The sequence below is a fragment of the Pteronotus mesoamericanus genome, unplaced genomic scaffold, assembly GCF_021234165.1.
Source record: "Pteronotus mesoamericanus isolate MK-2021 breed Mesoamerican mustached bat unplaced genomic scaffold, CSHL_Meso_final contig_82, whole genome shotgun sequence".
Classification (NCBI taxonomy): domain Eukaryota; kingdom Metazoa; phylum Chordata; class Mammalia; order Chiroptera; family Mormoopidae; genus Pteronotus; species Pteronotus mesoamericanus.
Genome location: NW_026555265.1, coordinates 2,491 through 72,726, shown reverse-complemented (window position 1 = coordinate 72,726; position 70,236 = coordinate 2,491). Strand labels below are relative to the sequence as shown.

The window sequence follows — 70,236 nt, the reverse complement described above, 5'->3', positions numbered from 1 at the left end:
TCTGGCATCACTGCTGGGGACAGGCTTTGCCAACAGCTACCAAGTGAGAACAGGCCTTGTGTCCCCAGCCCTGCTCTGCGTGTAGGAGTTCCAGGGGCTGGAACCTGTCTTCACTCAGCACCTGCTCAGAGCTCCTTTCTCCCTCCCCTCCTTCTTCTCCTCCTCCCTCTCCTGGACTTAAACTCAGTGCCCCCACCCCCACCGTTGAAGAACCTGAGCTCTGGCCTTGAGCCAGCACCACTCAGAGCTCCACGGGGGCACTGTGGCAGGAACTCCTCCCCAGCACGGGTCAGGAGCTCCCGGGCCAGCTGGGGTGACCGCATACCATACATGGGAAGCAGTGTGGACAACTGAGGGTAAAAGAATCCAGGATCCAGTGCGAGCCACAGGCTGGAAATCCCAAAGGAAGGGAGACCAGAGTATAAGTCACAGAAAAAAGTTAGGCTCAAGCTGGATGGGACTGAGTCAAACAGAGAAGGCAAGAGAGGGCATTCCAATGAGCGGACCTGAACTGGCAAGGCAGGGAGATAGAAGTAAGCAAGGGACTCTCAACAGACAATGGTTTAAGGGCTAGAATTAAGGTTTGTGTAAGCACTTCAGAACAGAGAGAAGGTTAAACACTATCCACATGCCCTGGCCAGCGTGAATCAGTTGGTTGGAGAATCATCCCGCAGACCAGAAGGTTTCAGGTTCGATCCCGGGTTAGGGAGCTTATGAGACGGCAACAAATCGATGTTTCTCTCTCACATCAACAGTTCTCTTTCTCTCTTTTTCTCACTTCTTCTCTCTCTAAAAGCAATGAAAAAATGTCCTTGGATGATGATTAAAAAAAAAAAAAGCAAAGTACCCACGTGGTGGTAGGTAGAGGGAAGCAGAAGCTTTCATAAGGGACAATGACACCTGAGCTGGTTTCTATTTCCCAAGACGGAGAAGATGAAAAAGGGATTTCAGCCTAAGGAACTGATATGTGCTCAGAGAGGCACTGACTCTGTGTGGTGAGGAGAGAGACGTGTAAGGGACAGGGAATGAAACTTGGCATGCCACCCTAGGGGACTATCTGCTGGCTGCCAGGGAAGAGTTTTGAGTAGGAGAGTGACATGGTCAGGTTTTATTTATTTTTACTTTTTAAATCACTGGCAGCTGTTGGGAGGATGGACTGGCAGGAAGAGAGACGGAGGGTGGGGTGACCAGCTAACAGCTACTGCAATGGTCCCGGCAGGAGCTAAAGAAGGGCTGGCCAGGGCTGCCCTCATGGGAAATGGGACAAGAGAACTCTTGGAGGGCACCTTCTGAGGTACATCAGAAAGGGGGTCAGGGAGGAAGCCTGGGGATGCTGAAGTGACTAGCTTAGGGGACCCTGGGGAGGAGATGTTTAGAAGAAAAGGGCAAGAACTTTGGGTTTGAAGTACCTGTGGGACTTTCTAGGGAAAGACCTCCTTTCCCTGGCCCCTCACTTTAACTCCTGACAAGCGCAGGCCTAGAGAGGGCCCAGTGGCCATGGAGCTCTGGGAGCTGACAGTCTCTGGAGCTGAGCAAAAGCAGAGCTAAGGTCTAATCTATTTATGGCCAGTTCTAGCTCCAAAGCAAAAAGGAAAAAGGGGTAAGAAATGGCTTCGGGAAGATACTGCCTGGTACCCTCTCTTACGTCCTGCTGCCTCCTCAGTGTCTTCTCACCCATGACCCCTACATGCCTGCACCCTACACACACACACACACACACACACACACACACACACACACACACACAGAACTAGATCAGCAATGGCAGCAAATGTCTCAGGCCATCCAACAAGCATTTTCTAATGCAAATTCCCTCCCTTCCATCATTACCCACACAACTGCTCTCTGAGCAGCTGGAGGCAGACTTGGGGGGGCAGCAAAAATAAATCCCATTTTCTGCTCCTTTTTAGTGCAGGGCTGCAATCCCTTACTGCCTCCCCTCTTTCTCCACAGATGGGGGATTAGACTGGCCTCAGGTTCGGCTCTGTCTCGTGGGGAGGGTGACGGGCAGGGCAGGAACTGAGTGGGGAGGGGGTGGAAGTGTTCAGTGACAGGGCTAAGAATAACAGCTTCCATCGGGCCTGACACCCTCTCCCACTTGCCATGGCTCAAGTTGTTCCATGCGTGCAGGAGACAGACAGACAGATACAGGGTGTCTGCATGCGACCGTGTGTATTTGTGCATGAGACGAAGACCAAAGCTGGGGGTGCAGTGGGGGGCGGGCTGACAGGCAAATGACGTGGATGTGACTGGGAGAGGCTGGAGACAGAGCGGCCCTGTGTGACAATGAGATGGTGAGAAAGAGAGAGAGCACACTCTGTGTGCGTGCGTGCGTGCGTGCGTGCGTGCGTGTGTGTGTGTGTGTGTGGCTATGGGGGAGGCCTGCTGTTGTGAGAGAGGCTGCTGACGTGTGGGAGAGAAGGTCAGACAGGCGGGGGGAGGCTGGGCCTGAGTGTGCGGTCATCATCAGGACGTTCGCCAGTGGCCATGGTGAGGGCGGCAGAGGGGGCCTGGCCTTCGGCCTCACTCTGCCTGGAGCCACCAGGCATCCCACACGTGACAGTTCAGATGCTGCCTTTTCTTGTCCAAAGGACAACTGAGAAGGGAATGTGTGTGCGCACATGGGTGTGTCTAAGGGTTCGGAGCCTGTGTGTGGCATATAAGGGTGTGTCTCATATAAGTATGTTAGTGTCTGTATACATGTATGAGTAGGCATTAGAATATTTTGTCTCTTTGTATATAAGTTTGTGTACATGTCTATTTCTGGGTGTGCGTATGGTTTGTTTATGAGTCTTTGTGAATGAAGATGTGTCTGTCTGTGTGTGTGCATACGTATGGACATCGATGCGTACGTCTTTGCGTGAGCATTTATGCTTGTGAGGGCATCTGTGCATATGTAGATGAACGATGCGGTGAGATCATCAGGCCCTCAGCTTGCCCAACTGCCCTCACGGCCTGCAGCTCCTGGCAGATGGTGAGGGGCTTGTGCGCATCGGTCTTTAAATCTGTCCCCACATTTCTAGTGTACAGCGAGCTAAAGATTGGGGCCGAGGCCACTGCATTTCTTGCCTTTTCCAGGATGGAGGGGGAAGAAGCACCAGTTTGCCTAACCATGAAGACCGCGCCCACTCACTCCCGCATCAGTTGTTAGCGGCCAGCGCAGTGAGGCCTCAGTTTATCAAAAGCACATGTTGGGGGAGGGGGCATACTATTTGAATTTCTGTCTATGAATCACAAATGCCACGAGGAGTCCTCAGAACAGTTTCATGGGGCACTCTTTGTGAAGCCAGTGCTTCGTGTAGCGAAGGGCACCTCAGCTTTGCCAAAGCAGCTGTCTGGGAAGACGACTTCCCGGGACTTGCAGTCTGGGTCCCAGGCCTCCACTTTAACAGCCAGGAGGGCCTACCTAGCCAGGTATCTATCCATCTATAGCATCACCTAGAGGGGCTCTTTAATGCAGTACTTTATGAAGCCAACTAAATGGTTCGTTGAGAATGACTAAACTCAACTTTGGAAAGAAAATCATAAACATTTTACTACCTAGCTAAGCCAAGCATGATTACATATGGAAACTATGGACACTACTCAGTGGGATTTTGATATTAATTTCCAATTTCCTCTTCGCTGAGGAACTGATGAAAACCCAGTCTCGGTGCTCTCCAGGCTAGAATCAACATCGTCCTACACCTACACCTTCCATGCGAACTGCCGCTTCTCACCACCCCTCCCTCCACTCCAGTTCCACTCCGGCTGCTCCAGAATTCCGACTCGACTCTCAGTCTCGGAAGGTGCGCGCCCTGGGGTTGGTTTAAGTGCGGCCTCTGTCAGTTGTGCCCAGGAGAGCTGCCTTAGCCGGGGACCTCCTGCTGTCACACGGAGGGACTCCCTCCCTGGGCTCCCTGCGGGGCCCCTGCTGTTTTATTTCAAACCTGTCCATTTGCCCCTTCTGGCCTGTCCTTCCTGCTCTTGGTAGGGGCCACGCTCTGTCCTAGCAGGCTAAACGGAGCTGCGTGTTAGTCCCTGCTTTGAGCAGGAAGCAGAAAACAGCTTCCCCCACTAGGCAGGAACAAGACACTGAGGAGCTTCCTGTGTCCACTTTGCCCCCTCTGAGAAAGGGAGCTGCCATTCCATGTGTAATGTGTGGTGGCGGGGCGGGGGTGGGGGGGGAATGCCATTTAGTCTCCGTGTGACATGAAACTAGTAGCGCCAAGTGGGAAATAACTCTGGGGAGGGGCCCCGAACCGGGTTTGGAGACAGGCACCCCTCAGTTTGACTCTCAGCCCTGCCACTCTGGAACTCTGGTCAAGTCAGTTATTCTATTAAAAGGGTACATTCATGCCTTTCAATGAAATCAAGGATTCACATGTAAAGCCCCCGTACCCAGGAGGCATTCAGTGCAGGCCTACCTTGGAGATATCCCGGGTTTGGTTCCAGACCACCACAACGAGATGAGTCATAATCTTTGCTGGTGGAGGGTCTTTCCTTCAATTTGTAAAAAAATGCGACATCTGTGAAGCGCAATAAAGCAAAGCTCAATAAAATGAGGTATGCCTATAAAGGATACTTATCACTATTACTGCTCTACCGACCCAGGGGATCTTGGAGAACATCCAGTGTTTACCAAACTTTGGCTGTGCATCAGAGTCACCTGGGAAGCTGCTTAAAATGCAGACCCCTGGCCCAGGGCCTTTGCCTCAGTGGGTCAGGCCGTAAGCCCTCCATCCGCCCCAGCTTCAGAGGACCAGGGTGGTTTGTGGAAACGGTGGCTACACCAGCCTCCCACCCACCCCTTTCTTGCATTTCAGAGCTACTGAGGCCCCACTATGCACTGGCTCCTGGGGACACCATCCCAGGTGATTGAGTTTGACATCGTCTTTGCTGGAGAGCACCCTGGCGGCTGCTTTGGTTTTGATTACAGGCAGCCTAGCACGGGGTAGCCGTGGCCTGTTCACCTGAACTGCCTGCACAAGGCACAGATGCTAATTACACGGGTAAGTACTTGCAGATTTCCCAGGAACAACAAAGATAATTTGTTTGCTGCACGGCTTGTTAGGAGAGAAGCTGGGCTCTGGTGGCTGGGTGGCTCGTAGATTAGGCCCCTGGCCTTTCACCTCCTCCTGCCCTTGCCTGCTGGTTCTCCCAGCTGTGCTGATTAGAAGCGGGGAAATTAAGATCGCCCTCTCGGCCTACATCCCCACAGGCTGGGGGGGGCGGGGCGGGTGGGGGATCTGGCTGGACTGCGAGGCTAGGCCAGGCTGAGGACATCTAGCAGGGCTCCCACCTGCCCAGGCTGGCGCATGGGGAGACAGGCCAACAAGTAGCAGGAAGCAGGGTTCTCCTCTGAGTCCCCACTTTGGACGCACAGCACAACTGCCTCTGCTGATGGGCAGGCTGAGCAGGGCAGGGGAAGGATGAGAAGGGGTCACACACAAGGAACGTGGGAGCTGGAAGAGCTGGAGAGGGAACTTTCTGGGGCTCCCCCAACAAGTGGCAACAGGGTGGCTGCTGCAGGGTGGGATATGCCTGGTCTTGGCCTTGACTGCTACGGAGTGGGCAGGAGTGACACCCTATCCAGCTGAGAACAGGGTCATGCCAGATATGTGGGTCCGAATGGCATTGTAAAGAGGAAAGTCACCGTGGAAAGCAGCCAGACCCCAACTGGCTGACAGCAATGCAAGCAGCCCCACAAGGAGTCAGGCGTGAGGGCTGAAAGGGCTGTAGTAGTCTTCTCTCCTTGCTTCCTCTGCCTGGGGGAGCAAGAACAATGGGATAATTATTATTAATGTTGGTATCCCTTTTATTTTTATATGTCTTAATGGTTTTTATACACTAATAGTCACTATTTACCAATGACCTGCCATATGCCAGACAATGAAATAGGTGCTCCGCGCATGAGTAGGGCTATAAGGGAGAGGTCATTAGTTCCACATTACAGATAAGTAAATTGGTGCTCAGTGAGATTAACCACCTTGACTGAGGTTGCACAGTAAGATGCAGAACCAGGATTTGCTTCCCCTGTCCCCTGATTGGCTCCTTTCCAATGGGACACTGGGGCTCAGTCAGAACCAGAATGCATATCTCTGCCACCCAAGCACATGGCTTTCTCATATGCTGAGTAGAGGAGCCTGGGGCAGGGGAGTAAGTAGTATGTCCCCTATGGAAGGTGTGATGATGAGCAGGCTTACAGGGGGTCCTACCTTATTCTGGGATGGTGGCTACTCCACCAGAATAACCTTACTATGCTCCCACGAGAACAGTCCTTGGCCTGAGCCTCTCCTTTCCTCTCTCTCTCCCTTCCTTAGGCTGTGGGTAACTTTGAAGATAAATGGAAACTCTGTCTATGGGGGGAAGGAACTTGGTCTCCCCCAGTGGAGAGGCCAGTCTAGGGTGGGTAATTACACAAGAAAGTCTGGATGGGGGAGGGTACAGGACCTACACGGTTGGCAAGTTGGGGGAAGGAGTTCGTGAGCAAAATGACAACGCCAGTCCTTCGATCAGCTGCTCTCTGTGACCCCCAGATTTCCTTTCATGCTACATCCATTTACATCTTTTCATTCTGGTTTCACTAATCTTCATGCCTCTAAAAACTGTTGGGAGAATTTGTTCAAGGCAAGTAACTTCTGCCCATAGCCACCCTTTCCACCTCTTCACTTCTGCCTGTGGGCCCAAAATTTCAACCTCTCAGCTGTCGAGAAGCAAACCTGTTCTGATATCATCTGCGTGTCCAAAACAGCTCAGTGTGCACATATTGATGTTTCTCCCAATTAAAGTGATTCATTAAACCTCTGGAGGAATTCATTCGTATTCCTCAATAAGAACTTCAAATAAATACATTTAGCCAATGGAAAGAATCCTTTGACAGAGCCCACGTCCTGATTTTGGCTTGGGGCTGTAGCCCTCAAGTTGTCAGCTGAGAATGTGCAGGAGACCTGGGCCAGTTTGCGACTTTGTGCAAGGGAGATGCATAGGCTGAGCTGACCCCGGCCACTAAGAGGGCTGCAGCTCACCGCTCCCACCCCACCACCCCAGGGGTCTGAGGACAACACACCAACTTCCCAGGTCTCAGCAGGCCTTGCAGTCCCCACGGCGCAGAAGTGGAGGCTCCTTTTTCTCCTTGGTGGGCCTGTTGTGGAATGTGGGCCTGTTGCCGTGTTGCCAGCTATAGATTCCATTCTGAGTGACTAGAATGCACATCACTCCCAGCACCAGGTCTCCACAGAAGGGGTCGCACAACTACTGGAAGCCACCTTGCTGTAACCTGGCACGCTGAGTCTATCCCTGATTCTGTTCTGTGAGGACCTGGGGCTCCTTGCTGCTTCTCTCTAAGCCTCGTTTTTCTCCGAATGAGAGCTATTTCTTGGGCTCCTACTATGTTACCAGATTTGGAGTTCTAAATCTTGCCAGCAACCCTCATCACCACTGTTTGACAGAGAAATTGACTTGACCAAGACCATGTGACTGGAAAAAGAATAACCCAGAAATGAATCCAAGATTCTTGGCTAGGATTCTCTTGAGGCCTCAAAGGGTACCAGTGGTTGGCATACCCTGAACACAAGGTCCTGGCCTGGTGGCCGCTCCTGAAAAAACAAACAGGGCTCAGAGACTATAGGAGCAAGCCTCATACTTTGAGGTCTGCTGGGAGCACCCAGAGCTAGGACAGGGATGCCACCCAGGCTGTGGATGGGTAGGCAGTAAATACACTGGGCTGCAGAAATCTACCTCACCAGTTCCAAGAGACAGGATTAAATTCTAATATAATGGGACCAGAATCTAAATCCCAGGTGCTGTCTGAGGGAGACAGAGCATGGCGGTGAAGTCCTATGTCTGTTAGGAAGCATTGAACTGCAAGTAACAGAAAATCTGACCAATAATGGTTTAATCAAATAACAGGTTGTCAAGGATTTTCTGTCTTGCCTTTCTGCCATTTTCACTATGTTGGCTTTTTGTCCTCATGCTTGTCCAACCTTATGATCTTAATGTGGCAGCTCCAGGTATTACATCTAGATTCAAGGCAAGAAGATGGAGAGATTGTATGGAAGACATTTTCCCCTTTAATCAATAAATCAAAAGCCTTTAACTTGCCAGTTGAAAGATTTAATAGATAGTTTGAAAATATGGAAGAAAGAGAGGGAGGGAGGGAGGGAGGGAGGAAGGGAAGGAGGAAAGAAGGAAGGAAGGAAGGAAGGAAGGAAGGAAGGAAGGAAGGAAGGAAGGAAGGAAGGAAGGAAGGGAGGGAGGGAGGGAGGAGAGAAAGAAGGAATTCTTCTTAGAGCCTTCCCTAACACCTTTTTGAAGATAATAGAGTCACATGGGCACTTTTTGCTTCAAAAGAAGCTTAGAAGCAGATTATCTGGCTTTTATCTTCTGTGGTGAGAGAATAAAAGGAGAGAGGGAGATGAAGAATAACTACTGAGTTTACCAACCAGCAGAATCTACCATGGAATTCTGCGTCTTGGCCATGTGATGGCATTCCAGGGATAAATCACAGAAGTCTGTCCTGGTCAATACACTTTTTTACACAGGCTATTTCCTGGAATTGGGACCCCCATCCCATTCCTATACCTCTCATATTTGCCTAACAAAGCCTTCAGTGTATTCTGGAACTATACTTTTAGAAGCAATTTGGCAACATGTTTCAAGGGCCATAAAAGTGTTCATAAATTTTGACCCAGTATTTCCACTTCTGAGAATTTATTTGTTCCAAGGAAATAACCTGAAAGGAAAAAAATAACCCTACATGCTCAAGGATGTTCATTATAGCTTTAGAAATAAGAAACAACAAAAAAATCCAACAATAGGGAATGGGTAATGAAATCATAGTACACTCACTGGATGGCATATTGCACAGCCATTAAAAGTGATCATTATAAATTTTACTTAGTGATGTAAAAATGGGCTGTGATATAATGTTATGTTTAAAAACAAAACATATGGCTCCACCAGTGTGGCTCAGTTGGTTGGGCACTGTACTGCAAAGTGAAAGTTCGCTGGTTTGATTCCTATCTGGGGCACATACCTGGATTGCAGGTTCAGTCCCTGGTCCAGGCACATACAAGAGGCAACCGACTGATGTTTCTCACATGGATGTTTCTCTCCCTCTCTTTCTCCCTCATTTTTCCTCTCTCTAAAAATAAATAAAATCTTTAAAAACAAAACATATGATCAAATGCATTATTTGGGCTGCATACTTGTCTTACTCTGCTTGGGCTGCCATAACAAAATACCATAGACTAGGTGGCTAAAACAACTGAAATTTATTTCTCACAGTTCTGGAGACTAAAGTCCAAGATCAAGGTGCCTGCAGAGCCTGTGGCTGGTGAGCCTCTCTCTTTGGGTTGCATACAGCCAGCTCCCCACTATGTATGTATAAAGTCAGATTGTACTGTGACTTGATCCTTTCTCATAACCAGACCTTTTTGTTTCAGGATGCAAAGGTCTACCTCACTTGTTTGGACTTCAGAAAACCATTACTAATGTGGGTATTCAAAAATGTATTTAGCCCTTTCTCTATTAATGAGCATTTGGGTTATGTCTGATTGTTCAGTTTTCTGCCCCTTCCAGCGTGGACCCCGGTATGAGGCCTCTTTCTACACTTGGAGCACATTTCCAGGCAGAGATGTGGAATTGCTGTGGAGGGTTTGGGCATTTTTCATTTTCACAGCCACTGCCAGATCTCGCTCTACAAACACCATGACAAATTCCATACTTACCAACAGTGAAAAAAAGGTGTTTGTTGCCCTCAGCATTGTTTGGCTTGCATTTCTTTGATGACTTGTGAGGCTGAGACTATTGTCATGCATTTATTGGGCATCTGCCTTTCCTCTAGGGTGAACTATCTGTTCTAAACTATCACTCATTTTTTCTTTTGGGTGGTTTCTCTTTTACTTTTTACTTGTAGGAATTCATTATATAATCCTGACTATTAATCCTTTTCGATTGTATATGCTGCAAATACCTTCTTCCAGTCTGTCACTCATCTTTTAACAGTATTTATGGGTTTTCTTTGTTTTTTGTTTCTTGTCACACAGCAGTTTTAGATTTGACATAATCAAATTTAGCAATTTTTTTTTTTTTACAGTTTTTGTGTTTTATGTCTTGCTAAAGAAAGCCTTTCCTACCCCAGGGTTATAAACAAATTTTTGTATATTTTCTTTTAATAGTTTTATAGCTTTTTTTTATGTTTAGTTTTCTAATCCATCTGGAATTTATTTAGTGAATGGTGTGAAGCAGGATTCAACTTTATGTTTTTTTCACACGAGTAGCCAATTGTCTTTACAATATTTATTGAAGAGTTTATTCTTTCCCTACTGCTTTTAAATGTTACTTTATTCTATATTGAACTCCTCTTTATAAGAGCCCTTTAACTCTGTTCCGTGGCATTGATGCATATGTCTTGTCCCAGGCCAGCACACCACCATTTTAATTAGCACAGCTTGGTGATGTTTTGTTATCTGATGAGGCAAGTCCTCCCTCATCCTACTTCTTTTTCAAATATATCTTGACTATTACAACACAGTTATTCTCCTAGATTAGTTTTAGAACTGGCTTGTTAAATTTCTCTCTCACACACACACAGAAATCCTGCTGCAATTTTGAATTTATAGAATTCTTTGGGCAGAACTAGTATCTCCGTAAGTGCTCTCTCTGTTTACTTTGGGCCCCTCCTGTGTCTCACATCTTGATTCTGAGGCCAACTGCTCTGCTTAAGAGTTCTGTGAACTGGGGGTGGGGCTCAGCCTCCCTGAGCCCTGTCTTCTGTCTGCGAGGTAAGAATACTATTTCCTGTCCCAGAGCTCATGGAGGATTAAGTGAGAGCCAGTGTGTAAAAGCACTAGATGTGAGCTCCCAGTGGGCAGGCCTCTGCCTCATTTAGCTCTGAGACCCAGGACAGTGAGTTCTTTGAACAGCCTTGAGAGGAAGAGGAGAACACAATGTCTTCCTTTAAGTAGATTCAGGGGATGCAGGATGTGGGGTTGGCGTGGAAAGAGAGGCAGAGAACTAACATGCCTATCACTGTGTTAGATACTTTACATGTTTTACCTCATTTGTCCTCAGAACAAGTCTGTGAGGTAGAGAAAAATGAGACTGTCCGGACTCATTGGTAAGGCTCTAATAAACTGCAGGCTGCACCTTCTGTCCTGCCTAGTTTGGAAACCGATGGGGGCCTCTCGTTCATAGTGCCAGAGCTGCTAGGTGATGTGATGCTCCCTTCTGAAGTCTACTGAGCCTAGAGTAAACTTAGCCCCAAGATACCCACATGAGCATTCAGCACTTAGCACAGCATCTCGCACATATTAGGAACTTGTTGAATTAGATTGGGACAAAGTCCAAATATCATAATGTGAATGGTACAGAGAGTACAGTAACTGCTAGACAAGTTCAGGGAAAAAAAAAAAAGGCTCTGTGGACTAGGGAAATCAGAGTAGGCTTCCAGGTGGAGGTGAGATAGGAACTCAGCCCTGACAGATGGGGAGGATTTAGACAAACCTAAAAGAACAGAGCATTCCAGGATCAGAGCTAATACTGCCAAGCAGGTGAGCTCAACTGGTTGGATAGGCAGTGAGTATGAACAGGAAAAGGCATCTCAACAACTGAGAACTTGCCTGGACAGCATCTCCAGGCTGGAGCAAGGCTGGGAGACTAGTAGGTCATGAACGTGTTATCTTCTAGGCCCATCAAGCTGGCCACAGTGTCCTAAGGTTAAGCTTCGCTTTCCATAGGCAGATCTCACAGCCACCTGCCATGGCACCAACATACAAGTCAGCCCTGGGAAGTTGGCTGGGAGGGGCAGGAAGGGGCTGCTTTCCTCAGGTACTTTGCCCACCCCCGACTGCATCCTTAACCTATCTCTTCACTCTGACTTTGCCTCTTAACTCCACACATCAGTGTGTATATGTGTAGGCACCTAGGCACGAGCTCTGTGCCCTTGGGTGAGTGCCTCAGCCTCTCTGAATTCAAGATAGAGTTTTCAAGTATGCACAGATTCTGGTCCTAAGTCCCTCTTGCTCCCACTGGAGACAGAAGCAGCTTCACAGCATGGCCACACTGCCATACACCCTGAGAGGGAAAGACATAAAGAAAAACACAATTTATGCCAGATGCTTTATATACAGGTTGCCAGGTTGAGTTTGGGGGTTTAAAAACCAAAGCGCATTATTCGTTCAGGTCCTTCGAGAAGTCAGACTCCATGATGGGATTAGAAATGCAAGATATTTATTTGCAGAAACCTCTCTAAAGGAAAAACAAAAGTGAGTCAGAGGAGGTGGGCAGCTGTCAGACCACGACGCAGGTCTGACCCCTGCGAGGGAGCGAGGGAAGGAAGGAGGGTTAGATGGGCAGGGTCTCAGACTGCAGGGTAGTTGTAAGGAGGTTTCAGCCAAGCCACTAGGAAGTCCTGGACCTAAAGTTGTCCCCAGAGGAGGCTTTCACCTCCCAGGAATGGGACCCTCTTAACAGCCCTGCAGTGCTCAGTGTTCCGTGGGGAACAGCCCATGGGAAGCGTGGCCTTGGCACCAATGCACATGAGCCAGGGCCTTTCGTCCATTACACTCCTGCAGTAGGAGAGCTGAGTGGCACATTCTCGTGGCTGTCACCCAAAGCAGTGTGGCACTACCACCTGCTTGATACTGACATTATTTAAGCCCAAGGGAGGCCCTGTGCTGAGGTGTAAAGAAGCATCATTTGGGCAAACCTCACTGCGGAGCTCCTCTGCTTACTAACCACATGATCACACTCAGGCTTTTTACTAGCCTGACTTTCAATTCCTCTGCAAAATAGAGTAACAATACCATTTTGATGGGTTGCTAAGAAGATACCTGAAACCCTCTCTCCTCACCTTCAATGGGAGAAAGCTAGATGGAACTTACTGACCGAAGCCTGGGTCAGAGGCCCAGAGGAAGAAGTGCTTTCCTTCTTCCGAGGGAAGGTTCAAGAGGTTAGAAGACTGAAAAAACAAGGATAGAAATGAAAGTTCCCCCAAGGCCCACTTATGGTAGATGTGGTACAGTCACTTGAGAAGAAAAGTACAGATTCTTATTTACCATCAGGATATTAAATGCTTTATAATCTCATAAAAATGTATTAGTTCTATAATTATCTCAAAGTAAAAGCTTGTTCACAAAATTTTTCAGTTAAGAACACCTTCAGCACAAATATCAGAAAATCCAACTACTGGTGCCTTAAGCAGTAATGTTTTTTTAACTACTTCACATAACAAGAAGTTAGAAGTTAGGAGGACCTGGGGTTAGTTTAGTTCTTTAGTGATGCCAAGGTGCTGGATCCATGTCTGTGTGCTTCTGCTGGTCTTTGCCTCACTGTCACAATATGGATGCCACAGCTCCAAACATCACACCCTTGCACAATACTGTCCCAAACAAGAGACAAGGGGAGGGTATAAAAGGGGGCATTTACATTTCATTTCTTCTTTTCGGGGGAAAAAAAACCATCTCCCAGAAGCCTCCTGAAGACTAGGCCCTTATGTCTCATTGGCAGGAATTAAGACCCCTCTTCAACCAATCACTGGCAAAAGTATCTCTGGGTACATGGCTGCATGAAAAAGATCAAGGCCTATTAACAAAGACTACTACAGAGAATGGCTCTTGGATAGGCAAAAGAATGTCTTTCATAGGATGAATATCTGAAAACAGAATGAATCCTTCTATCCTCTGAGCATAGCTAAGAGGTTACACAAGTACATAAACACACTCAGTATAATGGGAACAATGAAAAATAATATACAAGACACAGGAGTCAAACAAAGAAAAGAATTCATTCAGTCAGTGAAGGGTAGGGGTTCCAGGGCAACTAGGATAGTGGGCACAGTCCATTATAATGGAGCTGACAGACTCTATCCTGGGGGAGGGAGCAGGTCAGAGAAACCCTCACAGCTTCTCCGTCTGATAGAGGGCTGACAGGTGAGTAGGAGTTTACTAGGCAAACCGCGCTGAAAAAGAGAAGACTCAATCCACAAAAAGCTATGTTTGTACCAGAAGGGTTCACAGAGTTTCTACTGTCGCAGCCATAACAAAGGGAAGGGATGAGCTCCCAAACCTCCCTTGGCCGGGCTCTTTTGATGTGATCTATCTAGACCAGCGGAGAGCTGGAAGACCATGGGCCTTCATGGAATAAGGAAACAGTGGGCCTGCTGTGGCCAGTCCCAGACGCCCTTCTCTGTCTCTGCATATCCTGTTCTGCTTGAAATGCTCTTCAACATCCCCCTTCCTGGCAAACACCTTCCTAATTTAAAGACGCTGCTCAAACATGGTTTTCTTGGAGAAGCCTCCCTCAGTACAGAGGCAGAGTATACCACGCACATACCATTGTCTTCACACCTTGTGATCATCACCCTCTAGGTAACTGACCTGATTTCGGGTCTGTACGCCTTACTAGCCAGGGCGCTCCTCCAGGCCATTGCCGGCCTGACTTTCAGGAGGACTCATCCGCCCCGTGACCCTGCAGCTCGGAGGGTCCCGGGCAAACATAGAGGTTCACAAAGGGAGGAGGGAGTCCAGGAATAAACGAACGGATCTGTGAATGGAGAGAGCCCTCCGTGGTAACCAAGCTCTCCTGGTAAGTGTCCCCATCCACACTCTGGTGTGGGCACCAGTGACCAGATCCAGGCACCAGTACCCTCCCTATGTGGTCATCCGGGCGTGTGCCCTGGGTGGCAGGTGCCGATTAGGTTTGACGCTCATACACTACAGGCATTGGAGAAGGGAAGGGGATGTTGAGAAAGGTGATCAGCGCCTGAGAGAAAGGAAGAAAAGCAGGAACTCAAACAAGATTTTAAAAAATAGCACTTTCTAAAAGCTTTCCACGCCAAGCGTTGGGAACCAAGACGAAAAACACAAATACTGAGTTTAAGAACCGAGGCACTCTCTAAGGAAAATTGGACATGTCCACATAAGGCAACAAAATTAGGAGAAGAGAATGAAACTATCCTGATGCATAAAGCAGCTCAAAGGGACCTGGTGATTACTTGTCAGTTTTGCAGAAACCTTCCCAGGGAACTACAATGATAATGGCCATGCCAAACAAAGTGGAAAGCAGGCCAGATACGAAGGAGGGGTGCATACAAAAAAACAACAAAAGGCTGTGGAGATAAAATCAAGAGTCATTTAATAAAAGAAATGAGATGTAACTTGCAAAAGGCAGCAAAGAATGAGAAAAACATTTTCTAACTCTAACAGGCCAAAAAAAGAGGATCAGGAGATTGCTGGCTCGTTTTGAGTTGGGAAGAGAAAGCCTATAAAGCAATGACACTAAAAAAGCAGAGGCTTTTAATTTTTTTTTCTTAGCCTAAAAAGGTCATCTGTGATCTGAAAACTGAAAAGAGGTACCACATGGGATCATGAGAAGGCAGGAAGCCAAGAGGGAATGAGGAAAGAACTTGTGTATTCTCATCCACAGGCCCTGATGACTTACATGCTTAGGTACTTAAAGAATTGGCCCAAGGTGGAGTCAGATCACTGGCTTTCACTCCGAAGGGATTTACAGAGAACTGGTGAGGGGCCTGGAGACCAGAGGGAGACTTCAGCAGCCTGTCCCTGCCTCTCTTAAACCTGGGGTAAAGCAGATGCCTCTGGAAGTGCCGAACCCATCAGCCGAACTGCTATAATAGAAAACTATTGGGACACATCGTCAAAAAATCAATCTACAAACACAAGATCATAAGGAATTAGGTAATAACCAGCACTCCTTTCCAAAGAACACATTCTGTCAGAGTAATCCAATTTCCTTCCAGGACAGAATGATGGGCCTGGTAAATCAGGAATGGCAAGAGACACATAACCTTCCTTAACTTAAAGAGCAAGGCATTTAACTTCATCTTCCATGAGGAGTCTCAGAAGAAAAATAGGGAAAATGGGGGTCTATAGTTGGTCTTTCCTGGCTTGACCAAATGAGAAGAAGTTGAAGGGCTAACCCAAACAGACATTCTTTATGCCCTATGTCATGTGGAGGGATTCAAATGGGCAGAGGTAGGGATGGGCAGGGGTAATTGTGCTGGCGGTGACGGCAGGAGGCAGAGTGTTAGGGAAGGTGCGAGGGTAGTCGGGGTGGTGGTGGAGGTGGTGATAATGAGGGAGACGGCAGCGGCGGGGCTGGAGCAGGCGTTGGGGTGGAGGTAGCGACCCTAGTGGAGGTGCTGATGATGGTGGTGGAGATGGCAGTGATGGCTGTGGAGACGGACGTCACGGTGGAAGTGGAGGTGGAAATGCTAACTGGTGGTTATCGTGGAGACAACGGCGATGGTCATGATGGAGATACTGATGGTGGTGATGGTGATGGAGACGGAAGCAGTGGCTGTGGTAGAGATGGGGGTAGATATTGGTGAAGAAGGAGACAGTGACAATGGTGGAGATTAAGGTGGCGACTGTGGTGGAGATGGTGGGAACAGCGGTGGTGGAAATGCAAACAGCGACAGTGGTAGAAATAAAAATGGCCACACTGGTTGGTACGGTCATGGTAGCAGCAACAAAACCTAGACTAGACAAGGTAAACCTGGGTTTCACAGTCTTTGTTTTGCAGCATCTATGACAGACACCCACACTAACCTGTTCTTTCCAAATCTTTGCTGAGAGAAGTAGGCACAAGACTCCAGGCATGTGGGGCCCAGCCTCATTCTGACTGATAGTCCTGGGACAATGAGCCCCCTCTCTGCCCAGGTAGGATGGACGGTTGTGGACCTCAAGAGGCCTGTGTGATGGAGGAGCTCCAGTCTGAGAGTCCCCCACAACAAGGAGAGGGAAAGGTTCCTCGGGCCAAGTGGAGGCAAGCTGTCTGTGCCCAAGACCGGAATCTACGGCCTGTTAGCTGATGACTGCTGGGCGCTCCCCCCAACCCAGGAAGTTGTGCAGGTTGGCTCTGAAGAGGTCTCTTGTGAGGCCTTCCTACCTCTTGCCAGCCTGAACTCTATTAGTGCAGCTCAAGGACAAGGGGATGGGAAGGGTGAGCTAACAGCCTCTGTCCACCTTGGTTTTCCCAAGGAAGTGGCTGTTTTGTTGAATGGAAATAAAACGTAAATGCTGCTCAGGTGTGTGGGCCAGTGTGCCTTAGGAGCCCTGCAGATGGGAGAGAAATGGGTCGCTGGAGTCCGTGGCAGGCTTCATGGACTGTGTGGTGGAAGAGGAGCTTGCCAACTTGGGCTGGACTCCCCAGAAACAGTCTTGAGGTTGGGAACTCAGCTCCAGATTGAAAAATCTCTTGCCTGCCTCCTTGCTGTCTTCATAGCCCCAATTGGCTGTGTCACCTTCAAGAGGTAGGGTGGGGGAGATACTTAAAGTAGTTTAGGTTTCATGATGATCCCTTGTTCCTTAAAGAGTTGGACAAGATGGCCTCCGATGTCTTTCAGCTATGGATTCAGTCCCCTAACCATACTTCACACCCTGGCTCTGTCCACAAGCCCACATCACCCAACCTGTTTCACCCATCCTCTCTGCCTATAGGGCCAGCCCCTCATCCACAGTGGCCCCGGCTCAAGGCCCAGCTCAAAGCCAGATCTGCCACAAAGCACCACCTCTGTTCACCAGGCAGAAGTTACTTCTTCATCCTCCACTAGACCTTGTAGCCTTTTTCTACCCTCTGCCTTGAACTGTCAGACAAGAGGGTGCCAAGTTCAGTGTCGGCATCAGCTTCTCTGGGCCCATAGGCTTGACCCTCGCTCATCTCCTATCCTCTCGGCAACCTGCAAAGCCCGGCAGAGGGGATGCTGCAAAAGTGGTGAAGAACAGGTGTTTTACACCTGTAGAAATCGAAGCCCCAAGTGGCTGAGACTAGAGCCCAGATTTCTGGACCCTTTGTCTTCCTCGCTTAGAGTCTCCCAAACCTCTATATGAACAGTCCTTTCTAAAGAAAAGCCACTGTCATAGATCCTGTCTGTGGGTTTCTGGCAGTTCCCAGGCCAATGTTTATGCCACACCAACTTAAGGCACTGAGGCCCTAGTCTAGGAAAATGCTTAACCGCAAAGAGCTCTGACTTTATAACTGCTGAAATATTTTAATATCAATGAAATCCAAATTTAAAAAATATTCAGAGAACTTAGGAACTCTGAGGATGAATACCCTAGTTTGAGAAACTTTGTCCTAGCTAACATGCAAATTCACAGGGAGGTACGAATGACTGATACATCCTTTTCACTGTGCCACTAGGTCTCAGGGTAATTTGCATTTTTACATGTACCCTTGGAAAGGACAATGGGTAATTTATCGGGTGACCCTACAAGGTGAAATAGCAGTCCTTGGATCACCCAGGATGATGGGAGGCTCTTGGAACCCTACAAAAGCAGCTCTGTCCAGGACACCAGCTCATGCTTTACTTCGGCTGGGGGCGGATATGTGTGTATGGGAGGATGGGAGTGAAGAAAGGGTGGAGGGAGGGTTCCAGGTTCCAGTTACAGGAAAGGGATGGCTTCCTCGGATTCCCCTTCCAAACTGCCGTTATGCTTCCCAGTTAGACCTACGGAGGAAAGGCTCTCCACAGCACTGCATACAGTCCTCCGCCCCCGCCCCCACCGCATGCACACAGACACATATAGACAGATTCTCCCTCCCTGCTGCACTCATAGGCTCTCATCTCTGTAGAGATGGGGCAAAGAATTCAATCTCCAGAGAAGACCAGGAACCCAGGAAATGTGTCTTGTTCTGAGACCTGCTGTATAACTTGGACATGTATCCTGTCCACATGCCCCTGTCTCCATCTATAATGAGAGATTCACATTAGTTGGTTTTGGGGCTCCCAGCCCTGACCATTCTTGCAGCTGTGTCATTTCTCTTCTTTTACATTGGGAAAGGCCCTGTGGTGTTATGGAAGGGGCAGAGGCTTTTGGTTCACACAGATCTGGGTGCACATTCTGGTTCTGACTGCAAACTCTTTTTAGCTGTGTGACTTTAGCCAAGGTGCTCAGCCTCTCTGAACTTCACTTTTCTCATCTTTAAATTAAGGATAACATCTTCTATTATATATACTTATAGTAAGCATTAGAATCCACCCACCCCCACCCCCGCCAAAAAGAAAAATGGTGTGCTGGCTCTGCTCTCAGTTAATAGCAGTTATTACTATAATGCTGGCTAAGGAAAGCCAACGTGCTTGGTGTTTGGAAACGTGGACTCAAATGCCATGGCCTGAGTTTGAATCCGGCTTAGCCACTTTCAAGCTGTGTGGCGTTGGGAAACCCACTTAAGTCTATGCCTCCATGTCCTCATCTATGAAATGGTGATAATAATTATACCTGTCTCATACACCTGTTGCAAGGATAGAATAATTCAATAAATGAAAACAGAGCAATGAAATTATATATTAATTAATATATAATTAATTATATATTAATTAATATATAATTTCATTAATATATAATAAGCACTCAAAAAATGCCACCTCTATTACTAATAGGTTGGGGATAAATAGGTGTGTGGGGGAAGGTGCTGCCACCACTCTCCATCTGCTGCCCTTCTCGCCTTTGCTGAGATTTGGGAGTCCCGTTCTATTCTTATCATTCACCTCCCCAGCCTATGGCCCCCCAGTGTTCATTCAGCACCCAGAGCCTGGCAACCCTCATCCCCCCTCTTTCAGGAAGCTGAACTCACTCCTGTGCCCCCCCGGAAAGCTGCCCTCCTTTGCCCCGTGCAGCCTGTTAGCTTGTTCCCGTAATTCTCGGAGCCAGGCTCTTCCCTTTGGGTATCTGGCTGCTGGCCATGAGACCCTAGCAAGCCAGCCCTCACCCCGAGCTCGGGGGGCACCCAATCCACCCGGGAGCATAGGAATCTGCTCAGAGAAAGGGATTCTGCTGCCTCCCTTATCTAGGTCCTGATAGCATTCACTGATACTCAGTTCTTCCTCAGAGCTGCCCTAAATCTCTGCTTCTCATTCTTGAGCTCTTTTTCAGGTCTTCACAATGTTTTCTTTAGCTAATGGGCCTTGGCTGAGCTGTAGAGATTCAGGGAAATAGAAATGAAAACAAAAGTGAAAAACTTTTTTGCTCACCAGATTGGCAACTATATGTATATGTTATATGATACCCGGTGGCAAAGATGTGAAAGAATGGACACACTCATACTTTGATGGAGGGAGTGTAAATTGATATAACCTCTTTGCAGGGAAGTTTAGCTCTATCTATAAGAATTTAAAACAAGCTCTGGCTGGGTAGCTCAGTTGGTTAGAGCGTCATCCCAATACTCCCAGGCTGTGGGTTCGATCTCTGGTCAGGGCACATACAAGAAACCACCAATAAATGCATAAATAAGTGGAACAACAAATCAATGTTTCTCTCTCTTCTCTCTCTCTCTCTTTCTCTTTCTCTCTCCCTTTCTCTCATTCTCTAAAGAAAATCAATGAAAACATTTTTTAAAAATTAAAACAAACACACCTTTGACCCATTGATACTACTTCCAGGACTCCATCCTATAGAAATACCTTTACCTGCACAAACATACGCTTACAAAGATGTATGCGCAGTAAAATACTCTTTGTGACTGCAAAACTTTGTAGACAATAGAACGTCCCATGGTAGGGGAATAGATTAACAATAAGCGGAATATCTATACAAAGGAATACTACACAACTTTTAAAAATTAAATATACACACACATATGTATATATACATAGAAATATTAAGAAAAAATGGCATGCTGGAGAACAACATATGCGGTTTGATCTCATTTTGAAAAAAGCCCACCCTTTTTCCCTCCTCTCAGCTGGGTGGGGGCTCCCGCTAAGTTCAGGCTGGCTAAGGACAGGCTGCACTGGGTTGAAAGCCCAGCCCCTTCCTTCCGGCCAAATGGGGGTCAGTGCCCCAGGATGGCCACACCTGGGGAAGGAAGCATTGCTGAGGCCCTAGGGTCAGGACTCTTGCCAGGTGAAGCACAGTGGGAGTGGCCTCCATTCTGAGGCAGATAGACTTGGGTTCAAATCATGCCTTCATCTGTTACCAGCTGACCAGCCTTGAGCCAGGTTCCTCATCACTCTGCGCCTCCCTTCCCCCATCTATAAAATGGGATTAATAACACCTACCAAACTGTGTAGTGGGAATTAAATGAGACAATGTACAGACAATCTCAGTAAATGCCAGCTGTCTCCTGTTCCTCAAAGGCTTCTTTTACTTTGCTCTCAAATTTCTATAATCCAGCCTCAGCTGCATCCCTGCTCATCAGCCCCTCCTCCTCCCTACCCTACTCTTCTGGGGTCCCCAGGATGGCTTCTTCCCACGCCCACTCTTACTCTTCATTCAGTGGCTACACTTGGGTCTCCTCTGACACTGAGTTGTGAAAGGCCAATAAAGAGTGCCCCCCTCCATCAAAATATCCTCTCCCCATACCCACTCCCCCCACCCCACCAAAGTGTCTCCTATTCCTCCCCACCGGGGCCCAACTCCTACCCCGGCAGCCTTCTTCAGGACATGATCCCATCGGACATCCCGCCTTTCTCTCCTTGGCCATCTTCAACTCATCCCTCCCCTCCACCTCAACCTTATGATTAAGCTCTGGGGAGCACCCCCATAAAAAACCCCACTTCTCCCCCCTGCTCCCTGCTCTATCTCCCATCTTCTTTTACCACCCAGCTGCCTCCTCCTGACGCTTCTGCCATCAACCCAGGGACCTTTCTGTTCAGTGTCCTTCCCCTGGCCCCTCACTTTCCCCTTTTGTCCACAACGGAGACAGCCTCAGGCCCCTGGGAACGAGCTCCCCGAATGGCCAGCCACCTCGAACACCTCGACTGCTTCTGCCCTGACACACACCTTGTCCTCACACCTCCTGCAACCGGTTCCCAACCCATCTTAAGGGCTGACTTCCGTCTCTTTGCTGACAAAGTGACTGAGCTTGGAAAGAAACTTGACCCCTGTTCTCTCTGTTTCAGAGGAGGAAACTGAAGCCCCATATCCTTCCCCGTGTAACTTCCCCAAGGCCACACAGCGAGTGAGCCGTGGAGCCGGGTTGTCTTTTATCAAGTGCTTCCGGAAGTTTCCGGCTTTCCAGAACTTCTTCCTTTCTACTCTACATCCTTTCTCGGGGAAAAAAGAAAAGAAAAGAAAAAAGAAAAAGCCCAGCCAGGTGCATATTAGCATAAAAACGTCCCTAATTAGTCTCCGTTTATGCCTGGGTGGGTCAAACACCGCAGCCCGGGTCCCAGGCTCAGGCCGAAGCACCCTCCACCCCGTCATCCGCGTCCCCGTCGTCCCCTGCCCGGGAATCGCCGAGCACCTGCCCCGACAGGGGGCCGGAGGCCGGAAGTGTCTGCGGAGGCTGGGCCCGGCCCCGCCCTGGGGCGCCCGGCCCGGGACGCCCGCCTCTGGCCTTTCGCCGCCTGCTTGCGGGCGCGCGCCTCCCGGGCGTGGGAGGGCTTGATTGACCTTGGCAAGAGGCAGCAGAACCCTGCAAGGCCTCGGCCCCTCGCGGCCGCCCGGCGCCGGGGCTCCAGTTTCTGCTGCCACCATCTCGGTTTCTCACCTCGCCAGCGCCCGGGGGAGGGCTGCTGGGAGGAGCCCAGACCGACCCCCGGCAGCAGCGCTCGGCTGCCGGATACGCAATCTGATGAGGATGTCTTCCTGCAAATTAAGCCTTCCCAGGACTCTCCATCCGGTACCGGCAGCGAGCCCGGCGTGCGGGGAGCGGTCCTGGGGAGCGGCGAGGGGGGCGGGCACAGCTGCAGCGAGGGCTCAGCACCCGCTATCCATACCCGCCCCCTCCCGCCGGCACCGAGGGTCTGCCCACTCGGGATCGTCGGTGGAGCCCACCTGCCGCTGCCTCCCAGAAAGAGGGCCAGCTCTCCTCCGCCCCGCTCGAAATGTGGAAGGGGTCCGACAGCCCCTCCTTCTTGTACCCCTTACCCGCCGGGAGACAACCTCCTAGGCTCCAGAGGCGAGACCCCGAGGTTCCAGTCCCACTTCTGCCCTTAGACAGCTGTGGGACTTGCACAGTTGCTTCTCCGTTTCCCCGGGTGTGAAACAGGGGCCGTCGTACCCTTTTCGTTTGGTTCTGAGGATTCATGATCCTGCATGCGAAGCATCCGCCTGCAGTGCCCGGTGCACTGCGATCCGAGGGTTTTCCCCAGCGTCTACCCAAGGGCTTCAGGAACTCTGGGACCTCCTCCCACCCCCATTGTTAGCAAATGTTATCTACCTGCGTTTTTCTGTGAAAGACAGTGAACGAGTTATCGAGTGTATTTGTAAAAGGAAGAGGTAGAATTTTAGAACACGGTGCTGTCCTAGAAAAAGAATAGGCTCCAAGATTTTCTCCAGGAAAACAAAAAACACAAATACCCTAATGAAAGAACTTCACCTTCCACCGACTGATCTCATCGGCAACAGCCATTATTACCCCCATTTTATAGGTGAGGGAACTGAGGCTCCAGAGATTCCCCCAGCATTACAGAATTATTTTTAAAGAGAGTTCCAGGTTGAATCCAGCTCTCCCCCTTCCAAATCCTGTGCTCTTCTTTGCTCCTCTTCACTGCCTTTGGACAGGACTTTTATGCTATTTATAGTTTCTGCACTTATTTTTTTTTTCTTAGTATTGGTGATTTTTTTTTTTTTTTTAAAGACTCCGGCCTATCTTAAACTGTGCCGAAGGAAGACAATGAGGAAAGTGTGTGTCTGCACTTGCATCTGGGTTCAAAATACCAGGCAGGGCATTGGGGTGGGCAGAGTGGCAGGGAAGGTGAAATTCCAGGAGCCGCGATGTCAGGGCATCTAGGGAAACCCCTGGGGTTCCCCTCTGGCTCTAACCACTAACAGTTGGTGCCTTAAATACTGCTCTCCCACACTTTCCATCCTGGGGATTTGGGCAGTCAGCAAGTGCCCAGCCCCCGACCTGCCCAGTTCTGCCTTGGGACTGCTAGGTCTGCTCCCCACGGGGGTATCTGCCTGGCAGCCAGGGCAAGACTCACCTCTGGGAGGACAGAGAGGCATTCAGAGGTTGATACAGGGAGAGAGACAAAGGTGGGGAGGAAGCCCTAGAATGAGAGGGAGAGACAGGAACCCAGAGCAGGAACAAGGGAGCTATTCAGAGCGAGAAAGAGAGGGGAGGCCCTGGGGAGAGAGAGAACAGACAGAGAAAGAAGGGAGAAAAGAGAGAGACAGATAGACAGGAAGCGGGTAGCGAGCAAGAAAGGGAGGAGACAGAGGAAAGGGGGAAAGAGCCGAGTGAGATAGACGCGCAGGAGAGACAAAGGGGAGAGTGGGAAGAAAAGGGAGAAAGCACAAAAACAGGCGAGAGGGAGAGGCAACAAAAAAAAAAAAAAAAAAGCGAATAGGGGAGACGGAGAAAGGAAGGAGAGTAGAAGGAGGGAGGGAAGCCGGAGAGGGGGCGCCGGAGGGCCGGCGGGAGGAAGCGAGGCAGCGCGAAGAGCTGGGAGAGGGCGAGAGGGAAGGCGACGCGGAGGGCCGCGGGGCCGGCGGGTGGGACCGTGTGCTAAGCCTTTTCTTTCTCTTTTTTGGGGTGGGCGGCGGATCTCCGCCGAGATAACCCAGCCAAGCCCCCTGCCCCGCGTCCCAGCGAGGGGCCGCAGCTGTATAAATACCGGGGGTGGGGGAACGGGGCTGCTGCCTAGGGGTCAGCGACACCGGAGAAGGCTTTGCTGTCATTAGCTAATTGAGCCCCAGATGTTAAGAAAAGGTTACGTCCTCCTCCGGAGAGTTTTTCTTTTTAAACACTTTACACAGATTCCCCGGCCAAAAATGGCCGGGAGGCCCCGGGCCGGCACCCACCCCCGCCCGCAGCCCTCCCTGCTCGCCCCGCCCCACCCCCAGGGCCCCGGCCCCAGGGGCTCCCCGAAGCTGCCAGCCGCGGCGGCTGCCCCTGTAATCCAAGTGGCCTGCCCGGAGGCACGGCGGGCTGGAGCGGCGGGGACCACCGGCGGCGGAGCCAGCCCCCAGCCCGGGCCGCCGACTGGGAGGTCAGCCCGGAGGGAGGGCGGCCAGGAACGGGGGACCCCGGGGAGAGGGGCTCTCGGGCTCTTAATCCCCCTGAAGGTTGCAGATCAAAGACGCTCCTTCAGAGGCCGAGGCGGTGCGGGTGAGAGGGCGGGGGCGCGGGCTGGCTCGGGCCTCTGCTTTCCTCGGCTCTGCGGGTTAGGGCTCTGTGGCCAAGGACCCCAGGCTGCCAGCCCAGGGGAAGGGGGCTCCGACAGCGCTACCGGGTGAGGCCCGCAGGCGCGCGGGAAAGTCGCCCAGGCGCCCCCACAGGGCCCTCGTGGAACTGTCCCCTCCCTGGAGATTGAAGGAAGGGTGTTTGTCCCTGCCACCCCCAGAGAACAAAACTTGAATGCCAAGGCACTTGACATATATACTTTCATTTAAGCTTCACAGCAGTGTAATGGTTTTTAAAGTTGTTATTGCTATTAGTTCATAAATGAGGAAACAGACTTCCCCAAGGACACCCCCCCCCCCCCCCGCTAGAAAGTGGCAGAGCTAGAATTCTGCAGGGCTCAAGGTCATGTCCTGCCCTTTCCACCTTGCTACTCTCCTCCAGCCCCTCTACCCTGCCCTCTTCTCTCCTGGCCTCTTCCTCTGCCCTCCCGGGCTCCCTTAGCCTCGCAAGAATGAGCCACCCACCTGTGGTCCTGGCAAGTGGGGTGGGGGTGGGTGTTGGGAGTGGGGGAAATGCGGTGCCAAGGGCGCGGCGAACGTGGCAACAGCTACAGGCTAAATGTGAGGGATGGGGCTGGGCAAGCATGTGCCTGGTTTGAATCTGAGCTGAAAGAATGTTCATGTCGCCCCTGCCCCAGAGGTGGGGCTCACTGCTAAGAATAGAACCAAGCAAGTCAGAGCTGGAAGGGGCCTTCTAGATGATCTGATCCAACCCTCTTGTTTGACAGATGCAGCTGAGCCCTAGAGAGATGATGGGTCCTATGCAAGATTACACAGCTAGATGGTGGCAAGGGCAAGAAGGAAGGCTCAGGTCATCACTGAGTGCCTGCTACAAAAGCTCTGTCCACATGATCTTGTTTAACCCTTCAGCAAACACTTCAAGGTGATTAGCACCTCCATTCTAGGCATGAGGCTTGGAGAAGCTAAGTGTGCCCAAGATCTCCTGGCTAGACCGTGACGGAGCTGGTTTGAACCCAGGTCTTCTTAACAACTTGCCACTCCACACCCCCAGAATATTGCGGCTCAGGAGTGGAGATAGAGGGATGGAGAGAGTGCCATGCATTCAACAGATCTAGAGACACGAGGGAAGGAGACGCAGGCTGGCAAAAGTCCCATCCTGCAACTTTAGATAGGCTCTCCATGGCTTCTCTGAAACAGCCCAAATGCAGAGGTCCTGCCTGAATTTCCTTTTGAAAAAAGGCTCTGGAGATGGAAGAGAGGCCTTAATCCACAGGATCCCTCTGTATCCTACCCAGGGGAGGCTGCAGTTCAGCTCCAGACAGGGGAAGGGGTCCTACAGCTTAACTGCCCCATCCCAGAGCTGCTCGGGGGCCCTGGCCGTGCTGTCCCACCCTAGCTTCATAGGCTCCAGAAGCTTCATCCTCGTACCTCTCCTGCTCCCCAGGCTTCTGGTCCTACCCTACCTATTCTTAGCCTTCCACTGGCTGCATTTCATTCATTCATTCATAAATACATTCCACAAAAACTTGTCAAGTATCTCCTCAGCATCAACACTGTGCCAGGCACTGGGGATACAGCAGAAAGCAGACTACCCTTTTAGAGGCTTTAGGTCTAGCAGGAAGGCAGAATTAACCAAAAAGATATGTAAGTAAATTTACAATTACAAATTGCTGTTATGAAGGAAAATACCGAGTGCTTTGAGAAGTTTCAACAATAAGTTTGTATGTATGGAATGATTATTGAGACAATGGAGGCTAAAAATTATTATTACTAATAATTACCCAAGCAGGAGGGCTGAGGGCAACCCCTCATTTGCAATCATGCCCACACACCACCTGCAGTTCTAGAATGGGTCTCCATTCTCCCCCCCCCCCGCCCCCCCTGGCTGCCCCGCCACCCCGCAGTGACCTCGCAGTCTGTCCCAGAGGGCTCAGCTGATGTGGGTGGGAGCGAGGTGATTAGATGGTGGCCCCAATGCAAACAATACCCTCCCCTACCCAGCTCAGGTTGGAGGTGGGTAATCCAGAGGTGGTGAGGAGACTGAGAGTGTGTTCCTCCAGGTAGCAGATCAGGGCTGAGGCTTGAGACTGAGAGTACTGCAGGGTGGGCTGGGTCTGGAGGAGAGGCAACAGGTCTAGCCAATGAGACCCGCCCTCTGATCAGATGTTAGCACACACATTCACACCTATATGCAAGCACTCTCCCTGACTCTTTAGGGAATGGCTGGACCAGCCTCTGAAAAGTTTAGCAGAGCCAAATAGGCCCTGCCTTGTGGTCAGACAGCCTTGGGCCCACATCCCACTTCAGTCCCTTTCTGACTATATGACCTCAGGCAGGGCTCTTGGTTTCTCTGAGCCTCCTGCCCCCTCTAAGTTCTCTGAGAGAACAGAAGCTGCCCCCACATGTGACTGCGAGGATTTGATGACCTCATGTACAAAAAGCACCAATATAGTACCTGACCCATGGTTCACCACTTATAAATGATGGCCATCATTTTGATTATATAACACAATAATTAATATATAATTGTAATAAAGGAAACCTCACGTATGCCCTCTGGGCTCCTACCTGGTTCTCTAAGCCTCTCTGGGAGGTCACTTCCATGGTCAGCCTCTTGTGAGGAGTCTTATTGGTCTGAAAATCATCTCAGCCATGCCAGAACCTCTTGAGATCAAGGCAGAACACACAGTAGGTGCTCAGCATTGACTTGGGTAGTTGGGGAGAGGTGGGGAAGGAGGGTTTGGGAGACCCTCATGTGTGCTATTAGGGTATGCACAGTGCCTCCTGGCTTTGATCCCAGGCTCTCTGAACACAAGGCTGGCCGTTCCGCGATGCTAGGTGGGGCCTGGCCCAGCTCTGCACTCTTCACGGGCCAGAGCATAGGGTTGGAAAGGTCTGGCTGGTTGAGCCTTCCCAGCGAGACAGGCAGTCACAGCCACAGCCACCAAGGCTTGTTCAGCCACCAAGCCTGGTTCAGCCACCGCAGGGCACAGAGCACACCTGGAACCCATTAGGCCTGGCCAGGAACTTGTTCCCTCTCAGTCTAAGTAGAGTGGAGGGTTTGTTTTGACTGCATTAAATTGTGCAGATTTTAGGGCCTGAAAATTGGAAGCCCCCAATGCCCTAATGAACAAACAGACCAAGAGACAGAGGGCCAAGGCAGTAGGAGGAGAGTCCAGGCTTCTGAGTCCAGTCTTGTTCTGGTTCCTTGTCACCATCTCTGCTTAGCTGGGCCTCTCATCATGATAATCACAGCCATGTTCCAAGGAGCACATGCTGTAGGCATGAAGCTTAACATGTGCCTTATCTTCCCTGTAACCATGTAAGGTAGAAATTAGAGTCCTTGACTTCCAGATGAGGAGGGGCAGTGACTTGCCCAAGGTCAATGGGCTAGTAAGTAGCAGGTCTGGATTCCATACCAGGCTTGTCTGACACTTAGGCCAGTGGAGGTCTTTCCAGGGACCACCAAGACTGCAGGGAGGTGGGGCCCTGGGTCCCCATCATAAACATGAGGCACATGGAGCTGCAGTTGCTCAGACCCTCACCCCAGCCAGGGGACAGGAATCTGAACCTCAGCACTTGGCTCCTTCTCCCAAGTTGCCAGCTCCTGACCTCAACTGCCCCAGGCAGTTGTACCCCCAGGTCAGGGTCAGGTTGACCTTGGCGGAAGGGAGAGTCTGTGGGCCCTGGGCTGCTGCCAAGGCCTCATGAAATGAAAGGGAACCTTGTCCTATCCCACACAGGGCCCATTCTCTGAGCATTCTCCAGCCAGCCCGGCCCCATGGACCAAGACCTGATCCCTCTGCGCCAGCTATTCATAGATTCGTGGAAGAGCATCCGTTGCCAGGGGCAGGGCCCTTAGAATTCCCCAATTCCAGCCCGTAAAGTTTACAGTTATGGAAACTGAGGCCCAGGGAAGGGAGGGAGTCCCTTACAGCTACAAAGTGAGTTAATAGCGGAGCGAAGACTCAACCCCTGTTCTTGGCTTTCCAGGGCTGAGATTGTTCCTCAGGATCCTGGGCCTCACCCAAAGCAGGCAATCCTGCTTACCTTCCTCCCTCACCGAGACACCCACAGCTGCTCCCTGACCTCCCTTCACTCCCACAGAGGGACCAGCTGTAAATGCTTGTTGGATTCTCCATTTCTAACTTTGCAATCATCTCAGCTACCCAAGCAAAGTGGGCGGGGGGGTTACCTTATGAGATGAATGCCACATCCCCAGGGGTGGTCGAGCTGAGGATGGATGCCCACTTGTCTTGGAGGTTGCAGAGTGGGAACCCTACTGTCTGAGAAATGGTGTCTCTAGACATTCCCAGCTGCACTCCTCACAGTTCTGGGGCAACCCAAGTGAAGAAAAGCCTCATAAGAGCAGGGGGCCCAGAGGGCCAGAAGGCCACCGCAGCGTGCATGTATTGGCCACATCCTTGAGGGGCTAGCATCTAGTGGAGGAGACATGTTTATAAAGGTACTATCTGGGAATCTGCCAGCCAGCCCTCTCTTCCTGGTTCCTCATGCTTCCTTCACCATGAGGTTCTGGTCCCCACAAGAGCCACTCAGCAGAGGCCCTCTTAGGTCCCTTAACTCCTTGGCATTGTATCTGGGGGCACGGGACCCAAGGAGTCCTGAAGGAAAGCAAGACCTGTGAGGAAAGGGAGCCCCAGCCTCCTATTCCCGCCCACCACCTCCTATTCACACCAACATGTGCCCTCGGTGTGGCCCACCCCAGTGGGTCGGTTCCAACTCAAGAATAAGGACCTGGGGTGGCCTGGGCCAATGACACCCCAATCCCTAACCACACACCCTAGGGCTCTGAGACCCAAAGCCCTAGGTGGACCTGTGGGTTGGGAGGCGAGCTTAGAGCAGATGTGTTCATCAAAGCTATTTTCCTGGGGAATAATAATATAACATAGCTGCAAAGAAAACATTACTTTTTAGGAAATAAACACAGTGCTATCCTTCAGCATTCTCTCAGAGGCACAGACTATGACTCAAAAATCGACCCCTTTTTCTGGCTGAAATATTTTGATGGATCAGAATGGAGGTCTGGTGGAAATGAGACCAGGTGCGGCCCAGATACAGCAGGGGCTGGAGGGGAGTACAAAAGGGTGCTAGGGGGGCTCGGTGGACCCCCACAGGAATCTGGGTGTGGATGGAGTGAGGGGCAGGAAGAGGACATTATGAGGAGTGCCTAGAGCGGGGAGAGCTGAGAAAAGGGGATGCCAGACCTCTGCAGGAGGAGGCCAGAGGCTGGCAAGGCTAGGGGAGAGGTGGTGAGGACAGTGACAGCTGATGCTCAAGTGCACGTGGCTGGCTGCACTATGCTGGCTGCATCCTCCTTCCGCAGCCCAGGCCTTTGGTGATGGCCCGCAAGACACGTGTCCAGACTCTGCTGAGTGGGACAATGGCCAAGTAGGGCAATAGCGCAGGAAGATACCAGCCATGGCAGGAGGGGTAAATGGGAGCAAGAGAAGCACAGATATCTCCAGAGTCCCTGCAAATACTGAGGGAGTGTGTTGTGAAGGTTTCTACATTGCTGGTTTGAGAGCTGGAACTACTTGATTATTATGAATACTTGTATGTTAAAGAAAAGAAGTGATCCTTGGAAGGCTGAGGGACTTGCAAACACCCAAGAGATGGACACAAAATAACAATGATCTTTGATATTCTGCCATACCAGGCCCTTTACATATGTTGTCTCACTCACACACACTGTCTCACTCACTGGCACAGCATCACAGCAATGCCAGGGAGGCATTATTGTGCCCATTGGACAGATGCAGAAACTGAGGATCTGAGAGGTTATGTGACCCACCCAAGGCCACAGTTACCAAACAGCTTAGGTTCTTACCTGTTGTCCCACAAGCCCCAGAGCAATATTCTTTGCTCTGCAGAGCACTGAGAAAAGCTGTAATGTAGTATCAGGAGACGCCTGAGTGGGACTGGACCCATCCCACACCGTCAGACATCGGGGGAGACTGAGGTGAAACAACTTGTCTGAAGTCACACAGTTTCTCAGGAGCTGAACCAGGCCAGATGTCAAGGCAATGAAAGTGTTCTGAATTGCTGACCAGTGGGGACCTCCCGCCCCTCTCCATCAATCTGCCACACCTCCTGTGGTTCAGCTTCTGCAGTTGTGACGTTTCCTCAGACCCTCCCCTGCTACGCACACACCTGTTGTTTTGGGGGACTCGAGGCAGGTCCCTGTGAGCACGATGCCGCTCCTCATCTCATCCTTTCCTTCCCCAAAGCCCATTGGATGATCTGCACGCCCTCCCTTGCCCCAGCCCCCAAGGGACACCGGGTCTCTGGTTTTTGTCAGGCCTGAGAGCTGGTGGGATTGATTTATGAGAGGAGCCCCTACCCCCACATCACCCTGAGCCCTTGGTCCTCCTCCCCCTTCTCCTCCTCTTCCTCTTCCAACTCCTCCTCCCCTGCCTCACTGCCTGCTCAGTTTTCCACAGAGTCAGGATTTCCCTGGGGCTGGGGGCTCCAAGCCAAGAACAACACAAGACCGGTTCCCCCACCTCCCCTGCCCCTCCCATCCCCCTCCAGCGCACTCACCCGCCACAGTGGCCCCCTCAGTTTAGAGGAGGGGTTGAGAGTAGATGTCCAGGCCCAGCCTGATCCCCAAGGAGGGGTCAGAAGCCCAGTCCCTCCCATCATGAGCCATGGCTGCCCCACTTCATTCCCTCAGAAGTGACTTTCTTCTGGGACTCCCATTGGGGAGCGCACAGAAGAGGACTTTGGAAGCCTGCACTGGGGTTGGGGGAGGACAGGGAGAGTGCGGAGGCCTCACTGAGGTGGGGTGGGGGTGTGTCCAGAGTGGTGAATAAGACCCACACTCTGAGGGGGCAGGCAGTTCACTGAAGACCTGGGAATCCAAACCACGGGCAAAGCAGAGAGGATTTGGGGGGATTCTAAAGGCTCTAGGAGCAGAAAGGCCCCTGAGCCCTCCACACTGGAGAGAGGCGGGGAGTAAGATCTTCAGATGGGCAATGGGCTCAGGGAGGAGGAGTGGGAAAGGGGATCCCGATCAGTCTCTGGTCCCTTCTCCAACGAGCGGAATTTGAGTCATAAGGGAAGTAGGACAATGGCAGCCCCCTGTATGATGCAGGCAGAGTTGAAGGAGCGCAGCAGGCAGACAGACCCCAGGGCTAGGATCAGAGTAGGGAAAGGTCAGGGCAAAAAGTGGAAGGGGGGGGTGGCGGTGAGGGGGGGCAGGGGGGCAGAGATGTGGCTAGTGTCTGAGTTCTGCTTCCGCCTGGCTCTGACATGTGATCTTCCCCTTTAGGAGACATGAGGAATGGGGGTGGGGTGGCCAAGGAACCCTGTTTCCTCTCTGAGAAGGGGCCAGGACACCCAGACCATGACAGGCAGGCAGAGAGACAGAGCTTCTCCCTAGAGCTCCGCCTGTGGCTGGACTGCCAGCTGGAGGGAGGCTGGAGCTGGCTGAGGAGCCTACTGCCCTGTGCCTCGCTGCTCCCTCCCTCAGCCTGTCCCCCAGCCACCTCCCCCAGCCCCCAATCAGACCAGGCCTTCATCCCTCCCAGGCAGTGTGAACCCAGTGACCCCTCCAAGGTCGCCTCTTTCACACAGCAGCTCCTTTGATGAGTCTCTGAAGGCCTCGGTTTTCCTCAGCTGCAGGCCCCTGCCTGACCCCGTGTGAACCCCCCTGGCCTGCCCCTCCTCTCTGGGGACCCATGACAGGGAAGGAGAGGCATCCCCCAGGCTGCCCGGAGCAGCACTGTTCTGCGAGAGGCCCCCTGGATACCTCCCCAGGTAGAACAAGGAATGAGGATCCATTTTTTAAGTCATACCTCCCCACCTAGCCTGAGCTGAGTTCATCCTTTGCCCAGGGCTTAGTGCAGGGCAGGGGACTTATAAGGGAAACAGAAACTTGGAATGATTACTTGGTAAGATGAAGTGCCAGGGGCTCCTCTCCTTCACAGGTAGAGCAGGAATAGGGACAGGGACAGGGTCACAGCTGGGCAGCTATAAAGAGTGTCAGTGATAGACTAGACCATTTCCTCCAGAACAGGCCCAATGGGTGGCTCCTGCACCTGGCTCCTCCCTCTGACATCATGGCAGACAACTTGGAGGGGGTGGCAGGGGGGGCAGCTGCCCCTTCTACCCACTGCAGCTCAGGCCTGGGCTCCTCTTGGGAACACAAGTCGGAGTCCTGCCAACCCCTCCCCCATCAGCCAGGGCCCAACCTCCTCCACTCCCCTGGTAACCCCCCTCCCCTTAGGCCAAATCTGGCCAATTTGTTCTGAGACAGGGTTCTGGTTTCATAGCCTCATTTGAATGATTTCCAACCAGAATTCTTGCCTCCTCCTTTGCAAGCTCTGCCCTCCCCTCCCCCAGCCTCCCTTTGCCTGAGCTGCTGCCTGTAGCCAAGGCTGGTGTGGAAGGAGAAGGGATGGACCCCTATTCACGTTTGAAGTGACAACGACTATTTGCCCTCTCTCTCTGGGCCTGCCTGGGACACACACAGCTTGCAACCCCGAGAGGGAGGCCCTGCAGGCTGGCCACTCGGAGGTCTGTCTCGGGCCTGAGACCGAGGAAGCCCGGCCTCTGCCGGCCCAGTGGGGCCTCAGTCGCCCTACCTGTGCCAGGAGCAGATGGCATTCTAGAGCTGAGCCCAGAGCCCAGCCCTGCGCACCGTAGAGTTTAGCTGCCAAATTAGAGCACAGCCCAACCCCACTAGCCATCTTCGCCTGCCCTCCCCAACACATTATCTAGCCTCCAGAGCAGGAAAAGCTCTGCGTTTAAGATATCATAGCAAGGGTACCAAGAGGAAACTGTCCCTTATGCATAGCCAGACTTGTGAAAAAAATTACCAGCAGCTCCTCAAAACATGAGGCAGAGAGGCCTTCCCCTACCACTTTCCAGAGGCTGTGTTCTGACCCAGAGTCAGACCCCCATGGGGTAGAAGGTCTCTTCCTCCAGGCCCCTCCTGAGAAGGTAGGCAGGAAAAATTTCTCTGTTTGTCTACAAAACAGAAGTATGAGGCCCAGAGAGATTTAGCGAATAGTCTAAAATCACACAGTAGAACCTCAGCCCCAGCCACATGCCCCACAGGCGGACGTGGCCAGCACACCAGCGGCCTGCCGCAGGGTCGTGCTCCAGGGCACTCCTCGGCCCAGCAGGCCTCACCCTCCTCCCTCTTAGGGGCTGCTGAGCAACCATCTGCAAACCCCTCTCCTGGGAGGTGATACTGGAGCCAGGTCCAACAATCTGCTCTGCAGTTCAGGTGTGTCATTTCCTGAGCCCTCGGGTGGGGGCTGGGGTTGGGTATGGCTCTGTTGGAACCAGTTCAGCATCTTCATTTTGCACACCCAGAGCAGGGCTCCCGGCGCAGAACTGCACGTGGGGCCAGGAGCCCTGGTGCTGAGTCAAACAGAACAGCACCCGCTTCTCCCTAAGCCGCTAGGTCCTCTCGCATCCTCTTCCAGACCTCTTTGGCCCTTGTCCTCAAGGGTCCCTCTCTGGTCAAGTGTCAGGGACCCTGGTTCAAATATAAGCTCTAACTTTTTCCAGGCATGTGACCTTGGGTAAGTTACTTCCCTGCACCTCAGTTTCCTTATCTGTAAAATGGGGTAATAGCATCTCCCTTACAACCAAATAGGGTTGCTATGGGAAGGAAACTATGTAAAATGTCTAGTCCAAGACATAGCCGTTCCCTTTCCCTCTCTTTATAGATCCTGTGTTCCAGTCCAGGACAAGCTCAGTTTAGGAGGAGAAAGTGCCCCCAGCTGAGTTAAAAGCCCAGCAATGTAACATTATAGATGCTTGTGAAACCTAAGGCAAGACCCTCAGCCTCTGTTCTTCCATCTGGAAACACGTAAACATGGTGGAGATACAATAAGACCAGAAAGGTGAAAGAAAATAACGGGGAAGGAAAAGGTAGAAATCCCTGGCTTCTGGCTTCCTTTAATCCACACGCCCCACACCGAAGTCTGGCTGGGGGAGAAGGCCCGTTCCTGGGCAAGGGAGGAACCTTCTCCCCCTCTTTCCTCCCAGGGCCATTCTAGGGCTACAGACTCCATGATTAGTCTTCCACGCAAGCCCCTTTTTTGTTGTTATTGTTAAACACAGAGCCGGTGTCCTGCTTGCTGGCACCTGGCCCAGAAAGGGAGAGTCCAGGGCTGTGGACTCCTCAGGGGTTCCATGGCTACCTCCCATTCCCACCGGCACCCTGATGCCACTTCTTTCTGCTCTTGCCTCAGAAAGAGCTACTGGGGGCAGGAAGCAGGCTTCTCAAGGAGGATCCATGAGGCTGTGCTGGTCCTCAGAGGCCAAGGGGACCTAGACCTATCCTGTCATTGTTCCCTCAAAATCACACTTCTCTCTAAACAGACGCAGAGCACAGGTTATTTAGTTAACGTTCCCTCAGGGGGGGGGGAAAAATGAAATGTACATACTTTTTTACTTCTTGAAACCATGTGTGAAAGGATTTCTATGAGCCCCACACTGTCTTTGCATCATCTTGTTTCATTCTCTCAGTGGCCAGGTGAGCTAGGTGTTAGGAGTTCATTTTACAGATAAGGAAACTCAGAAAGACAAAGTAAGTTGCTCAAGGCCACATAGGTCCCATGTAGTGGAGCCAAGGGCTTACAATTGGATGCCTTCAGAGGTAGAGCCTGCTTTTTAACTCAGCAAGGTCTCGTCCCATCTGGTCTGTCTGACTGCTACTCCCTAAAAGCCCTTGTTTACCTGAGAAGAGATATGGTTGTCCTGCCAGACCCACAGAACACCCCTCACACCCAACACCATGCCCGTAGCACTTTCTGTGATGCCTATTAGTTTCCTACCGTAACCACAACCCTCCAATCCTGGCATCTGCTTCGGTGCTGGGGCTACAGAGCTAAGCCTATTGAAAATGCCACAAGAAACCACAGGAGCAGAGGGAGGAGCCCCCACGATAACCACTCGCCTTTCTCCTGGGCTGGTTATGTGAAAGGTGTTTTCACTGGACATCAAGGCAGAAGAGCAGGAAAAGAAGCAGAATGATTAGAATCCATTTCAGGATATCTCTGTACTCGGGGGTGAGGGTATGTGGGTGAAGAACAAGCTTTCGTGCCTGTTTGTGATTTGGGGAGAGGTCAGGGGGCAGGACAGGACAAATTTTATATACCATAGTAGAGGAAATGACTAAAAAAAACCCATAGATATATCTAGGGGTAAGGGTAGAGACTATAATTTGCGTGTTTTCTTTCTTTTTTTTTTTACAACCCTAAATATAGAAATTCAGCCCTCGTTTTCCAACCAACCATCTAAACGTTCACTCATTCATCCAACCATTCATTCATCCAATCATCCAGCCACCCTGATCATCTAATTGTCAGTCCATTCATTCATTCATATATCCATTCATTCATTCATATATCCATTCATTCATCCAATCATCCAGCCACCCTGATCATCTAATTGTCAGTCCATTCATTCATTCATATATCCATTCATTCATTCATATATCCATTCATCCATACTACTATTTGTTCATCTTTTTTTCATTTATTTTTTATTTTTTACATTTTTTATTTTTTTAATTTACAAATCATGTTTATCCTATTACAGTTGTCTCATGTGCATCTTTTCATCTACCCACCCATTTGTCTTCAGAGATTTCCAAACTGAACCCATTGTTCACCCATCCATTCATCTATTAACCTACTTATTTACCTTTCATCCCTCCTTCTATCCACCCATACATTCACTTATTCTTCCATCTTTTCATATATTCATCCATCCATCCATCTATTCATCCATCCATGCATTCTCTTATCCAAACACCTACTTGTCTATTCTATCATTCATCCTACCACTTATACATCCAGCTGTCCATCCACATACCCATTCACCTACTCATCATCCATTCATTCAACTATTCTTCATTTATGCCTATGTACAGTCCTATGCCTATTCACCTATCTATGTATCTATCCCTCTATCTACCCATTTACCTTTTCATCTACCCATTCATTCATTCACCCATCCATTCATCTACTGGTACTATATATATGCATACATACACACATTCCTAACTCCATCCATCAATGTATTCATCTATTAACTCATTTATATATAATTAAATAATCTAATAAAGTTCTTAGCACAGTGCCTGGAACAGTAAGCAGTGAATAATGGTAATCATAGTTGCTGTTTTTATTCAAAGATCTTATCTGAGAAGCAGAATAATGTGGGAGTAAAAAGCATCAGCTCTGGAGTTAGGCTATACCTGAATTCAAATCTGGGCTCTGCCACATGCTAGTTCAGTGACCTTAGACAAATTACTTAACTTCTTTTAGTCAAGCTTCCCCACCTGCAAAACAGAAACAATAAGAGTACATTTCCACTGAGAATCAGAAATGTACAGCTGATCTGAAAATGGAAAGAATTACTAAATGTAAAATGCCTAGGATGGTGCCTGGCACATAGTAAGCCCTCAACACATTATTATTATTATTATTATTATTATTATTATTATCCATCCATCCTGCAGGCATTACTGAGCCCCTACCTTGTACCAGCCCCTGGCACATCTTCCCAGGAAATATGCCTGATAGAGATATGGTGCTTCCTTTAAGGAGCAGAAAAGACAAAGGGGAACGTTTACAATGCAGTGTGATAAGAACGCTCAGAGAGGCATGAAGGGGGCCTGCAGGAGCAGTGAGGGGACATTCCCCCATGTCCACCTCAGCCTTCGCTCTTCTCTCCGCACCTCCCCTGGGCCGTCCTGCCCACTCTCTGAACTGCTTCCCTGGCCTCCACGCTGTGCCTGATGCTCTGGCTCAGCCCTCACTCCTGAGCTCCGGGTCCATGTATTCAATGGCTCTCTGGGCATCTCCTCTCCAAGGCTTCAAACTGAACCCATTGTTCTCCACTCATATTGTTCTTCCTCCTGTACATCCTGAATCCATAAATGGCAACAAAGTGCCCCCAATTGCCCAATCCTCCATATCCCCCAGGCTCAGACATTTACTGTCTCTCCCCTCCCACATACAATCAGTCTCTAAGCACGTCCCCACGTTAACCTCTGCAAGGTTAGATCCCTCCTACCTGCCCCTTACTTGTCACCTCTGCAGCACCTCCTCCTCACCCCATTTCCACCCAGGACCTCATTCCTCTTTGCCTAGACTGTGGCCTTCTCTCCTGCCTTCCTGCCACCATCTCCATGTTTTCCAATCCATCCCACACCGGCCTCACTCCACCTCCCAAAACATTGTTCTCAAGATGTTCAAAATCCATCAGTGCCATGGAGAATATTCATTCCTATGTCATCCTATTACTTATCTTTCTCTCCCACTGAACTGTGGGCTTCTTGAGGGCGGCACACTTATCTCCATTGCCTGAGGCTCAGTGCCTGGAAAAAGGCGCAGCTGTGGCTCAGGGAATGAAGAGCAGTCTGTACCACCTGCCATGGGGGGGTTTCATTGGAAGTCAGCAAAACCAGAAAAGGATTACTCAGAGAGATCTTGGTGGGAATGACTGCGCGTAGGAATATTCCACATTGGGCGGGAAGAGTATTCCCCAGAAGGCCCCCCCAGGAAGGGAAACAAAGGGGGTTTGGGGACCAGAGATTTCCAAACTGGGCAGCCAGGAGGAAGTGGCAGGAGGCCTGGGATATCAGACTTGCAAACTCGGAGAAGATGGCTAAGTGATAACCAGGATCAAAGTGTAGCCCGCTGTGCTGTTGGAGGCCAGGTGGGAACAAAAGAGGAGGTCATTAGTGGGGAGAGATCAACGTCTGGGTGTAAAAGCCAAGAAGCTGGGGCCAAGAAGAATCTGGTTGGCCAGGTACCAAGTCCCAGAAAGAGCCGGACTGTGAGCCTTAGACTCAGAAAGGATGACAGAGGTCAGGATGGGAAGAAGGTAGTCTACGGGGAGATTTCAATAATGAAGGAGGCGACTTCAAAAGAAGTGGAGCGGATGAAGGGAGGACAATGCCTGGGCGTGGTGCTGGGGTGGCTCTGGGGGAAGGAGTGGCAGGGCGTGTGGGAGTCAGTGGTGTCTGCGGAGAGCCAGCTCTTGTACCCCTCACATTCCTTCAGTCACACCCTTTCCTGGTCCCCCAGGGCAAGCGCCACCTCTCTCACCTACCCTAAGTTCCGTGCCTGGGAAAGGGAGAGCTGTCTCCTGCCTCTCTCCTTCTCCCTGTCAGTTCAGGACCAAGTGGGGAAGTGGGTCTTCCCCAGCCCCCCACAGTCAGGGTCAGGGCAGCCACCTCTGGGCTGATGTCACAGCAGGCCTCCAGCCAGATCCTGAGTCTGTTTTCATTCCTGCTCCATGAGATGGGAATAATTAATGAGAAACAGAGAGGGGCAGGGAGGGAAAGCGGAGGGACAGAGCTGCTTGCCTGTCAGACCTGTGCCCCCACCCTCGAGCTGGAACCCTATACCATTCTTGGACTGTACTGACAAGTGCCTTCAGCTCCTGGGGGCCCCACCCTCCACCCTCTCCCCACCCGCACTCTCCTTTTCCTCCCGCCCTTCCTCTGCGAACAGAAAGCCCAGGAAGCCTTTGCTCCTGTGTGCAGAGCCCCTCCTGGGGGGGAGAGCATTACTCTGACGTGGCCCAGGAAAGGCCTGGGCATACCATCCATGTGTGGCATTTCTAGATTCTCCTAGGCCCTCTTCCAAGGTATCCTGATGTGGGAAGAAAATGGAAGCATGAATGGGGTAGGTCAGATTGGGGTTTTGCTTTGCCATTGACTGGCTCTGCGATCTCAGGCAAGCCATGTATTCTCTCCAAGCTCTTCTGTGGAAATGGGGATAGAATGAATCCTTTTCTCAGAAATAGTTGTGGGCAAATGTGCCTGGCCGCAGGAAAGAGGACTACAGAAGTAGCAGCCTACAGGGAGTCCAAAGAACACTATAGAGTTGTAGAACTGCTGGGACCAGGTGCTCAAGGCTGGCCCTCTGGGCTGTGGAAAGCAGATGGCCCCCGCTGGGGATGAATTATGGGAAATAGAAGGCTTGGTCAATGGCATATGTCCATGACCCTCTTCCTTCCTCATCCTCTAAGTTCAAATGTGGAAGGAACAGGGTCATGGACATATGACATAAACAAATGGAATGCCCTGCCCTTACCTGCCCCAGGGCCTTTGCACATACTGCTCTCCTGTCCCCTCTTGCTAATTTCTAACAGCCTCCAAGACTTAAGTCAAGTCACATTCTTGGGCAGCCTCTTTGACAGAGTGCTTAGCCTGAATCCCTTCTTTATAGTACCTGGCGCTTACCTAGCTTGTAGCACTTATCTCATCATGTCGTATTAGTTGATTTATATATCAGTGTCCCCCTCTGAGCTGTGTGTACCTATAGGAAGTGATGCTGTACCCAGTTCATCTCCACTTCCCCAGCTCCACACACTGACACTGACATATGCAAGGGCTCAATGAAGTTATGCTGAATAAATGAATGAGGGAGGCAGTGAGTGAAGACCTACTCAGGGTCAGACACTAAAAGGTTAAAAGGACCTGCATGGTAATGGGGGCTCCAGCTCCCTCTCCTGGGCATGGGATAACTGGTTAGAGGGCCTCCAGCCTTGCCCCAAATTAGCTCAGATCCCTCCAGTTGTGATTTGGTCCCACAAAGATTGTGGGACAACTTTCAATCTCAGGTTGTGATTTTATACACTTCTTTGTATGATTGTTTGAATGGCCTCTATGTTCCTGTTAGACTGAGGTCTTAAAGCAGCAACTGTCTCTGTTTCTGCTCATCCCAGTATCCCTAGTGCCCGCCACAGTGCCTGGTACATAGTAGATATCCAGTAAATATTTGAAGAATGAATGAACATTGGAGGGAAGGAGCCCCCCACCCAGACCCAGGACCAGTGGGCCAAAGGAGAAATGAAGAAACCAGGCTTCCTCAGCAACTTGCTTCATTCTTTACCCATTAATGAGCTTCTTTACTCTCACTGACTTCAAACCACCCAGGCCCCAGCAGCCTTTTCCCAGGAAGTGGGCCAGGGCCTGGGCTAAGCTTGCATCAAAGTGTTCAGCATCCCCATGGGTGGAATGGGGTTGATGGATTTCCCCAAGTGCTTTGGTTTCTTTGAACCCTGCTTTGTGCCAAGCACTATTCAGCACTTTCCTATCTGTTCCTATATTTTATTTAAACTTCATATTAATAAAAATAGTAGCTGACATTTTTGAGTACTTACTATGATCCCGGCACATACTTTACATATATTAACTGATTGATGTTTGTAACAGTCTCATGAGGTAGGAATGATTAACTACATCTTTTTCTAGACGAGGGTATGAGGCACGGAGAGGTCAACCTGCTCAAGGTCACAGACTAGGAAGCTGGGCTTTGACTCCAGGTCTGCCTGTTCTCTAAATCTAGGCCCTTCCCACTGCCCTACCTCTCAGTTGGCCCAGATTTTCTAGGTTCTAAACCAGGGTCTGGCCACCCAGGCTTAGGTCTAAAGGCTGCTTTCCAGGTTCCTGCTTCATGGGGCCACCCTGGAGGGGCCCCATGAAGCAGGAACCTGCCTGAGCACAGCCTGGAGCAGCCTGCTCTCCCTACCTGTCCTTACTTTGAGTTCAGGCATAAAGAGGGGCACAAAAGGGGTCATTTGGGGCTGCAACTGCCTCTCTAGGGCAACACCCCCCTCCCATTGGCTTCCCATTTTAAACACTAACTAGGAGATCTAATTACCCCCAGGAGTGTGTGTAATTAACCAAGACTGGGCAGATTAAGACCTCAGTTCCCTTCACTCCTTATCTGACTCCAGGAAAACAAGGCCCCTCCTGAGTACCCTCACTCTTCCTCTGCAGGAACCATGGCCCACCCCTCCTCGAAGCCCCGCTTAGGGGCCTGAGGACTCACCCCAGCCCTCTCAGGGGAGACACAGGCTGCTGGGTTGGTTAAGCCGCCCAGGTAGGAATGCACTAGGAGGAGGTGCCTTCAAGGAAGGGGATGGCTTTTGTTCTCCCTTCTTTGCATCCCTTCCCCCGATCTCTTAGGGTGTGTCGGTTGGGAGGTGGGGCCAGGGAGGGTCTAGTAACTGAAAACGTGTGAACCTGAGTAAAGGAAGTGACTTGGGGACTTGGTGCGGGTGTGGCTTTGGTAAGTCAGTGTGCCCCTGCCTGCTGTTTCCGTGTGTGCGTGAAAGAAGAGACATGTGCGTGCAGGGACGTCCAGGTTATCTGGACACAAGGAGGGAGGTATGTGAGATGTGCTGAACGGGCACATCCAAAAGAGTACCAAATGCACCCTGGGTTTCTGGGTTCAAAGAGGTCCCTCGAAATCTTCGGCCAGGGGCGCGCACACCAAGGGTCCCTGGTCATTGCGGCTCCCAGCCCCCACTCCTCTGGCGCTCCAAGTCCACGATCCTACCCTTCCCGCGGTCCCGGTAGGGGGCGACGTATTACCTCTTCCGGCAGAGCCCCCATTCCATACTCCCGCTAATATGGTTAGAGTGACGGTATAGGGCAGTGAGGGGACCACAGTAGGTGAGCGGGGCCACATACCCTCCCCCGTGCCGGAGCCTGAGGAGAAGGAAGTGGATACTTAAGCCGGAGCTTGGAGCGCCCCCTCCCCTTTATCTGAGTCCTCAGCCGGGGAACGCGGCGCAGGGTGTGCCGGACGCCCCTCAGCACTGCGCCCCCCTCCCCCGGCGGCCTGCGACACCTCGTGCCGTTGACAGCCCCGGCGCCTAGGCCCAAGGCGACCTCGGGCCCCCGCAACGTACTCCCACCCCCGTCCTCCGCAGAGTCCCCAGCCAGTGAAGAAAGGAGGCCTCGCCAAGGAGCTTCGTCCCCCGCCCCGCCGGTGGACGTCGCGGGCTGGAGCTTTACGGGGCGCCCCTCCCCCGGGCCAGCTACTGCAGCGCGGCTCTGGGCTCCGTGGGGGGAATACTAAGGAGCAAGCGCGGTCGGAGCGTGCAGCGGAGGGGCAGGAGCGGCCCCGCGAGCTTGAGCCGCGCTCCCGCCGCTCGGGGCCCCGTTTTCTTTCCAGGCAGCCGCCGGCTGCGTGCAGAACGAAACTCTTAACCTCCGATTCCCGCTGCCTCTCGCCTCCCGGCCCCGGCCCCCTGACCTGAACGAGCTGCTCTGGGCCTCCAGCCTGAAGTTCCGCCAGCCCCCAGCTACCACCCCCATTTAGAATTCCTCGACCGCACGGTCATCCTGGAAGCATCCCGGAGATGTGAGGGGCCTCGACACGTGAATCCAAAGATCTAGGAGGCTTTGTCCACGCCCCTCCCCTTACAGGTCTGGCCAACTACCCTCTAATGTAGGCAAAGTAGGTTCTTTGGAAACCTGTCCCATGCCATGCAAGGGGTTTACTGCCCAAGAACCCCTTCTGACACCAGGAGAACGACTGCATCTGCCCACCCCCCACCTCGCTTCTGCATCCAAGGGGTCTCTGGGCGCCCCCCGCCCCCGCCCCCACGTTTTCTCCTTTGACATTTACAGAAGCTGTTTTCCTAACCCTCTCCCTGGTTCTTACTATTTATCCTCTGAACCTTTCTAGTGTGCAGGCAATCTTCGGGTGGGAGCCCCAGGCCTCACCCGCTCAGCAACTTGGGGCACGTTACTTAACCTCTCCCTTTCCTCCTCTGTAAAAAGGAGATAGAAGTACTTCCTTCCCTGGCTGGGTTGTTGTGAGATTAAATAAGATGCATGTAAAAATGGAGCACTTTAGCCCAGTGACTGGAACGTAGTAAGCACTCAGCAAAGACTAGCCACACTTCTGGGCTGATGTTTGCTGAAAGGAGCTGGCCTTGGCATCTAAACACCAATGGGTTCTCCTGCCCTTTGTCCTTTGCCACGTGACTCTGGGAGTTGACCAACCCTCTCCAATCTCAGCTCCCTCAGAAACAATGGGCGTGAAAGAAGGCTGTCTGTAAAACACCATCCAGACTCAAGTGTCTACCCCTCCACCCAGGAATGCTGGGCCCTAGAGGAAGCTCCACAGTAGTTCTCACTCTACTGTTATTACCCCTCTGCCCAGAAGTAAGATGCACCAAAGCAAAAAAGGGAAGTGGTGCCTGGATTAGCCTGGACCTGGTCACCCAATGACTTTAGGGAATTCTGAAGGGCTGGCAGCCAGGGACTGTGAACTTGAGGGCACCAGGGAAGCCTGCCTTGGGAGTGGAATGAGAAGGGGCCAGAGAATCTTCTTATTGCCTTTATTCCACTGACGGCCCAGCTGGCCCCACTGCAGGGCACAGGGCCAAGCTTTTACACACTCACCCACGCTCTCTGTGCAGGCCAGTGCGTGCACACACACACACACACAAACACACTCACACACATCGCCTTTCTGGCTCTGAGAGTCAGTCTCTGGGGGGCAAGGGCTGCTCCTCAGCCTGCCCCTGCCTGCCCTTTTATGACAGCACCAAGGGTGGGGTGGGGCAGGGCCCTCAGCCCCCAGAACAAGTCCCTGTGCAAGCTGGAGGTGCCAGTTGGCTTTGGAATGGGGGTGTCACATTTCCCCATTCCCGGAGTCCCCTCCTCCAGTTCCTGAGGGAGGGACTGCTCTCTGCCTACCTGGGGGGCCACACCCCTGCCAGGGCTGGGCCCTATCAAACCCAGGCTTATCTCCCACCTGCCCCTGCCAGGACAGGACCTCCGGCATTGAAGCATAGTCAAGTCTGAGGTGGCGGGGATCTCCCCGTGGAGAGCAGGAAGGCCTGGGCACCCGAGGGGCTTGAGGAGGGGTCATCACCCCTCTCCTAATCCATCTTCAATATGAAGAGGTGTTGGGCACAATTTCTGGGGAGGGAGCACAGGCCTGGAGGAGAAGTCCCAGCTTGGGCCCTCCCCAAACTTTCATCTTCTGGGCCACAGCCTAAGGCCAGGCATCCAAAAGTCCAATAGTCCAGCCGGCTGGTCAGAGTCCCTGTGTAGTCCTTGGGGGGCACACACCCTGTGGGAGTTGGGTGTCAGACCTGCACAGGCAGTGTCTGGTTCATCTGCAGCCGCATGTCCTGGATACTGCTGAGGATCTTCTTCTGGTGGCCAGCCAAGGTGACTCCGATCCGGAGCAGGTCTCTGCAGACGGAGCAAGGGTGGGGTCAGCCTCTCCTCTCCTGTCCACCACCCTGGGTCCAGCAGAGAACCCCCTGCCCTGCCCTTCCAGATGCGAGGCACACTTACTCTGCGGTCATCTGAGCCACCAGGTCAAAGGATGCAAACCCCGCGCTGACGAAGCTCTCCTTGTACCGCCCCATCTTAATGGCATCCAGCCAGTCACCAACTGTCGTGAAGGTTGTGTAATCCGGGACTGTGCGGTCCAGGAGGGGCTGTGACATACTGTGGGAGAAGAGAGGGACCTGGTGAGTCCTAATGACAGGGGAAGAAGGGGGAAGGCTGCTGGCTCGAGAGCAGGGTGGGAGCAGAAGCAGAGGTACTGACCCAGACTGGGCGCTGGCAATGACCTTGAGGCTGGCAGCATTGCGGATAAGCTTGTCCAGGGTGTTGACAATCTGGGAGAATTTGGGCCTGAGGTTCCGGTCCCGCACCCAGCAGTCCAGCATGAGCTGGTGCAGTGCTGTGGGGCAGTCCATGGGAGGGGGCAGCCGGTAATCCTGCTCCACGGCGTTGATGACCTGAGCCCAAAGCAGGGAAACCGGGAGTGAGCAACCACTATGCTCGCAGCCAGCTCCCACCCACCTGACCGCCCTGGCCCCACTCACATCCTGGTTGCTCATGTCCCAGTAGGGTCGCTCTCCATAGCTCATGACCTCCCACATGACGATTCCGTAGCTCCAGACATCGCTAGCAGAGGTGAACTTCCGATAGGCTATGGCCTCCGGAGCAGTCCAGCGGATAGGGATCTTTCCACCCTGGTGGGGGGGGCACAGGCCCTTCACCCTGTGACTCCGGGCTAGTCCCCAGCCCTGAGCCCCTGCCTGGTTGGCCCCGCCCCCAGTCTCCCTCCCGGCTGCTTCCTGTACCAGGGAGCTGGTGTACGTAGGATCAGAGGGATCATCCTCAAGGAAGCGGGAGAGGCCAAAGTCTGAGACTTTGCAGACCAGGTTGCTGTTGACAAGGATGTTGCGGGCAGCCAGGTCGCGGTGCACGTAGTTCATCTCGGACAGGTATTTCATGCCAGCAGCAATGCCCCGCAACATGCCCACCAGCTGGATGACGGTGAACTGTCCATCGTTGAGCTGGAGACAATGAGCAAGCTCAGGCAGACCTATCACCTCCCTCCTGGCCCAGGGCCTGCCCAGGGCCTGCCCAAGGCCTGCTTGGCCACCCTCTCCAAGGCCTCCTAAACTATGCTTGTCCTGCCCCTGTGACCATGTCCGGAGGGCACGGAGGGTAAAGGAACTGCCCTACTCTGTGACAGGCATCTGTACACAACATCTCAATTAATCCCCATGAGTAACCAAATAAAACTTTCTACTTCCATTTTACAACCAAGGCAGCTAGACTCAGAGGTTAAGCAAAGCCTAAGGTCACACAGGCGGTAGGGGCAGATCAGGATGAGAACTCTGGTCTCTGGCTCTGAAGGCCAGGCCACCTTAATAAATATTCATGGCTTGAATAGGGTCTGCATGACTTGTGGGAGCGGAGGGGTCGGCTTGCTCAACCCAGCTCTCTGGGGCAGGGGAATGGTGAGGGGCTGGGGCTGGCTCTTACCCGGAGGAAAGAGTCCAGGGCGCAGTTTTCCATGAACTCGGTGAGGATCATGACTGGCCGACTTTTGGTGACCACGCCCTCCAGCCGGATTATGTTGGGGTGGTCAAACTGACCCATGATGGAGGCCTCGCTTAGGAAGTCCCGCCGCTGCCTCTCAGTGTAGCCCACTTTCAGTGTCTTGATGGCCACGAACACCTCCCTGCGGCCGGGCTGTTTCAGTCGCCCCCGGCACACTTCCCCAAACTCCCCTGCAGAGCACAGGGCACAGGTAGTTAAGTTATTTCTGGGATCGCTTCTATACCCAGCCTGCCTCAGCCCTCCCCTGAGGTAACCTCCCCTTCTCCCCCCACCTGTCATCCCCACTGTGGCCCTCGGGACTCACCAGCTCCGATCACTTCCTCGATCTTGACACAGGACACATCGATCTCCTTGGCAAACTCCCGCACGGCCTCATTGGGGTCCTCGTAGGTAAAAGGGTCAATATAAACTTTCATTCCTGGAGCGACTAAGGGAAGAAAAGCGGGGCATGCTCTTCAGGCTGGGGATGGTGAGGGAACTCATCAGACTGAACCCTCAGGCTGTCGCCCTGAGTGGGAGCAAAGGTTGTGACCTCCCTGCTAAGCCAGCTCCATATTCCTCTCTGTTGAAGCCACAACTCCCTCCTCCCCTGCGGTCCCCTCCATGAGAACTAGTAACCATAAAAGACACCTAGGATTCTTCTTCTTTCACCTTCATTTCTCATCATGTCAAGGCCTCTCAAATTTGCCCCCCCGCCCACTCACACCGCCCCTGACCCCGTTCAGGCCTTCAGCATTCCAACTACTGCAATAGCCTCCCAGCTGGGCGTTCTGCCTCCGGACTTTTCCCACCAATCTACCTGCATACCTGTCTTCCTAAAACAATAGTTTCATTATATTACTCCTCAGCTTGAGAGCCTTTCCCATTACCTATGGTGGAGTCAAGTCCCAACTCCTCTGCCTGCCTTTCACGACCCTCCAAGGACTGGCTGCAAATACCTAGCCTTGCTTCCCAGCAGCTGTCAAACCAGTCTTCTCACTGCCCCCACAGTTGGGCACTCTCCCTACCCCACCCACTACCCTCTAGAGGCTCCTGCAGCCAAGAGTGCTCTCCCCCATCTCTCTAAATACTGCTCAGAGGCAGGCCACCTCCTCCAGGAAGCCTTCCTCTTCTCTGAACTCTTACTGCCCTTTGTAACAGGAACACCCAGCTTAACACTTAAATTGTTTTCTCATTGCTTCCTGTGTATATGCATCTTGTCTCTGTCACAGGACTAACTGCCTTTGAGGATAGGGGTCACATCTCATTCATCTCTGAGGCTGGCAGAAGCAAGGTAGGGGCTCAGGAAATGGCCCCAACTGGAAGCAGAAGGAGGGTTCTCCAAGCCCTGGGGGGACCACGGGAGCTTAAGGAGACACACTCACTGTATTGCTGCAGCTTCTCCGTGTATTCTGAATCAGAGGCATGCCGTTGCTTCCTGGAGGCGGGGAGAGGAGGGGAGGCCTGAGATAAGTCCCACAGCAACCTTTGTTCAGGGGACCCTAGGGCACACAGGAGGGGCAGAGTGCCCGGGGGATGGACCAGTGCCTGGTTGCAAGGTCTGCGGTTACAGCAGCCACTGGGTCTCTGGGCAAGGGGCTTAGCGGACTTGGCCCACTCAGACGCTAGTTTCAGGGGACGCAGAGGGAACAGGATGAGGATGTGGACGTGGACTGGAAAGGGCCTTTCCAACAAGGAAAGGCGGGGCCCAGGGAGGCTGTGGCTCTGGGTTTGACGTGGGTAATGAATCACCTGTGCATGTGCGTGCTAGGGTGCTAAAGGGAAGCTCCAGTCAGCCAAGGGAGCAAACAGAGGTCTGGGAGTACCTGAGACAGACAACAGCGATGACCACAACAGCCACCACGAAGACAAGCCCAGCCGTGGCAGATCCCACAATGAGGGGAAGCTGCTCCTGGAGCTGCTGGGCACTGGAGCCTGGAGACAGAGAGGGTCCTGGTGAGTGGAGGGATGGAAACTATGGGCTGGGGCACAGATAGGCACAGAGAGTATGTACCTCTCTCACTTGTGGTCTCAAACTCAGCGGGGCGGCTGTACTGCCCATAGCCAGCAACAGTGCGGGCGCGGACCTGGACCACGTAGCGCGCGTCGGGCCGCAGCCCGTCCAGCTGCACGGAGTTCTTCTGGCTCGTCACGGTGGAGGCGATGCCCTCACTCTGCAACACCAGGAGGAAGGCGGCGTGTCAGTGGGTCCTGAGGCCAACCTTCCCCTGGCCACCCCCAGGACCGCCCCACGGCCCCCTCAGGACCCAAGGCCTTACTCCCAAGGGCCCCTAACACTATCTGGGGTTAATCTTCTTGTCCCAAGGCCTCCTCCTGCCCCTTGAGTCTCTGACCTTCTCAAAGTACTTCATCTCATAGTCTAGGATGACGCCGTTGGGCCGCTCGGGGGGTGCCCAGGACAGTGTCAAGCTGCTGCCTGAGCTGCTGTGCAGGTGGAGTGTAGGCACTTCAGACGGGGCTAAGGGAAGAGTGGGCGGCTCACCATGGGCTCCTTGGACCCTGGCATCCTTCCCAAGGACCCAGTTCCCACGGGTCCCCTGGTGGCCCATTGGCAGGCCCTGGGAAACCTCAACTCTGTGCAGGAAGATGACCCAGGCCCTACCCTCCTGAGTCCCCTCCTCACCAGCCTGGTTGGTGGTGATATTCACAGCCGCATAGCGAGGGGGCAGAGGGCTCTTGCCCGAGACACCATTGACTGCCTGCACCTCAAAGGTGTAGCGTGTGTGGGCCAGCAGGTGGCTGATGTGGACCCGGCGCTCTGTCAGGCCCAGCTGCCGAGGCACAAATTCCACGTTGTCATCACAGCGTGAGCAGGTCGAGGCACCCCCGGCCCCGGGCCCCCCATGGCACTTCTTGCAGATGACATTGTACAGTAGGTCGTCCCGACCCCCGAGATCCCGGGGCTCGCTCCACTCAAGGATCAGCGAGGTCTCATTCACATTGGAGATCACACCCCGGGGTGGGGATGGCACAGCTGTGGAGAAGGAGGAGGGAGAGGGCAGTGGGCTGGGGTCCTAGGACCGCCCTTCTGCCCAGAGCTCCTGCACACTCCAACCTGCTTCTACTTCTTTGCCTTTGCCTCTGCTTAAATCAGCAGCTACCTTTCCTACACTTCTTTACTGGGCAGACCCCTATTTAGCCTTCAAGGCTCAACTGGAGATGTCGCCTCCTCTCGGAAGCCTTTTTCATTCATCAGCTCCCTGTCTTCTGCACTCCGGTGACACCCTCCAGCCCGGCACTCAGCACTCTATATGGTCATTATCTGTTTTCATCCCTGTTCCTCCCACCAGGTTGCATTTTAGGCAGTGACTGTATCTGCTTCTCCTCCACCTCCCTGGTGCCTGGTACAATGCCTGGCACACCAAAGGCCAGAGCAGGGAGAAAGCAGAAAAACAGGCTGCCCCAGGGATGTGAGATCCCCTCTGTGGCTAGAACTGGACCAAGAGAGCGGAAGTTCTGCACAGAGGAAGATGGATTAGAAGGCCCCAGCCAGTTTCTGATGCTCAGGAGCTTCTAGGTGCTTATAAAATGTTGGCGGAAGGGCTGAGCCAGCTCGTGTGAACTCTGGCTCAGGGCCAGTCACTTCCTGGCTGTGCCATGTTGAGGACATCTAACCTCCTGAGCCTGGAGACATTCCCAGTGACCGTTTGGGCCCTGTGAGGCCGGCCTGCAGAGGCAAGGTCTGGGGCCGCAGAGTGAGGGGATGCGCATTTACTCACTGGTACAGGCACTGTCCGCAGAGTCCGAATCGGCACGGTAGAAGTTATTGTGACAGGAGCAGATGCTGGCGGCTGGTGAGGTGGTACGGCTGTTGGGGGGACAGGGGAGACAGGGCCCCTCTCCCTGCTTCGCCTTGAAGCTCCCAGGGGGACAGGCTGTGGGCAAGAAGAGGATGGACATGCTCACCTCCCTTCCCTGCAAGCACCAATCCTCCGCACCGCCGTGAGAACCTGGCCCTTCCCCAGCACGGGCCTGGGCCCCTCCACCTCCTAGACTGTGGGGGCCACACTGGGATTGCCTCACTCCAGCTGCAGCTACAGAAGGCCCTTTTGCCCTGTGGAAAGTCCACGTCAGCGGATTCCTCCCCAACACTGCCCCCTCACCTGCACCTCACCGATGAAGACTTCAGCCCGGACAGCCTGGGCTTGTCAAGGCAGGGAAGCGAGAAGAGCAGGGAAGAGGTGGAAGATGGGAAAAGACCACTAGTGAACTGGCAGCACCCTGTCCCCTGCTGGGGTGTCCCACCCCTCCTTGAAGCTCAAGGAAAACCGTAGGACCCTCCAGGCCACTCCAGGACAGGCTGGAGATGGGGCCTCTGAGTTTCACAGCCAGTTCCTCTCCCCACCCACCAGGAGCCGGGCGGCAGCTTCTTTCTGCCCTTGGGCAGGGGTGGGGGCTTAGGAGGGTTGAGAAAAGGAGAGAAAGCAAGCAGGCAGGAAAGCTGGGGTCACCTGCAGTTCAGAGACCTCAAAGCATCCACAAGGGGAACCCCAGGCTTCAAAGAGTACCCAGAGCTGGGTGACCAACCTCCCTTCCCTGCTCTCTCTCCTGTTGTCTGCCATCTAGACCAGAGGCCCCGAACCTGGGCTCTGTATGTTCTGCAGCTCTATCACAGCCATATAATTTATTATTCAAACTGGAATATTGTGAGAGTGAAAGGGGTCGCTAGCAATAATCCTGTTAGGACAATGGGCATAAGCTAGGGATGCCTTGGACACACCAAAGCGTGTGGTCACCCCATCCACAAATGACTACCTCTGGGGAGGTCACCCAGGCTATGGAATGCCCAGAGTTGGGGCTATGCCTTTCTCTGGGGTTTAATCTCCCCTCCCTAAGGTGATATTCCATCCAAGCTCTTTCGAGCCAGTGGGGGGAGGGGGCAGAGGCCAGGCCAGCCTGGTTGCTATGGGAACCAGCATACATTTCCTGCCAGGGACCTGCAGAGTGTTAGCCCCTCTTCAGGCTGTCAGGCTCATCACCCCCACCCCCTTTCTCCACTTAGGAAGAGGAAGTCTGGGGGCAGGTTCCCATAGAGAAGTGAGAGGGGCCTGGCAAGGAACTATTCACCTTCTCAGGACAACACCCAACACCGGCCTCCGAGACAGGTTGGGGCTGCCAGCCCCCTCACACTTAGGGCTCTGCTTAGAGCCAGCTGCCACCCCTCAAAGCTACAGGCTTCAAGTGCCAGGAGAGAGAACTGGGCAGAAGGGACTGAAGACAAGGCCCGAGACACCTTGTCCCGCGTGACAGATCACTGCACCAGGCTTTAGGCCCAGTTCCCACCATAGCAGCTGTGAGGCCTTGAGTGCAGAAACTCTGAGACTCAGTTTCTTTTTTGGCAGAATAGGGAACATAACTGGAATTGGCCTTACAAGGTTGTGGTGAGACTCAAATGAGAGAAGTCTAGTATACCGTTAAGGTCTTAAGTCTTGGCAAGCCACCAGACACAAGCCTCCTAGCCTCCTCATGTAAGAACTGGGACAAAACAATGTCTGATCGCCATGCATCTCAAGGCTCCTGAGAGCCACAACTGAACTCCCAGAGCATTGGTGCTCGCCATGTGCAAGGCACTGCTCCAAGGCTTCCTGTGCATCTATTCACGTAAGCCCCACTGCCTCTCCATGAAGAAATCATTACCATCCCCATTCTGCATATGAGGAAACCGAGGTTCAAGACTTAAGTAATTTGCCCAAGCTCTCACAGGTGCTACGAGGCAGAGGCAGAACTCAGATTGGACTGGGCCCTGCCCACTGTACATAAATATTGCCTTTCAAGGTGCAGATAAGCCCCCAAGGTGAAAGGGCTGAGCCTGTGGTGCCCACAGCCTCTGTCCCCACAGCTATATTTCCAGGGTGAGGCACACACACGGGGAGGGACAAGCAGGCATCCTTGCCAGCCTCCTGAGTCTCTGACCAGGTTTTCCGGGGCCCTCCTTGTCAAGGATTCTCCATGCCTCTCTTCCTCTCTCTTCAGTTTCATTTTTTTCCCTCTTTTTATGCTTGTATCTCTCCTCATTCACCCTCATCTCCCTCCTTGCACCATGTTCTCTGCACCTGAGATCCCGCTTCCTTGACCTGCCCCCACCCCAGACCTGACACCAGACCACCTTGTCTGGTAGGTAGGAAGCGGCAGATAGGGGGCAATAGGCGGCTGTGGCCCAAGCCCTTCCCTCCCTCGCCCCCCCACCCCAGGCCAGTCCCCACTCACGACGGCACTGGGACTCCTTGGCAGCTGGCTCATGGCCGGAGGCACAGGTGCAGGCACCCACGGGCACCATCCACTCCCCGTCACCGTTGCAGTACAGCTTGAGTGGCACCGACACCTCTACGGCATTAGCGATACAGGTGCCAGGGGCAATGACCAGTGAGGTGGGCTCGGCCCCAGTGAGGGTCTCGGGGAAGAGGGCGAAGCCTGCGGTGGTGGATGCACACTTCTTATAGAAGGCACGCACAGAGATGAGCGACATGCAGGCACCCTGGTCCTGGAAGGCCAAGTAGAAGCCGGCCTTGGACAGCTGCCCGAAGCTGCGCACCTTGGTGTTGACACGGCCAGTATCGAGCCTCGAGAAGCTCTCATCGGGGGCGATGGTGTCCACCTTCACATAGGGGTTCTCCATCCAGAAGGGGGAGGAGGCCGAGGCCACATCGCTGTCAGCCTCGTAGTAGAAGAGGTTGAAGGTCTCCTTGCAGGAGCCAGGGATGTTGGGGATGCTGTTGCAGTCACGAACAGTGAACTTGAGCTCCACGTAGACCCGCTGCACATCCCGCCGCCAGATAAACCCCGTACGAAGCCAGTTGTTCTGGTTTGACTCACGCACATTACACACCTGGTACGTGCGGATGGGGTTCATGGCCTCATCGTAGCCACTCACCTCTTCCCACTGTACATGGAACAAGTGAAAGGACAGGGAGTAAGCGCCAACATTTGCCAAGTGCTTATCATATGACCAGATCTGCTGTGTTTACTTCACAGATACCCTTCTGCAGTGTAGTAGCTGAACGCACAGACTGTCTGGGTTCCGATCCCAGTTCTCGGCTTGCTGTGTAACTATGGGTGAGTCACCTAACCTCTCTGTGCCTCCACTGCCCCATCTGTAACGTAGCAGGAATAAAGATGTACAAGGAGTAAGTGACTTTAAATGAATAAAGCTCTTAGGACACTTGATAAGTAGCATGTGGGTATTAGCCATAATATTTATTATCTTTGCGCCTTAGTTTCATTGTCTTTAAAAAAGGGCTGATTGGAAGTAAATGAGGCTGTGAGGAAGTAATACATGTAATGGGCTTGTAACAGCGCCCGATAGCGAACAAGCATTCCATAAAATTGGCTATCACATTTATCCTTTACAACCACCTCAGGAGACAGTGCATCTGTTGTCCCCACTGTAGAGAAAAGGAAGTCAGGGCTCACAAAGGCGAGGACTTGTCCAAGGGCACACAGTCCGGCCTGAAAACTGGAGGCCTGTAGTGCCACCCAGCCTTAACCATTCCAGAGCTTAGTGTAGTTGTGGAGGCCAATGAGAGAGGTTAATTAGAATATTTCAGAGATGTCAGGGCTACAGTCATTTAATAGTCAATAAATGGAGGCCCAGAATGTAAACTGCATTGCTTAAGGTCACAGAGCAAGTTAGAGATCTGGAACCAAGGTTTCCTGGTTCCCAAGCCAGTGCTCTTCCCAGGGACCTAGAGGGGAGGGAGGCAGGGTGGGCCTGCAAAGGGCCATCAGGCCGGAGAGGGGTGGGCACAGAATGGGACAAAGATGCCGTCTGTGGGAAAGGGACACAGACAGGCTGGAGGGTGAGAGATAAAAGTACCCCCAGAGAGGGGCCATCAGGCACACAAGGCAGGTGACAGGGGCAAAGGCTGGGATGCTGCAGGAGCTGGAACGGACAGGCAGCGAGAGGCAGCCTTTCTCCAGCTCCGGGAGGGCAAGGAGGGTGGCTGCCGGAGATGCGAGCGGCCAAGGGCAGGAAGTCTTACCCCACTTTCTGGATGAGATGTCCACGCCAACTCAGACGTCACCCATTTTGTGTCCATAAGGGTCTCTGGGGGCGCAAAAGAAGAAAAAAGGTCAGGGGCCAAGCTCAGGACGAGAAGAAAGAGGTCACCCAGTGAAGGCTAGGACACTAGAGGCCAATTGCCACCAGGCACCACCCCACCCTTTCCTGAAGTCCCCAAAGCCCTCAGCTCCCCTGCCTTCGAGAAGACCCCGCAGCCATCTCCAGAGATGTCACAGCCCCAGAGATGTCAGGTCAGGCCAGCTGAGAGTGGGTGTCTGCTGCTGACCCCAGGCCTGGGTTAATGAGGCAGGAGCCAGGGCTGGTTCACACACCTACAGCCTCTGCTAATCTCCACACAAAGGGGCCAGCAGAGCCTTTATCCTGGAACAAAGGCCCGTGTGCTTCAGACCCTGCTGCCCAGGCCTCCCCAGACTCCATTCCCAACACAAAGGCCCAGCCCCACACACGCCCTGCCCTGAGGAAGGCGGGAGCAGTTAGAGGTCAGAGCTCACTCCACCCCAGCCTCCCACTCGACCACCTCCGGTGGAAGGGGCAGGAATGCTCTTTGAGGGTAGGAAGAAGACCACTAAGATCCAGCTCCTTGAGAGCAAGTGCAGTTCTTCCCACCATCTCTAGAGAAAGGTACTGTTGGTGTATCCTTTTTACAGATGAGAAAACCACAGCTCTGATAAACTAAATATATGGCCTAATGTAAAACTGCTAGGATTTGGGGTGAAGGGTTGAGAGGTGGCTCAAATGCAAGTCTAGCTGACCCCACAACCAACCCCTTAACAAGGGCACTCTCCCTGCAATAGGCACCTTTGTAAAAGAGGAACAGAGAAAGCCTGGAAAGCTGCTGTGTATTCTGTCTCAACCAAGTGGGCACCTCCTCCAGGAAGCCTTCCCTGAACCCATAAGTCAGGGTTAGATGCCCTGCTTTGTGCACCCAGGGCCGGGAGCTTCGTCATAGCACCAACCCCTTTCTGAGTTGCAGTGTCTTGTCCGTTTCCTCTCGCTCAGCCACAGGAGGGCTCATTAACGTTGCTGACATAAACTGCTCCCCTCAGAACCTGGTTCTGGATTCTGATTAAACAACTCAGCAGACAGCGTGGCCCCAAAATCAGGTCTAGGAGCAGGAAAGAGGGAACAGAAGTGGCTGTCCTCCCCTCAACCCTCAGTTGGAATAGGGCACAGTCACCCCAGAACTTCTGAGGCCTCTATATCAACAGCGGGGCAGGTTGAGGGTACCCAAAGGGAAACGACCCAAACCCCACAGGTTCCAGGCTTGTGGCTTTCGCTGGTTTCCTGCAGCCTGGGTCTGAGCTGAGGATGGCGGAGGAGGCAGTTGTGGCCCCAGTCCCTCAAGCACAGCAATGGGGGCAGCCAGGCAGCAGCCGTTCCCTGCAGCGCTGGTCCCTGGAGGGCGGGCTGCAGGGTGAGCTCTCCCAGACTCGACGTCGTTGTCGGTGGCCTGACAGGCCCCTCTGGCAGACAGACAGACAGACACAGACATTCGGCGCGGGGGGCGGGGGGGGGGGACAGGAGGGACGAGGAGACGGGGCAGAAGCAGGGGCCCAGAGACAGGCAGGGAAAGGGGCTGGCGGGCGGAGCAGGAGCCTCGTAGAGGCGGATGGTGGGCGGCACCGAGCAGGAGGGATGTGCAGGGGCGGCTGGGGAGGACCAGACAGCTGGGATGGCCGACGGCGCATTACAAAAGACAGTGAGATGGAGAGACAAGGAGGCCCAGGGAGACGGAGGCAGAGAGGGAGGTTGCCAAGTGGCCTCTACCCCAGCCAGCAGCCCAAAGTAGTCCTGTCCCAGGGAGCCAGTCCAGCCCAACGCACCCCTCCCCCAGCCAGCCAGCCAGCCAGTCCGCCTGCTTGTCTGCCCGCTGCCCGCCACCCGCCCGCGCTGCTCCCTCGGCTGCCTCCCTCCTCCCTCGCCCTCACTTCCTTCTGCTCGGCCTGTGCCAAACCCATCTGGAACTGTTTAAACCCAAATATTCAGCCCCCTCCCCCCTCCAGCCAGATTCCTCCACAGTTTAAAACAAGCCCTGCGCTGGCTCTGGGGGAGGGGGGGGGTCGGTGGGGCGGTGTGAGGAGGGGGGCGGGCAGGAGAAAGGGGGAGGCTCTTCATTTCTGTTTAATTTCTGGGGAGCGAGAGAGGGAGGGAGGGGATCGGCCCTTGGCCATCGCTCAGCCTTGGCCATCGCTCAATCTCGGCACATTTTTCCCATTAATGAGGAGAGGACTTGGATTTCGAGTCCTGTGTGCCTGAGGAAGGGCTCCGGTCACCCTGATGGGGAGGGGGCTGGCTCTCTGGGAGAGGGAGGGGTCTGCTCCCCTCAGCAAGACAGAGACCTAAGGGGCCTGCGTCCCAGCCTCAGGAAGGGTGTGAGTGGGAGGGAGGGGGACAGAATCCCTCCGTCTGTTGGAAGGGAGAGACCCAACAGAGCCCACCTTTTTTCTGCTCTGTGGTGTGTGTGTGTGTGTGTGCGCGCTGGGGTTGGGGCAAAGGATATGAGGTCCAGTTGGGGGGGGGGGGGGGGTAAAGACAAAAGAAAAGTGAGTGAGCAGCCTCCAAACTCCCAGCTGTTGCAGGCACCCCTACCCTCCTCTGTTCCACCATGTGGCTGCTGGAGGGAGACCACAGAGCAGCTGGCCACTCCCAGATACAGGGATGGGCCAGCCAGGGAACCCTCAAGGCCCCCCAAAAGCAAGCAGGGGAGTGGACCCCATGACTGGGGGCTTTCTGGGATTGCGCCTTCGATGCTTAGAAATGAAGCAATACCGCTTTCCAACTTCCACAGAGAGACAGAGAACAGCCACGTGGCAGCAGCTGTGTGGCCCTCGCCTATGCACAAACATACGGATGCACACGTTTCGCTCAGTTCTCAGTGGCTCGGTTCATTCCCCACCGCTGCGGCCCAAGAGCCACAAGTCAACACGCACGGTGGACAAAAACACACATAGCCACAGCTGCCCACAAACGCACACATGGCTTCACACATAACCGTGGTCTACCTTTCTCAAACACACGAATGCATATGGTACAAAGAGATTAGTTTTCTTTAGACATGCACATACAGTGGATCTTTCCTACACACAGACCTGACTTGCCTTAGACGAAGACTCACTCTTAACAGTCTTCATGTGTGTAGATTTCCTGAGACACATGCACGTACAGAGGAACACACACCCAACATTCTCCTTACGCACCCAACCACACACACTACTGCCAGTCACAAGTTACAGTCTTGAGTACAGTCAAGTGTAAACACAAACACCAGTTTTCTTGTACAGACTCTTATCTTGTCTTACACAGTCACACACAACTCGCATCTGCTACACACACACAGAGGCCCATTTGCACCGAAACATGTCACAGGAGCATACAGACGCAATGTAAGTGTTAACATATAGAGTTTGTGTAAAGCCTCAGAGGTGCATCCTTCATGTACGTGCAATACATACACACGCACATGCGCGCGCGCACACTGCGAGTACAGTCTCTCTATGGGAAGGGTTCAGAGGGGCATGTCTGCTAAGAAAGCAAAGGGCAACCTTGACCAGAAGCGCAGACCTGTTTCCTCGCCCTGGCAGCACAGACAGGAGCTGTCACAGGTCACAAGGCTGGGGGTGGGGCAGGGGCATGAAGACGATTCTGGGTGTGGCTGGGTGCAGCCTCCCCAGGTACAGCCTCTGGCCAAGCAGCAGGCCACTTCCCTGCCAGAACAATGGCACTGTCCCAAGGGCCCCTGAGCGTTTGGGGAGGGGGCGGCATCATGAAGAGCTCTAGCCACAGGAGCTTGGAGCAACACTTCCACAGATAAGTTGGGGGCCCAGCATGAGGAGAACAGGGCACCCAGCCTGTGTCTGAGAGCCTCACGGGGCCACCCTGGTACAAGAGCCCCAGCTAGGAGCCTGCCACCTGCCCAGGCCAGCCCCACACTTGCAAGGCCCACAGCACCCATCCTGTGAACGGGTGTCAGTGAGACACAGGGAACCAAAAGATTCTAGAGAAAGAAGCAAGATGTCTGCAGGCCAAAGTCCAACCCAGGGGCTTTGAGGTGTTGAGAAAGGTCATGCTCCCGGGCAGAGCGTGCAGGAGCAGGAGGGCAGAGGGGCTGCGGCCTGGACGAGAAGGCGCATCCCAGAGTCCTGCCCGCAGAGAGGAAGAACTCGCATGCTGTCCCTGAGCTGCACCCGCCACACACACACACAAGGTCCCGACCTCTGCCAACCGCCAGGGATCTGTCCCCAGTCCTTTGTCATGTGGGTGTATGTACATGCATGTACCAACCTGCACACTCAGGGTTGTCAGCCCGAGGACCAAGGGGTCTCGGGGGTTCTCTGTCATGAGACCCGGAGGAGCCTAACTCACTCAGGGCCACCTTCCCCATCCCTCTGCCCCCACCACGGTCCCCTGGCACTCAAGTCTCAGAGAGAGGGGTGTGCAGCATCTCAGAACAGAGAACACATTTTGTTTTTCATTCTTCCCCTCAGATCATGGGGGTTTATAATTAAATAAACCTGAGAGGGAGGAGAAGGGAGGAAAAAGCACAGGGCTGGGAGCCCAGATGCCTCAGTGCTCATCCGTGCCCCCCACCCCAGTCCCGGCGCTGCCAGCCGGTCAGACGGCTGGACAGACAGCTAGCCCTTAGGTGAGGCCTTTGAGCCCTTCCACGGGATCTGGGTCACAGTCGGTCTGGCCAGGAGTCCGGGGACAGCAAACAACAAGAGAGCTGGTGCCAGGGCCAGCCTGGGGGCAAGGGGCCTCTCCCACTCCATCAGGTGTCCAGCTGTACCCAGGCTGCCTCCCCAACGGCCGCCCCCTCCCCCCCCCAGTTGCCCAATCCCGACAAACCAGTTTGACTCAGCACAACAGGCAGAGCTACAATTTTCAAACTATGCAGCCCTGGTGATTCAGCCTCTTCATGCTGTTTAATTAGTGGAAGGCCGGGTGGCAGAGGCCTTGCCCATGGCAGCTTCAGCTTTAGCTCGCTGCTGCCGCTGAGGGAGGCCACAGAGGCGGTGGCCGCAGCAGTTCTGGCTAAAGAGAAGGCAATGACAAGCAAACTGGTTCCCCCAAATACCTGCCACTGTCTCTCAGCAGGAGCTCTGAAGAGCTAGCTCAGGACAAACAGGGACGGAGGGGTGGGGGGGGTGCTAAAGGCAACTCAAACAAGTGAGCCAGCTGCAAAAATCCCAGGCCATTGTCCCCGCTCAGTTACCACACACACAGTGGTCACTGCTGCAGCCTGAGAAAGAGACGGACTCGCACACTGCTTCTTTCCCTCAGGAGCCAGTTCCACTGCAGCTGCAACTCGGCTAACGTGGCTGGGCCAGGATGGGGCTGCGCCGGCTTTTCATCTCACAACTGTGTTTCTTTTCTCAAAAGGGCCTGAAGTTCCCAGCAGGGCCCTGCCCAGCCCATCTCAGGTGTAAGGACCCTACGGTTCAAACAGCCTTCCTCATCCCATACCCTATTCCTGGTCTGCTCACCTACTGGGTCCCACTCCCACACCCGTTCTTGTTCCTGAAAGGGAGAATGGTCTCAGCTTGGGAGACTGGGGAATACTACTCGAAAGGAGACTGAACAACAAGGTGGCCTTGTTTCCCTGTGTCTGTGGGTAAATCTGAGGGCAGTGTGTGTGTGTGTGTGTGTGTGTGTGTGTGTGTGTGTGTGTTGGGGGGTGGGGTAATCAATCAAACAGCAAGGGGCGGGGTGTTTCTTCAACCAGGGAGAACAAGCAAGGACTCTGGCTCCATCCTCATGGAAAACTAATGTGATCCTTTGATACAGAGTTTTGCTGAACCCCAAATGCGCAGGGAGGGAAGAGCAACCGGGTGCTAGACAGTATCAAACGAGTGTGTCCATGAAGAGCTGCATCATCAGCTCGAAGACCCTGAGCCTAAATATGATCGCAGATGCAGGGAGCCAAGGTGTCCTCTAGGCCAAGGGCAAACCATACCCTGGCAAAGCCACATGGAAGGCTGGAGCAAGGAGACTAGGTTCCCTGCCCAGAAAGCTTGGGGCACTGGAGAGATCTTCAGTGTTTGTCCTCTAGACACAGCCCAGGACCTCCAAGCCCAGCCATCCCACCGTTCCAGAGTAGGGGTGGGGGACAGGCTGGAGTCAGGAATGGCTCTCTTCCCATCTCACCCTTCCCTCCCAGAGCTAAAGGGAGAGGGAGGTGGGGTAAGGACTTCTTCCTCCTCAGACCAACCTTCCCTCTCCCCGTTCTTTCCTATAATGCTCTCTAGCAGGGTAAGGGCTCAACTGTGAATTTTCACTTCTGATGTTCCCTAAGGAGCAAACCCTGAGATGATAATAATAATAACAGCTAATCCTTGAATAACAATGGCTGTGTACTAAGCACTTCACACACATTAAGGATTCAATCCTCACAACAGCCCTAGGAGGTGGGTACTATCCTATCCCATCTCACTGTGAGGGAGAACTGGAGGGTGGGTAGGGGTACCATCTAGGCTGGGATCACTGAGTGCCCTGAGGTATCTCTCTTTTTCCTTTCATTCACATACACACAAACCAAAGACCCTAAGGTCTGAGGCTGGCAAAAGGAACTGGTGAAAGCCACGCTTGGGAGGCACTGCTGCTTCCTGGGGGCATCCCGCACTGGCCTGGCCTCTCAGCCAGAGAGCAGCCCTAGATCCTACTTCACAGCTGAGTGGGGAGGAGAGGGAAAGGTTAGGGGCCACAGCTCATCGGGTCTCTGCCTCCTAGTCAGCCCCTCTGCTCCCTGGTCTCCAGATACCAGCTCCCAGCTAGGGCCTGCCTCAGAGAGTCTAGCAGATTGTAAGGGCTGAAAAGGAGGAGAACAGGGAGGAAAAGAGGGAGAATCAGGGAGCCTCCTCAGGTAGTCCTAGCTCCAATGACCCCCAAACCACACCCACCACCCCACTTTGGGCACCGACACCCACTATACCCTCGAACAAGGGCGCTGGGGCCTGGAACACATAGCCTCATAAGCGTGTGTGCCTGGGTCGCCTCTCCTAGGCTAAGACACAGACCTGGGAACTCCAGCAGGCTCCCTGGCACACACCCTTGAGGCAGTCAACAACAAAGCCCCGCACTGGTTTCTCATGCCAGCGATCCTATCACACACATGTGGATGAGTGTGCGCAAGTGTGGGCGCAACCTTGGTGTGTCTGTCTGAATTTGCATGTGTCCATCCATGTGAATCGGTCTGTCAGGAACCAACGGGTTCAGAGATAAAAGGGGTGGGGAGGGGGTGCATAGGAACATTTTTTCCCTGGAGAAAATCAGTAAGCCCCAGAAGATACCTTTCTCAAGGAACTGTGGGGTTTTTTCCCCCCTTCCACTCTTTCACTTTACCCCTTGTGAACATATGAACAGAAGTTGATTTTGTTCTTAAAATAAGAAAGTGACTAGATCTGTTAAAGACATCAAAAGTTAAGTACTGCCTATATTCTAATTTCCCCCAAATTTCTGAGGTGCCCTTCCTTCCACATTACAGAAGGTTTTTCTTTCCCTCATTCAATAGCTTCATGTTTTTTTGAAGCTACGTCTATTGTTTGTGACCAGTGTCCATTCCTCTGTCCCCCGCAGGCTTGTGTCAAGTGGTGTGTGTGTGAGCTCTCCCACCAGGGCCAACAACCCTTGGGCTGTTCACCCAAGTACAATCATTTGGAAGTTGGAGCTACCTCTCAGCAGCAGTCTTGGCAGGTTTTTCAGAGCCCATTGAGAAGCCCAGCTTTTCCCCACTGGCTAATGGGTAAGGCACCCGGCTCTGGTGCTACCTGGGGCAAACCTCACCACACCAAGGGTTCAGTGAAGACCCAAGTACTCGGGGGTGTCCTGCTAGAAGGTGCGGGGGTGGGGGGCAATCCACAGAGCAGTGTGCAACGTCCACGCACACAGCACCTCATGTGCGGTTGGCACTCGGTAAACCGCAAACAATAACAGGCCCCCGCCTTCCCACCCCCGCAGCCATTCCCTGACAAAGCGGGGTGCGCGCACCCATACTCTCATAATTAACTCCAACGGGCTCCTAACCAACGCCGCCCCCCAACCTGGGAAGTCCTGCGTCTCCCCACCCGCCACAACTCTGCAGCAGCCTCAGAGCCTCCGCCTTGCCGGGAGGTCGCCCACACTTCCTCGCCTCCCGGAGGTGCCGAAGGCCCCGCTTCTCCGCGGGGTACTTCCACAAAAGCGCACCGCGGGGCCATGACTCTCGGGACGTTCAACCAAAGTCGAATTGCCAGTGATGCCGCAACCCGTGGACCACTGGCCTCGGAACCAGCCGGAGCCTCGTAGGTATATCTGGGGGCATCCTCACAACCCCATCCTCCGGCCCCTGGAGTGGGAGCAATTAGGGGACCCTTCTCCGACGTGTGCTCAACCCTCATCAGACCATACTGCGGGCCCTGTCCGGTCCACATTAGGGAGACCGAGCACCCCTCGAAGCGGACCCCGACGCCGCTCACCTTCCAGCGCGTGGCAGCAGGCGGGCAGCAGCAGTAGCAGCGGAGGGAGCAGCGGCAGGAGCCCGGGCGGCGGCAGCGGCGGTGGCGGGCGGGCTCGGGCCATGGCCAGGCGGGCTCCGGGAGCCGAGCCGGGCCGCGCCTAGCCGGGCCGGCAGGGCTGCAGACCGCCGGGGGAAGGTCCGCTCGTCGGGCTCCGAGGAGGGCTTGCGCACGGTCACAGGAAATCGAGCAAAGAGGGGGTGCAATCTAGACGAGCGATTCCGGGGCCGAGGCGGCTCTCTGAGCCGGCGATGCTAGAAAGTCGGTGCCGCGGGAATCTGGACGGACCGGTCCAGGAGGATCCGGGGCGCTGGAGATCTTGGAGACGTTAAGACTTGGGGAGGCAGGCCGGGGCAAGAGGGCGCAAGTGGTCGTAGTTCAGGGTGCACGGTAATCCGGAGGTGCGCCACGGGCTCGACTTGGATCCGGGACTTGAGGCACTCAGGCCGTCGGGTGACCAAGGACGGGTCTTGCCTCGCCGCTCACGTACTCACTTCTGCGGTACCCAGAGCTGGCGCGGCCGCTCTGGGCGAGGGGGGCGGGAACGGCTCCCTGCCAGTTAAAGCTGAGGTTCCGCCCCTAGTCACCGGTTGCCCACTCACAGACCACCAGGAGGGCAGGTTCCGCCCCGACAGCATTCTGTTGAAGTTCAGTTGGCGGTACTTCCATCAAGCCCATCCTCAAGGTGCCCAGGGGGTGGGGCCAAGGAAAAGATGAATTAGATTGGGCGGAGCAATACTGTCCATCAGAGGGAAAACCCGCCTCGTGTCGCCCATTGGCAAGTCCTAACCGAGGAGCTGCTATCCAGATACAGTGAACACTGGGCGCCCCCCGTGTGGCCTGTGCACGCTTAGGAACACCCCCACAGGGCAGACTTTTCTCCAGGCACGTTCAGACCCTAAATTCAGTTTAGGTACTCTCTGGAGGCGCTCACTTCGGCATATCCTCCCACCAGGACCTTCTCATTCGTTCGTTCCTTCATTCACGCATTCAGCCGCTCATTTCGCCCTTCCCTGAGCCAAAGACTCCAGTAACTGCTGGCGCTACAGCAATGGCTAAGACAGCGCTTTGTGTTCTCTTGGAGCTAGTTTAGTGGAGGAGGCAGGCATGAAGTCATCACAGCCGAGTGTAACAGGTATTGTGAAGGAAGGACAGAGTTCCTTACTACAGCACATGTGAGGAGGATGGCTATGTCTGAGCCTGAGGAAATGACATTCAAGCTGAAATATGAATGATGAGTGGTAGGTGAGTATTGTGTGTTTGGGGAGAGGGGGTGGTGGTCGATTCAGGCAGAGCAAACACACTTTGTGAGAAGTCCCAGGGTAAGCGACATTGATATTCATTGAAGGAATCTGAAAGAAGTGCAGATCTTGAGTGCGGAGTCTGAGAGAGGCTGAAAGAAAGCTTAGAAGTAAGTGTGGAGCAATCAGAGGAATTTTTTGTCGGGTTCATGAGACCTTCCTGAGAGCTAGGGTTTGAAGCAGAGGCATTACCCAATCCGGTTAGCGTGGCTGCTGTGGGAAGGATGAGTGGGAGGAGGCAAGGTGGAAATCTGACCAGAGAGGAAGCTGTACAGTGGTCAGGCAGAAGAAAACAGTGGCCCGGCCTAGGGTTGTGGCTGTGGGAAGGGGGAGAAGCAGGCAGGTCTGATTTGCTTTAGGAGGTAGAGTTCACAGGATTTGTGATTGAGTAGTTGAGAGATATGTGGTATATGGAGACATCAAGGAGAACCGCAGGTTTCTGGTTTAGAAAAATGGACTTCTACCCCATTTGCTCAACAAATATTTATAAGGTGCAATAAACACTCTGAAACAATAGGCCTCATTTATTAAGTGGTGGGTGTTATTATAGCCTCATTTTATAGACAAGCCTGACATCTAGAAAGGCTTAGTGACTTGCTCCAAGCCCCAGTCATAATAAGTGGCAGAGGTGGGATTTGAACGGAGGACTGTATAGCTTTCAGACTAACTCACTGTACTTCATCAGAGAGCTAAGGATCACCTCGGAGCTTGTTAAAACTCAGAATCCTGAGCCACCCACCCTACCTTGCATCTTGGAACTCAGAATCTCTGAGACACGGGCCCAGCATTCTCTATTTTAAATAAGTATCCTAGGTGATTCTGATGCACACTAAAATCTGAGAATCACTGTCACCGTGCAGCCCCTCACTGTCCTAACTGGAGAAATGTGCTTCCGTGGTCCCGTTGAGCCTTGCCCAGCTACCCTGCGATTGCTGGAGGCAGAGAGTGGGAAGTCAGATTCCAGGTGGCCTCAGAAGCAAGATGGTAACACTTAATCATCTTACTGCGGAGTACCTAGTTCCAGTCCTGGAAGCTCCGCTGGGGTACGTAGGGCCATGGGTCCAGTGCTCAAAGACCGTGCTCTGAGCGGTCAGTCCTTCTGGCCACAGGCATAGGGAGTATATGGGGCTGAAGCAGGAGTGGAGGTGGGGGTGCCTTCAGACAGAGGCCCAGATTCCACCCCCAACCCCAGGTACTTCTGCCTCCCAGATCTGTTCTCAACCCTAGGAATTTCCAGGATCACCCTCAAGGCGCTAGGCCCCCAGGGGAGCCTTACAGATCATCTTGTGGAGCTCTCCCGTTGTAGAGCTGGAAAGCCTGAGGCCCAGAGAGTGGACTGCTTGCCCTAGAGTCCCCTTGCCGTGGCAGTGCTGATTGGAGTTGGACAGCGTAACATTTCGGCAGGTGGCCTAGCAGCAACATTTCCCAGCTGGAGCACTGCTGGTTGTGAGGCGGATCTGTGAAGCCGACACTCCTGTTTGCGCAGCATCTGTGCCAGGCTAGGCCTCGCCCTGGGCAAACACAGCATGCGGGGTGGCAGGCGCTGAGCTCCTTTGTTCTTGAACCTGAAAGCAGAGGTAGCAGAGCCAGGCGGTATCAGAGGGCCCGTTCTGACCGGATGTTGGCACCATGGTTCCCACGGGAATGCTTCCTGATCAAGAAGCAAACAGGCTAAAGGGCATCTGGCTATTGGCTACAACTGCCTATGGCAAGAAGGTGACCAGTAGCCTGGCAACTTAGGGGGCATGAGGAGGGGCAGGTGGAGGGCTGGGGACTGAAAGCCAGACTACATAAGGACTGGAACGCCTTCACCTCTTCAGGCCTGGATGGGCAGAAGGTGCTAAACTGCTTATCTTTCCAGGCTGAGGTGGTGCCAAGGAACCCAGGGAGCAGGCTTTGATTTGGAATGAAAGGAAAACACCCAGACTGAGGTCAAAGCAACTCTCCCTGAGCTCATCATCCTTTGCCCATCTGAGCTCAGGAGGAAGTTTGATGTAGGAGCAAGAGTTTGGGCTTTGGCATCTGAGAGACCTAACTCCAAATCCTGGCTCAGCCACCTACCAGCTGGGGGACTTATGATAAGAAGCTGAGCCTTTCTGGTCCAAGGTGGGACGATAACCATACCTCCCTTGCAGGGTTATTTACAAGAACCCTGGCCACAGGGCCAAGGGCACTAGATAATTATTGCCCAGTCCCCAGAACCACACTGGAAACTCTGTCCGTTTGGGGACAACTGAGGAATGTGAATTGAATTGGGACTCAATGCCCATGTGGTTGTGATCAACTCAAGAGTCTCCTTTAAAAAGATAATAAATGTGGGCCTCTGAGTTTGTGGGTTGGGGATCCCCCAAAAAGAAGGACCAAAGGAGGAGAAGAGAGCTTTGGAGCAGTAGGTGATGGTGGGATTGGTTTGATGAGAGCATTTTGGGCTTTGGTCGAGGATGAGGGTAAAGGCAGGGAGGCCACAGGCCAGAGCTGGTGGTAACAGGGCTGGGGTTGTATGTAGCCCGCTGGTCTGAGCTTGTATGGCTGCTCATTTACGGGAACAGAAGGAAAGACTTGGGGGGGGCACCCATTTGTCTGGGGAGGTGGGCTTGCACTGAGGGTGTCACTTTGGACTGGCTGTTTGGGAGACCTGTCACATATCCGAATGAGCCCATAAGCAGACAGCTGGCTTCACCTCTCCCATCTCCTCCACTGGTGCCCTCCGTGCCATCTAAGCAGCCTCGATGCTGGTCTCTCCGCAGGGCCTTTGCACCGGCTGTTCCTTCCGCCTGGACGCCCCTCTCCCAGCCCTTGCGGAGCTGCCTCCTTCAGTATTTAGGCCTCTGCTTACGGGCCACCGCCCGACCCCTTTGATGTCCTCCTCCTCCCTGCACCGTCACTCTCAGTCCCGTGGCGCTCTTTTCTGTGCCTCGTACTCCTCAGTACCAGATGAGGTTATACTATTTAGTCGTTTGTTTACATCTGTAGTGCCTGTCTCCCCTTCTGGAATAGAAACTTCCTGAGGGCAGGGGCTTGTCTTATTTAGCATGATTCCCCAGGGTAAGAACCAGTGCCCTGCATGAAGTAGCGTCTCCATAACAATTCACTAAATGAATCAGTAAGTACAGCAAATCTGTGGTACCTGTGCTGTTGCTTCCTCTTCCCAAGCCTGTGGCAGACGTGCTCATCGGTGATGGAGTCTTTCCCCAGTGGGAAGCTGCCCACTGTCCTTGTCATGATCAGAGCTGGCGCAGGAAGTTTCACTGACCTTCCATCCCTATAGTGAACAAAGGTCTCTTGCTTGCTACCCGTGTGACCTCGTGTGAGTCTTTTAAAGCTCTTTGGGCCTCAGTTTCTCCTCTGATGTCATCAAGTTGTAGAGGAGTCTTTCTGCCCCCCGCCTTTATGGGTCGGGCCTCCAGTCTGGAGCCACGAGCTGCCTGCAGACACGCCAAATCCCCCCAGAGAAAGGGCTCCGTTCCTGTCTTTCTCTTGAGTCACAACCTCTCCTGCACTTTCCTCTTCTCTCTCTCTCTCTCTCACCCGCTCCCTGCTTCCCCCTGTTTTCTCACTTGTCCCTGAAGGCAAGGCTAGAAGCGACCTTTGTCACCTGGTCCAACAAAACCCTCGTTTTCAGGTGGGGAAACTGTGCTCAGAGAGGGAAAGTCAATGGAGCTAGCAATCCAACAGAGACTCGTTGTCCACACCCAGCGCCTTGGCAGCAGCCGTCTCTCTCTGCCCTGGATCCCCCCACAGCTTCCCCCAGCCCTGCCCCCGGGTCTGAGCACTTGTGTCAGCACCTCCTGTCCATGGCAGGGTTGGGGAGGGGGGTGCTGCAGCCTCCTTCTGCTTCTACTGGGGCACATTCCCAAGCCCCAGGAGGCTGACAGCTTGGCTTCCCTGCAGGCCCTGGGCAGTTGGCGGGAGAAGGATGCCCTGTGGATTCCTGGCTGCTTCCCCCCACTTCCGAGGCACCCATTCAAAGGAGGGGAGAAAGACCCAGGCTTCTTCCTCCACAGTTGCTTTCGGAAGTTGCCTCGGGTTGTTCGGGCCAGTTTGAGGCCCTTTGCTGTTCCAAAGACAATTAAAGGCCTGTTGGCCGCTTCTCCCCTTCGTCTTCTGCCCGTCCTACCTGAGCATCGCCCTCAGTCTCTTGAAACTAGTCTGCAGCCAGTACCCTCTCTGACAAGAGCTCAATTTTGCCTTCCTGTCAGGAAGGCTCAAGGAGGAAATGGATGAGTATTGACTAAACCTGTGAACTTAAGTGGAGGCGCTTCAAACATCTCCCAGAGAGAGGGCGCTTCACTTGCCTTTGGGCCTGCCTGTGCAGAGCCCATGTTTGCAAACGGTCTATCTGGTGGAGGAGCTGAGCCTCCTTTTCTAGGAGCTATTTGGGGAAACACAATGTTTGCAGGAACAGAGAACCAGCTCCCTGCTCAGGAGGACAGCGAGGACCCACAGGGATCCAGAAGCGCTAATGCAAGGCCGGTGTCCATAGACACTAGGGGAAAGTTTAAAAATGGGTAAGACTGGAGCTGTTGTCGGTTTTAACTAGGAAGGAGGAAATATCAAGGACTAAGGGAAATTCTGAGGGAGAAAGGTTTTAACTCAATGCTCAACATTTCATCCCGTTTACTGAGCAGGTGGTGTGCGCTGTGGGGCACAGGCACCAGCAGACACTGCCTTACCCCCTGGGGAGAACTCCCGGCCGGGGACACAAAGGCTTCCTTGGAGGCAGACACTGGGCTGAGACCAGGCTGAGGCCTGCTCACAAAGAGGAACTGCCAGGGTTGACGACAGAGGGAAAAGGCTGGGCAGCAGGGGCCCTCAGCCTCAGGCACACAAAGGAATGACCTGGGGAGTTTATAAAATTGAAGGCTATCCTTCCCTACCTGAAATCCTGGTCTGGGACAGAGCCTGAGCATTAGTGTGCTTTTTTTTTTTTTTGCTTTTTTTAAAATTTATTTTTAGACAGAGGGGAAGGGAGGGAGAAAGAGAGGAAGAGAAACACAAATGTGTGGTTGCCTTTCATACACCCCTACTGGGGACCTGGTTGGCAGCCCGGGCATTTGCCCTGACTGGGAATTGAACCGGAGATCTTTGGTTCACAGGCTGGCACTCAATCCACTGAGCTACAACAGCAAGGGCTAATGTGCTTTAGGAGCTCCCCAGGTGGGTCTAAAGTTGGGGGCCAGTAGGGAAAAACACTAGATCATAAAGCCTGTGGTGGAGGGACATTCAGGAGTCACTGGCAAGGTTAGCAGGGCCACATGGTGGAGGACTCCACCCTGCGAGTTAAAGGTTTGGAGCCCCAAGGAGATAGAAAGCCTCATTTAAGTTTTAAAGTTTCAAGCACAGGCAAAGTCAGTCACTTAAGCCTTCTCTCTCTCTCTCTCTCTCTCTCTCTCTCTCTCTCTCTCTTTCAGAGAGAGGGGAAGGGAGTAAGACAGGGAGAGACATATTGATGTGAGAGAGAGAAGACCGGGAATCAAACTGCTGACACTTTGCTCTTCTGGGCAACGCCGAGCCACTCCGGCCAGGGCAGTCACATTTGCTTTTCAAAACAATGCCCTTTAGTCTTGCACTCCCCTCCTCCCTTACACCCACCTGATGTGAAAGAATCCCTAGAGATGCCCACTCAGGCCCCCCAGGGCTAATGGGACCTGCTCTCCTTCCCTCTGCATAGCTAGAGGCCTTTGCCAGGCCTGCTGCCAGCCTCAAGTGA

At 53.0% G+C, this 70,236-nt stretch overlaps 1 protein-coding gene across 2 annotated transcripts; it reads right to left on the bottom strand.

Annotated features, from left to right (window-relative positions):
* Positions 1–44,172: 44,172 nt before the first annotated feature.
* Positions 44,173–63,289, bottom strand: EPHB3 (EPH receptor B3). 2 transcript variants are annotated; one of them, XM_054585255.1, is made up of 16 exons: positions 63,187–63,289; positions 54,696–54,760; positions 52,924–53,596; positions 50,436–50,591; positions 49,340–49,690; positions 49,050–49,174; positions 48,710–48,869; positions 48,522–48,630; positions 48,081–48,133; positions 47,021–47,143; positions 46,639–46,886; positions 45,948–46,163; positions 45,687–45,836; positions 45,406–45,599; positions 45,148–45,303; positions 44,173–45,042 (listed from the first exon to the last, which is right to left on the bottom strand). In XM_054585255.1, exons 1-16 carry the CDS (start codon positions 63,287–63,289, stop codon positions 44,934–44,936), a joined length of 2,991 nt encoding a protein of 996 aa, XP_054441230.1. In that variant the 3' UTR covers positions 44,173–44,933. The 2 variants fall into 2 exon arrangements, with proteins under 2 accessions (XP_054441230.1, XP_054441229.1); XM_054585254.1 differs by having other exon boundaries at positions 45,687–46,163.
* Between the last annotated feature and the right edge of the window lie 6,947 nt (positions 63,290–70,236).

Coding starts and splice junctions, on each gene's coding strand:
- EPHB3 (XM_054585254.1), bottom strand. CDS start 63,289: ATGGCCCGAGCCCGCCCGCCACCGCCGCTGCCGCCGCCCGGGCTCCTG. Junction 53,597..54,695: donor CATCTCATCCAGAAAGTGGG/GTAAGACTTCCT, acceptor TTCCATGTACAG/TGGGAAGAGGTGAGTGGCTA. Junction 46,887..47,020: donor CGAGGAAGTGATCGGAGCTG/GTGAGTCCCGAG, acceptor TGTGCTCTGCAG/GGGAGTTTGGGGAAGTGTGC.